General features: G+C 40.8%; 4 protein-coding genes across 15 annotated transcripts; all 4 read right to left on the bottom strand.

The window, feature by feature from the left end:
- Positions 1-11,911: 11,911 nt before the first annotated feature.
- On the bottom strand, positions 11,912-16,198 carry LOC105689354 (elongation of very long chain fatty acids protein 1-like). Its single transcript, XM_012406286.3, has 7 exons — positions 15,755-16,198; positions 14,080-14,136; positions 13,663-13,853; positions 13,061-13,141; positions 12,804-12,966; positions 12,578-12,717; positions 11,912-12,478 (listed from the first exon to the last, which is right to left on the bottom strand). Exons 2-7 carry the CDS (start codon positions 14,123-14,125, stop codon positions 12,317-12,319), a joined length of 783 nt encoding a protein of 260 aa, XP_012261709.1. The 5' UTR covers positions 14,126-14,136; positions 15,755-16,198; the 3' UTR covers positions 11,912-12,316.
- A 1,147-nt stretch (positions 16,199-17,345) lies between these two features.
- On the bottom strand, positions 17,346-20,657 carry LOC105689302 (cysteine sulfinic acid decarboxylase-like). Its single transcript, XM_012406219.2, has 6 exons — positions 20,286-20,657; positions 19,953-20,211; positions 19,664-19,880; positions 19,213-19,589; positions 18,082-18,273; positions 17,346-17,583 (listed from the first exon to the last, which is right to left on the bottom strand). The coding sequence occupies exons 1-6, from the start codon at positions 20,555-20,557 to the stop codon at positions 17,410-17,412; spliced, it is 1,491 nt and encodes a 496-aa protein (XP_012261642.2). The 5' UTR covers positions 20,558-20,657; the 3' UTR covers positions 17,346-17,409.
- A 258-nt stretch (positions 20,658-20,915) lies between these two features.
- On the bottom strand, positions 20,916-22,163 carry LOC105689385 (protein UXT homolog). Its single transcript, XM_012406362.4, has 2 exons — positions 21,643-22,163; positions 20,916-21,462 (listed from the first exon to the last, which is right to left on the bottom strand). Coding segments are annotated over exons 1-2 (462 nt in total). The 5' UTR covers positions 21,644-22,163; the 3' UTR covers positions 20,916-21,001.
- A 2,238-nt stretch (positions 22,164-24,401) lies between these two features.
- On the bottom strand, positions 24,402-66,360 carry LOC105689658 (protein doublesex). 12 transcript variants are annotated; one of them, XM_048653199.1, is made up of 6 exons: positions 54,488-56,144; positions 52,355-53,007; positions 51,779-52,025; positions 42,002-42,145; positions 34,966-35,221; positions 24,402-26,174 (listed from the first exon to the last, which is right to left on the bottom strand). In XM_048653199.1, exons 2-5 carry the CDS (start codon positions 52,628-52,630, stop codon positions 34,971-34,973), a joined length of 918 nt encoding a protein of 305 aa, XP_048509156.1. In that variant the 5' UTR covers positions 52,631-53,007; positions 54,488-56,144; the 3' UTR covers positions 24,402-26,174; positions 34,966-34,970. The 12 variants fall into 12 exon arrangements, 11 of the variants coding, with proteins under 11 accessions (XP_048509156.1, XP_048509157.1, XP_048509152.1 ...); XR_007277747.1 differs by lacking the exon at positions 24,402-26,174 and adding an exon at positions 39,638-41,882 and having other exon boundaries at positions 35,160-35,221; positions 51,779-52,022; positions 54,488-56,164; XM_048653195.1 differs by lacking the exons at positions 24,402-26,174; positions 34,966-35,221 and adding exons at positions 39,638-41,882; positions 56,185-56,385 and having other exon boundaries at positions 54,488-54,593.
- Positions 66,361-72,089: the final 5,729 nt, after the last annotated feature.

The raw sequence follows: 72,089 nt of genomic DNA, 5'->3' as shown, positions 1-72,089 counted from the left end.
CGGCGTATACCATAAGCAGAAATAGAAAATTGAAATTGCAGAGCTTGCAGGAAACTCGTGTCCGGCGCTTTATACACATATTTCCGTAGAGGTACGTACGTACAGCCCGGCTATGGTACAGCTGCTGGCGCTCCAGTTTTTCACTCTTCCACGCTTGTCCATTCATTTTATTGCTTTTCTTTTTTTTCTCCTCCTCTAGTCATCGCGTACGTACCGGAGTCGGACTATTTTTCGCTTTTCAATTTTATTTATTCTACGTGCCGTGTTTTCGCTTTTTTTTTTTTTTTTTTCTTTTCTGTTTATCCTTTTTGATTCGGTTTTTTTTTTGTTTTTTTGGAACAAACTCTCCGCGTGTCGCCCGGTACAACTGCGTCCTTCAATCTCCACCCCCGGAGGTTCAACTGGCTTCAAAGCCTCCGTTATACTATACCCAACACAAAGAAGGTGTCGGGGATGTAAAAGTTATATATAGATTGAATTACTGCTTTATAATTTTCCCTTTGTCAACCTCGACTCCGAGCTTTCCTCTCCTCGATCCTTTAACCCCCGTGACCCCCGGAGCACCAACCGGCAATGCGAACTGGCTCAAAGGTTTCCTCTTCTTTCTCTTTCTCCCTCTCTATTCCTCTGCCGACGTATTAAAGGGAAAACACTCGATTGCAACGAGCCGAAACAAATTTCAATGAACACTGCCCGGGCGACCGTAACGCGTGGATCCAACTCGAATTTAATCTCGGTCAAAAACCTAACCCTTCGACCGGGTAGGAGGTACACTACCTCCGTAAAACCCCGCTCAAAGTCACGAGTGTACAAGCGCGCAAACATTAAACAATGATCAATTTCAGTTTTCATTAATTAAACTATACCCTTCGCCGTTCGAAAGGTCGAACCGGTTCCACAAAGCTCTCCTGCCGAAAAACGGAGCTACGGGGTTTTTTTTTTTTTTTGTTTTTTTTTTGCCCGGCGTCGAATACCGGGACCGTTCAAGGTCTTCCGGTTAAAGGAAATTGGGAATAAAAGTCGATTTTACGATCGTCCTTGTCTGGGCGAAGCTATAACGCAGCGATTCCGACCAGCTGACGCTGAGAAGTAACCGTCGTCATTTTTATATCCTTATTTTTCACGACGTGATCGATCCTACGAACAATAGTCAATTTTTTTTCCCCCCCCCCCCCCTACTCTGCGCCGAGATGAAAAACCCCCTTTTTATGGACATTATACTTCATCACGAAATATACTTTTCCACGAGGAATTACCAAAGTCTAATCTAATCGCCGGGAAGCTTGATAAAGGCCAGTTAAGTTCTCGTCCATTCGGCATCGACGTGAATTATAACTTTGCTCGTCCGTCCGTAACTTCTGGGACGGCGGTGGTGTTTCGGACGAAAAGTTGCGACAAACAGAAACCAAAAAAACAAAAAAGCGGTAATGATAATGATGATGATGATGATGATAATAATAATAATGATAACGGAATAAAATAAAATAAACTTTTTTCAGCTTTGTTTCCTATACAAAGTCCCCCGAGGTATTCATACCGTGTACCCTTCATTCGATTCCCAGCTTCGCCTGTGTGGGATATTCGCGAAAGTATAAGAGGTAAAGTTCCGGTAGTCGTTTATAACCATCCTTTATAAGCCAAGCGAGAGATGGGGGGCAGCGTGGAGGGTGGGGGAGGGGGTTTTCGGGAGGTTATCTAAAATCTCGGAGTTTACGTTGTATTCTTTTCTATAAAAAGCTTCGTTTTGAATTTAGCAGTATGTATACATACCACATGGGAAGATATATGGCTTAGGTTCATGAATTCCTGATTATAGCCAAGGCCCCCCCGTATCACTTTCCGCTCTTTTGGCTTTGCCACGTTTTTTGTCTAACACACCGCCAGAGATTCTCTATCCGTCGGTTTACCGAAAATACGCACAAAAGGCAAAACAAAATTCTCAATGTTAGGAACGGGGGCGCGAACACCGCCGAGATGAGCACCGCTCAAGAGTAATCTCAACTCTATTGCCGTTATCGGCAGTCGCGATCAACCGTTGCTTGTTTTCTTTGAGGATGCACTACCAACCGGGTCGCTCCGCAAACCAACCCTCTGAAGAGTGTCAACATAATGCTCGCTTTAGATTATAAAAGGAAATTTTTTTACCGCGCCACCCGCCCGAAACGAAAAATCAAAAATACAAAAAAAAAAAAACATTGAAAAAAACCTCCCCAAAGAGCAAAAGTCAGTCGAACTTTTCTCTTCTCTTCTCTTCTCTTCTTCTTTTCGAAACCCTATTCTGCCATGTTCTCGAAGAGATTTATCAGCGTCAACCGTTGAATGGATTAAAATATACACAAAAGTTGTGTATTTCGCTGGAGATTTAGGAGTGGTTATAGAATCGGCAAATAAACTTGGAAAGGGGGGGTGGTGTAGAGAGGGAGGAAAATTTACGTATGAAAAATAAAAAGTTGACGCGGTGGTGGGATAAAAAAGAGAAAGGACGGAGGGAGGAACGAAAGGGGGGAGGGGAGGGGGGAGAGGGATCTAGATGAATTATAAGTTTGTCGTTTTGAACTTTACTTTACTTTTTATATATACAAAGAGTAGGATGTAATTACAGAAAGTGTGTTCACTGTACATGGAAATTACATAAAAGCAGTAGCTCTCAAGTTGGCCAACTATAACCAAGGAGTTATACTCGAACTTGATTAACTTTCTTATATATAAAGTACCTTCCTTTTTGAGGGGAAGATATTTATTAATTAACTTTACGAAACTTCACTTGTAAGCTTCGGGCTGAATGTATAACGGTAAATAATTGGGCGACGGTGACTTTTCTCTTTTTATTCCTTACCCCTATCCTCCGATGGATGCGATTCCGAATAGTTCCCATCCGAAATCGATGTGGAAAATAATTTTTGGCCACCCAAAGGAAGAAAAAACACATCCAAACGAAATTCTCGTTTACGCTGACGATTTGAAAAAAAATACACGTCAATTCGGATTTCAAAGGTTCCAAAAGCCATGAGATGAGACGACAAAAAAAAAAGAAAAAAAAGAAAAAATGCCGCGACACGGTTAGGGAAACAGATGACGAAAGGGGAAGGGAAACGGTGGGACGTGGAAAGGAGAAAAAGGTAGAATTAAAAAAATTAAGTACTTTCGTGTAATTTCACAGGGTGGATACGTAAGCAACGTTAATTCGTCATTGAAAATCCTCCCTCTCCCGGGTCCCCGAGAGTCAGAGACAGAGATACTCCTAAGACTGAAGTAGGGCTTATCGTATTTGCCATCTCGTTGGGCATCGTTTAAAATGTTCTCAGTGAGACGAACGAAATGGTCCCCCAGCAGACTCCGCTCGGCATCTCTCTTTCCACGGCTGTGTGTAGACGCTGCCACTGTTACAGCCCTGCAGCGAGCAGCCCCTTCTCGATTCAAAGATGCTGAAATAGCTAAGCGTTTTCAATTTCAAAAGACCGTCCCGAGATGGAGGGAAAAAGGATAAATATAAGATCCGAATCGCCTTCTCCACAAATATTTGCAATTAACTAACTGGAAGGGAACGGCTTTCCCGCGGGTACCGTGAGATGTGATAATCAACTTTTACATTTCATTTGAATTCATTCATTTATTTATTTATTCATACGTCCATTAGAGACGGTATAATGTATCTTTCGTTTTTAATTGGCTTCGTTACGAGGTGTTTCCATTTTATTTTATTTCTTGTCGTATGCGATTTTTTTTTCACTTCCAGCGCTCAGCTCAATCTGTACGAATAAACTTTTCCGTAACTCCTCGCGTCACTATTTTATTTATGGAAATTACTTGACGCGGAGAAATTCGAACCGTGCTAATAAAAATGAAAAATAAACTTTGTCCTCGTAAGATCGGCAAAGTTCGATATCACTCGTTACATTTGACCGAGCGTTTGGCGTTTCGACTTAAAAAAAAATTTTCATGGCGAACGAATAAAAACGCGAGAAAGATATAATAAAATAAATAAATGTAAACTTCGCCAACTTTTTTTTTACGATTACTCCAAGTTTTCGGTTGTAAAAATAAGTGCTGCTGCACTTTGCAAAAATATATTTATTATTTTTCCATTTACCTAATTTTTTCATCTCTCCGAATTTATTTTCCTTCGTCAGTTGTAACCGAAAGAAACTCGTCGATCGTTCGAACGATTTGCATGATTTTTTCAATCGCGCGGCTCACGCTGTTCCGAACGGACATTGAGAAACTGTGATGCCTCTTGGAAATGAAAAAAACAATCGGAAGAAGAATTGAAAATGTCGCGACGCGTGACTCGAAAGAGGGAGTAAAATGAAGATCGGTTTATTTAGAATTTCAGTGGCGTTGCAACCGATGCTACAGGTGGAGATTGACAAACGACCGCGTCGTTGTTCGCTAATCCTGCCCAAGCTTTGCGCCGTCTTTGCAACAACCGCTTTCTCCCACCCCTACTTCCCTTTCTTCGCGAGTCCACCCTGAAATAGTAAGGGATCTTCGTGGGACGTCGACAACTTGATTTCCACCGCGTTAAGCCGCAGGACAAGACGGTCGGGCGATCGAACCGTACGCTGATTAAAAATACGGAGAACGGGAAATCGGGGTGGGCTTTGGGAACTCGAAGTTTTCCAAAGTGATACTACAATGAGAAAATTCGTTCCATCGCGCGGAGAATCGTGAGCCCGGATGGTTAGATGATATTATCTTTGCAAGAAAAAACTCCTAATAATAAGGTAATCTCAGAATCTAATATCACGCTATAGCCGAATGATAATACGAGTAAAAACTGAGTTTTACGATAAAAATGATCCCCCCCCCCCCCCCCTACTACGTACGTACATATCGTAGATATTGTGCATCGTGTGGCGATATTGCGCTGTTATAAATCCTAAATAATTGAAAAACAGCAAACAACCTCGTCATAATATCACGCGGAAAAATATAATGGGTATTCAGGTTAAACATACTCGAGAGGAGAAAACGAAGAAAAAACGTAAAAAATTGAAGAAAAAGACCGTGTAACAAGGGCGGTAATTTTTCTTCCATTCGCTGTTTCTTTTTTTCCCCTCCCCCCCTCTCTTCACTTTTCGCTCCCCGACACAGTACAGCTGCATTTGGAGTCTCCGTGCCGTACCTGGGTTGTAATTTTTTTCTCTCCCCCTCCCTCCCCGCCGCCGTTTCGTACGTATAATACGAAATATAAGAAGCTATTTGTCAGTCTCATATCTCTACTTGTACACCGCGCTCGATGTATAGCGCACAGGTAGCTACACCCTCGTATTTATTGCTGCACCGCTGTCGGAGCAGCAGATTTCTAAACATTTTCCATCGCGAGCCCTAAGACAAGGGGCCCACTTAACCACGAGCCTCCATTGTTAACCGCGAGTCCGAAACGGCGTAATGCACCCTCTGTATACACACACACACACGGTGTACGTACTTTACTCTCTCGTTTCAGCGTACACGTGAAATACCGAGCTTATAATACCCGACCATATTTCTTTCATTGTCTCGTGTTTTTTGGGACAGAATCTTGAGGCTTTTGATATTACGGCCCTCGAAATGCATCGGTATATCCCTCGCAACCTCTCCCGGTCCTTGTGTAAACACACGTCATTCATCTCGCCGTAATATTCGCCGCTATATGTATGTATATATGTAAAACACGATCGTATACTTTACAGGGCATTCCACTCCAACTTATCCGCGGCGTTACCCCGCACTCCGATCGTCCGACTCAACTCTCCGCACTTTTTTTCGTCCTCTCCAATTCGAGGATCCATATTGACGATGTGGAAAAATTTTGCAAAAAACTCGAGGGGATGAAGTTCGTCGGAGGGGGTTGGTTGATTTCTCACGGAACGCCCGTTAGACGTACGTATACTTCCAGACCGTCTGTACACTATTTCATCTGTATTTTACGTACGGTGACGTATGTATAACGGAGTAAGGGTTGATCCGGGTATTGTGTGCGTCAGGAACGATATTTCTCTATCTTCTCGTGTATCTCATTTTCCTATCCTCCTCTCGTACTCGCGGCTCACGAGGTCTACGCGTATATATCACGTCGCGTATATACGTATATTACACTTAGCCGTGGAGAAACTGTCGACGAAATGGAGATCACCGCGGAGGTTGTTATACATAAACTGCAGGACGCGTAAGCGTCTCGACGACACCTTGTCTCTCCGCGCGGCCCCCGCGCCCTTCGGTTCTAAAAATTTAAGTGAAACCCCAGCCCTCGGTGAGTAACGACCGATCCCTGGAAACCCTGGAACCTTAACCCCTCCTACCCTCTGCGGGTACTTCGTCCTTTTCGAAAACTTCAACCGCAGAGTCGACGAACCAACGTGAGAACACCGAGACGTATAGTTGCGTTCCACGTTAAGAAGTTGATGACGAGAGCGAGTCGACGTCGACGTCTCGACGCCCTTCTTTCTTTTTTCTTATTTTTCTTCAGCTTTTTCTTCTTCTTCTTCTTACTCTTATTCTCCCGTAAACCCCCGGTATACCGTACGCGATACGTCACTTGCATATTCAGCAGATGCCTGTGTGTCATCGAAAACGAACTACGACGAGTTTGTGTTATCGTCACTCCGCTTTTCGCGTGTATAAGGGGCATTCCGCGACAATCCGCACGCCTCCGACCCTGACCATTTTTGTTTCTATTTATCCTTTTTTTTTTCGACATCGGCCCCGTCCGTAGGGGGTGAAGAAAAAAATTTCCACATTTTTTCAAACGTCCGGCTTCTTTCGATGATTTTTCGAACGCTACTTCAACCCTACTTGGCGCGGAATGCCCCATATACTAAGAGTGTAGTGTTCGTTTACGTCTCTGTACCATGTTTCCCCCGGTTCTTCCGTTGAAACTGGAAAGAAAGAAAAAAAGAAAGAGAGAAAAAATGAAAGAAATAAATAAATAAATGAAGAATAAACCGTACGGAGAAAAACCGAAAGAAGAAACAGAACAAAAAAAAAAAACTGTTTTAAAAAAAAGTAGAAAAAGGGAGGAGACGTCGTAGACAAGCCAAACAATTGCAAAGCTTTTATCTCTAAGCATGTTCAACGTGGCGATAGAAACTTGTAGCTTACACCAACCTAAGTTTCTTTCTGAAAGGGAAGCAATCGATTTCAGACATAAATATGCGGTACGTTGTTGTCTCGCTGTGTTGAAATTTTCTATAGAGGATGTTTGAAAAAAAAAAAAAAAAAAATTGTTTAAAATTGAAAATGAAAAAACAAATACTTGTTGAATACATTTTCGAGGCAACCTTCCACGCCAATTAACTACGTTTACGTTCATGAATGTCGTGTAATCGAAACAAAACGGGGATATTGGTCGATTTCAAAAAGAGATAGTTCTCTACCCTACGTTCCCCATAAATAGCTCTATCCGCGTTTGATGGATGAAATAAAAAGTAGAGTAGAAAATTTCATAAAATTTTACACAGTACACTAAAATTGGGAATCTTCCGATAATTATGTAATAAAAATAGTTTTAACATCCAATGGAAGAAGAAGAAACAATTACGTTCAAGGGAACGCCAGTCTGATTGAATTTTGAGATCGTAAATCTTCGGCCAATTAGATCGGATGTCGGTATAAACGGCAGTGAATATGGTGTGACTTTGCGAACGAACGTATATATAGAGGTAGCCGGTATACCCGACGTGCAAAAGTTGCGGGATATAGCGATAGTTTTCGGGGGTGGTAATATAGGGAGGTGGTAATATATATATATACATATATAAGTGAACGTGTGCGCGAGTGTGTGCACAGTATGTATAATGTAAAGTCGAAGGAAGACAGGAAGAAGGGGAGGAAATATTCTGATGGGGTGAATTGGAAGGAGCCGCGCGTTGGACGGAGGTATTTCGAGCGAGCGAAATCCGCGTTTGCCGCAAGCGTATAAATTCGCAAGTTTCTGCGGCTGTCTCCTGTCCCCCGTTCGTACTATACGTTATCCTTCCGTTTCCTTCCTTCCTTCCGTTTCGGTATACGTACGCATACACGGGAATTGGGTGTATATGTGTACACAGCGTTATTACTTTACTTCCATCCTTCCATATATGAAGAACGCGGATTGAAAACCGCCTGCCGGAAACGCCGCGATGTACCCTCGGCTTGAGGTTTTCCCGCCCGGAAGTAGAACGGGGTATTGAACGGAATGAGAAAGGGAATGAAAGATGAACGATTTGCCAACGGAAGAGGATACCTCCTACCGCATATTTACCATACACTAGATCACCATCGCGCGCACTTCTCCTCCACGCCTAGTTTTTTTTTTTATCGCACCTCCTCGCGCCGATGCGGCGGACAAGGTGGAAGGAGATATTTATTTTTGTTTTCTCGTCGCACGTACATCGTCGCTGAAATTCGAGGATCATCGCCGATTTGAGAGGATCGAAATTCTCCTGAAACTAGCATATTGATTAATTTCTCGTGTCGACGAAGTCGAGGCACTCTAAAGAAACCGCGGAGGCTAGAGATGATTTTCTGGTATTACATACGTACCTGATATTCGCGGATCTTGGTTTATCCGGGGGACAAGGGATACGGTATTGTACAGGTCCTACGTAGACATACACATGTACACATCTCGAAGGATATGGCTTAGAGTCGATTTCCCTGGTGCATTCCTTTATAGCTTCGGGTTAAGCGGCGGTGCCAAATGTTGCGTTGGAAAGTTATACAGATAGCTACTGACTCGCAAACCGTCGCGAACCGTATACATAAGTATCTAAAATACATATCCACCCCACACCCCGTACACATCGGAAAGTGCGGTACCTCGTCGATAAGAAATAAGGAAATTTCCTTTTCCTTCATTTTCTATTCTCACGGTTTCTTATATATTCTGTTTCATGCATTTCCCCCAAATCAAAATCTACGAACGATAATTTATCTCATGTTAAAAATTTCGATCGAAATCAATTTGAAATGAAAACCACCCTCTGGGGGTGGTTAATGTTATTTCGATGAAGAGACAAAAGATGGCAGCACCTCTTGACGTTCGATCACCCCCGTGTGAAGAACTGACGTTCACTCGACTCGCGACGCGAGGTAAGGGTCGCAAAATGTGAAATATGAATTTGAAAATTCACTCTGATTTCTAGCTGCTTGGAATTCTTCGGAAAAATGCATCGCAGGATTACCTATAGTTGCGCAACGAAATCTTCGATTGGAAATGCAAAACAATCGCGAGAAATAGTTGACTCATCTATTTGCAGCTTTCTCTCAACTCGCGGATAATTTTTTTGTTTCGTACAGAGCCAATTTATGACGAGTTACGTTTTTTGCAGTTTTAGTATGTTATTTAGTAAAACGAGGTAATCATTATAATTTTTTTTTTACCATACATCATACCACTTCGAACGTGGGATTATTCGGCGGGATTACAAATCTGCAGAATTCGTAGATAGGTATACGTGAAACGAACTCGAGATATAATCCATTAAAGGCTCATTAACGAACTAGGTTATTAAGTATTCATTTCCTAGGGGATAAAATGAGGAGGGGGAGGACATAACGACTACGACGGTGATGTAGTAAAGGGATAAGAATAGTGCAATGGTAGGCAGAATTGAAAAACATCTCCTTACTTTTTACCTTTTTCATTTTACGTCTCTTCTTTTTTCATTTTTTTCTTCGCTCAATTTTTCTTTTTCATTCTTTGATCAAAAGTGCCAACTCTAGCAACGTCAGTCAAAAGTATAAAAAAGGTTTTTAGGATGCTGCTTCCGCTGCAATAGGGTGGTAATCGGATAGTAGAAGAGGAAAAAAGAGAGAGAAAGATGCGCTCCACGGTATATTAGGTAACACGATAATGATGAGACGTATTATGAAGTCCTCGTTATTACGATTATTATTATACGTGTTTTTTTTTCCTCATTTCAGATCAGGTACCCAAGTAAAACGCATTAGATACGACTTATCATTAGGTAGGCATTATACAATATATACGTTGATTTTTTTATCGTGCTTTAACGACGACGAATACCGCGTAATGTGGGCGAATATTAGAATTTTAGTTGGGGTTTTTTTTCCCATTTTTCTTTCCTCGGGAGACGAAGGAATTGAACAATAATTGCAAAATTTCGTGGTGAACGATTTTTCTTATTTTTTCCATTATTTTTTATTTTTCAACCATCCGGACCAATATTTGCCCGATGTCGAGAATTGATACAGAGAACCTTGAATCATAGCTTGAATCATTGTTCAATGAATTATATGTATATATATGTAGCGAAGAAGGAGAAGGAGACGAAAAAATGAAACGTTGTAATACGAGGAACATTTGAGTTATTCGGAGCGGAAACGAGATACCGTTTTATTACCGAATCGCTGAAGCAGTTTCAAAAGTATAAGTATATGTGGGTGAGTACATAATAGCAAGGGTGTGGTAACGAATGCCCTTAATATTTTTTTTTTTTCACATACCAGGTGTGATATCGTTTTATTATTGTTCGGGAGATGAAGCAAATTGCTTGTATAGATTATTGAGTTAATAATATTTACTTCACTCATCTGTATCTTTTTTTTTTCTTTTTCTCTCTCGCCTTCGAGTTTCTGTGAAGTGACGGATCTTCTACGTGAATATGATATCAAAATGCACAGGCAAACAATTTCGCTACGAATGAGATCATGGTGGAATTTTTGTTTTTCTCGTTTCTAGTAGTGCTCGGGTGGGTGTATAATATTGTACTATAATTTAAGAGGGTGCGTATAAATCGCGAAACAAATGAACGCTCCAATTAACAAACCATAAAGTCTTGCAATTAGTCTGGGCAAATATTTGCCCTACTTCAAACCAAGCATAACGTCAAAGTCGTGAATTTCAAACACATCTCTCTCTCTCTCTTTTTCTCACTCTGTTTCTTTCTCTTTTTAAAAACTTTCGACCTCTCTCTCTCTCTCCCTCTCTCTCTCTCTCTCTCTCTACTCAGCCTCTCTCACTTTCCGTCGACTTTACTTTACTTCATTTTACTTTACTTTAGCGTTTATATCTACTTGACTTTACTTTCTCTACGCTACAACCCCTTTCTTCATTAAAGTATGAAATATATACAAAGATTATATATATATCATATATCGTATGTACCTAGTTGTTCACATATTTATAGTGGAAAAGAGAGTTCGCTCATATATTTATATTTCAGATTAACTAACATTGATTAATCTATGTACCCTGATATTTACATCGATGAAAATTGGATTCAAAACTCTGAAAGTGCACAATATTAATATTTCCATACGTCTTAGATTTCCTCGGATATTTTTCCTATCTCTCTTTTCACCGATATATCTTCACTCCATGCATTTCCCATACATATATATTACATACGGCCCCGGACTCGGGGATATATAAAGACTCTCACCCTTCAACCACGGAGCTGGTGAAATGAAATTAAAATTAAATTAAGTTCAATTAATTAAGCTCCTTTACTCGTGGGAACTTCGCCTCCGATCCCCTCGATCCCCGTGCGGCTCTTCACCCTACGCTCCCCACAGGTATATATAAAACCATTCATATATCTGCACAGCACACGTATATACTTATGTACTGCACACGTGCACGTACGTACATAAGTATGTACAACCCAGACTCACCTGATTCAGCGAACATCGCGTCCGATGGGGCGAAACTTTTACATCGTTAAGTACAAACTATAATCTTTTCTAAATTGATGGCTCATGTGTCTAGCCACCGATACCAATTAGAGATCATTTTATTTTCTATCGGAGTATAAGCGAGAAAAATAAATATCTCCTCGATTATGTCTGGATATCGAAGCATTGTACGTAATAGTATTTCAATTTATTCGTACCAACGTGAGTTGTTATAATATATATTTATTCGTTTATATAAATATATGAATCATTTATTAAATCATAATTAATATTAGATAATGAAAATTAATTTATACGTTCACTTATCTTTATTCAATTTCGTTTCCTATTATTCGTTCGTTACTATAATAGTATGATAATAATAATAGCGGTAATGATATTAATAATTTAGGAAGTGGTCTTCACCCTACAATATAGATTTTATACTTCATTAATGAATTACAAGTAGTGTTGATCGATTCCTCTTAGTTCTTTCGTAGATGCACTACGCTCGCGAATTTCATCGACGTAATCTCTACCGATTCTATTGATTTCTCTGTCTATGTTTTTTCGTTCTCTTTCACTAGTTCGTCCGCGAGATGATCGTTACGAGACAAGATAGTCGCAACCGACATTTCGAGCCGCATAACGAATGCACCTTAATTAAAAATTTTCGTTGCGATGTACTATACTGATATACTATATTGTTCATTTTTCACTGGCTTTTCTTGCAGTATGATTTTTTATAAAAGTCCCAAAACATGTAGAAAATAACTACGACGTTGAACATCCATATAAATGCTAGCGGTTTGCGATTCGGCTCGCAGGATGGCATCAATGTTTGAGCTGTGTGAACCACCATGATCACGAATTGGATCTGTGTGAATAATTTTGAAAATTATTATCAAGATCATTTTCATCTTCGTGCGGATGGTGATTTATTTTTATCTCCTTTGAATTCGCATATTTTACTCACCAATTGAAGCAACGTTAGGTACGATTTGTAGGGTGCTACTAGTTTTTGAGTTGTGGGACCCATACACGCTAATAAATAATAAGTGTACATTATAACGTGTACAAGACAGTTGGGCAACATTACAAACGTCCACATACCACCTGCGGATAAAAGAGAAATGTGAATTTTTCTTCATTCGAATTACTTTCGTCTACGGAACCGAGTATTTTTTTTTTCATTTCTTTACCTGGGACGTATTTGCAAGCGATCCATGATAATGCTACCGTTGCGACGTGGTGATAAACGTGTAGAAACGACGCCTGACTATACTTTTTCCGCAATACGAATACTACCGTGTCACCCAATTCAACTATTTTTAAGAGAAGCAGCCACCAAACCCATCTCGCCATCTGAATACGGGGGAAAAAAATTTGCGCCATCAAATATTTTATAGTATTCGAAAAATTCGAATTTAGATTTTTCTTTCATTCTGGAGTTACTTACGTTCAGGGGTTCGGGACTGTAGGAAAAATCGACAGGTTCGCAGCCGAGTGAAATGTTGGTGGTGAATCCGGACGTGAGAATCTGAAAACCACATATATCATTTTGATTTGTTTTATCTGTGCAACCTGTGCGATTTTTTCTTCTTTTTATTCTTTTTTATGTTTGCTTTTCTTTTTATTTATTTTTTTTTTGTTTTCAAGTACTCGATCTGTTGGTATATTGTTATCTCTTGTAATTTATTCGTTTCCACGTTGTCTATGAGAAAGAGGAAAAAAAAAAAACTACTTAATTAATTTACATCGACAAAACACGAACCGTTGCGACAACTCGTCCGATAAGATGAGATGACATGGCGACGACATAAAAGGAGAAAAAAAAAAACCCGAGCGAGTCGGAGAGCCAGATATTATGGGGTTTCACCTAAACATTATTATGCAAAGCTCTCTTGAGACAATGAAATTAGGGTACATGTAACACGTGTACGAAGCATTTAATTATGATTCTGCACTTAGCTCGCAACAAAAGAGTAGGTTCTACTTGAATTTAATACAATGCGACGATGAATTTTGTTACAATTATAAAAATGATTATTGTATACTTACACCGTAAAATATAATTCCACTCGATATCGCCACGAATATGTTGTAGCATATCATAAAACTGTGAAGTGAATAAGGCTTACGACGTTCCATTAAACGTGGACCAAAATTTAATACGAATCCTAAATATGCCGCCACTATTGTAATTATCGGAAGAGGACTGCCCATTAAAAACCAATTCCTCACCCTCGGATCTGGAATTAATACGATAAATTAGTCAATTGTTTAATTGACGCGACGTTTTATTTCCACGAGATTATCTCAAATGGGAAAAAGTTACGTTGGCTGCGAGGAGAGACGTTAAAAAAAATTGGCTACTCAATAATTCGTGCGTTATTTCTCAGATAAAGTGAGGGAGAAAAAAAAAAAAAAAAAAAACATGCAAAATTTGGGAAATTAATTTGAAAACTTTTAACTTACCGGATATCTCATCCATGAGGAAACGGTAAGTCTCTACAGGTCCCATTTCCAGTTGAACTGTAGAGACAGACGAAAGATGAATGAAAGTGAAAAATTTCACTCGTTATCAGGAAGAAGAGATCAACAAAATAAAAAAATCAAATTCAATCAAGTCAATAATAATTTAACGGGTCAGTTGTACTTGGAACAGATGCGATCAGATCGAATTCCGAAACTAGAATGTGCTGCTGCGGAACTAATACTAGAGGGAATAGAAGATAAAGAAAAATAAAAATCGAACAAGAAACGAAAAAGGAGAGAAACGAAAATAACAAAAAAAGAAGAAGGAGAATAGGGATATTGGAAGGAGAAGAAGAAGTAATAAGTGTGCATGATGCCGGCTTTTCCAAATACCACGCGTTCGTGATTGCGTGGATGCGCAGAAATTACGTGATCGCGCGCAGAAATTATTTGTACAAGTTTCTCTAATTTTATTAGTATTACGTATGAATTTTTTTTTTTTTCTCTTTCAATTTGTCTCTCAAAGGGCGCTCCAAGTTCTTATTCTGTATCGTACAAAAGGTCATGTTTGATAACGTAAGTGTATCACTTCGAAGACCTATAATTCACTCGTGATGCGATTTCACCGATTGTCAGTCGGTAAAATAATTTTTGGCAATTTTATTAAACTTGTGTGCATATGTATACGTGGCCATATTACATATGTATATTTAACGGAGACTCGTGTGTGAATGTACGTGTGTAGAGAATATATTAAGGCGATTAGGGTCGAAAATGTGAAACGTCATTTCACTTCCATACATCATAGAAGTAACGGTCCCGCACCAGTCGCTTCTATTGCAAATGCACAATAGAATATCGCAGATGCAACATCTGCACGCTGTAATCACCACGACAATGTTAAGTCGAAGGTAATCGACGAATCGCATTTGCAGATATGCTTATTTATTCAGTTATTTTACTTCTCTGCCAGAGACGTTCTTTTATAAATCGTTGTGTAACATCTTCCGGGCAATTTGGGAAATGCAGGAGTAACGATAGTTATTAAAATTATTTGAGGAATTGAGCGGACCCGAGTGCGTGCAACTCTATCGCATGTACAATACACCTAATGTACTGTAGAGCGAAGGTTATTCGATAATGCTAATAAGATGTTGCGCAAGTTATCGAAATGTGCGTTAAATTCGTTGGGTGCACGATATATGTACCCCCCAATTTTGTAATTTGGATCTAACGACGTGAAATCATGTATGATTCTTCTCTTTGCTTTGATAGTCAGACGTGACGAGTGTATACTGCTTGATTAACGACGATGATTTCACATCGACTTTTTTTTGTTCTGTATTATCATGATGGAAAAATGATCTATTCGAGTATATATTTCGGCTAGAAAAGCTTCGTTACACACAAACCAGATAATAGATGATGCGTTCTAGATGGCGGCACTAGAAATAGATATCGCACGTGCTTGTGTGTAAAAAGATGTTAAGGAAATTACACCGGTGGATGAAAAATGAGCCAAAAAAAAAGATTTTTCATAGAATAACTTTTTAAAAGGACACTAGGGATCATATGGATAGGGTGTTTATTTTTTTTTTTCACAACTTTCGTATCTATTATCGGTAAGATAATAGTCAAGAATATGAAATTCAAATAGATTATATAATACACGTACCTTAATATCAGTATTAACATTTAAATCCAAAATCCAAACTCCCTTCGCACGCGGCAGGGTGATTTTACTTCATACGAAGGTCACGAAATTGTACATCACACTAGGATAAAATGATGTGTAAAAAATGAAAGTGTCCGGGGGTGAGAAAAAAGTGGAAAAAACAAAGAGAGAGAAAAACAAAAAGGAAAGAAAAACTGGCAGCAGGTGGGTGATTTTTTTTTAATTTAAAACCGCGAATGTACTGCAATGCGGTCAACTCCGCGATGCTTGTAGGGGGATCAACTATTAACTGGCGCGAAACGCCGACGTTCCTCTTTGGCTGGTAGCATTCACCAGGTTCACCGGCGTACAAGTTATAAACTCCTCCTGGCCCTCCTGGCTTCCCTGGTTACTCGATGGTTCGTTGGCTAGCTGGCTGGCTGGCTAGCTAGTCACCCTTTCGTTTATAACCCGAGAGCTCTTCGATCTGCTGCGCGAGTCGAGCCGGACGAGTTCGAATATTATTATAGGATCACCTTTTGCACCCGCGACGTCGTCGCCACCGCGATATATATTTAACGGCAGAAGAGATCACCGAAATGAAGAGAATAAAAAAAAAAATGGAAAAAAATGGAAAAAAAGAAGTTAATAATCTAAAGACCTTTGATCGCGTGATTATCGAATTGAAATTGGAACATTTGATCCTCTTGACGATTCATAAAAAAATCATCCAATTACTTCGATGAAATCGATAAAGAATTATCCGTTAAAACAGAGCGAAACACACCCTAAACTGCACACTTTTCTTTTCGATGCCTTCTCGCGCGAGAATAATTGAAATAAAAAATGTTGAAAAATTTTCGCACATGATCCGAGGAAGTTTTATTGCTGCCGTTGCCTTTGAACTATCGTTTCTGTTCGTACCTACACCTCTGCAGAAACATTTTCTTCAGTTTCCTTTCCTTTCTTTTCTTTCTCTAGATATACCTCCGGGCGGACAACCACCCCGCGGAACAAGGCTTAACTGTAGGGACGGTGTTCGCGAGGGGCGAACAGCTCCGGGTCGCTCGGATGTAAGGCTTCCCCGTAGGCTGTCATTTGAATCAGGATTAGCTACGAGGACGGTTCCGATGTTCCGGATCCACCCACGTATGTTCAGCTATACTTTTTCTCTTTTTCGTACACCAGTCTCGGAACATGCCCGATCTACATACGAATATCTTATTATCATCTTGTTTCTTTGATTCGTCGAATTATCGGGAACAAAAAAAAATCCACGGAATCGATTATTTTGTAGGATTCCAACGATATGTACGGTATAATGAGAGTGATAAGAATCTGAGGTCTTTCATTTGCATAAGGTACATTATTATAGCGCGCTACATGATTATGTATTTATGCTTAAGGGGATCAAGGATTTTAGAGATCAGACATTCAGATTATACGTACACCTATAGTCGGCGTTATACTTCAGCCGCATGCTATGGATTCTATTTGTGGAAATTTGGTAACTGTGTTACAAGGAAGAGAAGCTTTCTTTATTCAATGTACGTTTGTATATATACACATTTTGTGGGTATATAATATCGACGTTATTCAACTATCGCGGATATCAATTTTATAAGGGATTTATTGATCTACATCTATATCTATACAATGTATGGATTTTTATTTTATCAGAGAGCTTGTCCCAAGCGTTCGAATTCTTCGAGAACGTAGTCAACGTCTGTTGTTAATAATCCAGAGTTTTGTACGACAAAGCGAAAGAAATTCGGTTTCTGACGAAGAGGTTGATATCCGATCATCAAACTACCGCGTCTCGTCATCATTTCCTTCAACTGTGGTGCGACCTTTTTAATAAAATAGTTACAATTATCAATTGTCTTCATATTACGTAACCGGAAATACGTAATTTATGCTCTTTGAATAGGGTTGCGACAACTTCCGGTATTATCTACGTAGGTTCAATTTACAAGAATTGGTACTGGCAACTTGTTGTTGGTTGGCAAGTTACCAGGATGTGGCAGTCGGTAGAATTATAGACCGAAGGTAATCGATAATTTACCGCTAAGCGGTCCAACAAAATTATTAATCACTCTATTAGTTTTATAGCTGGATTATTTCTCTACTGTAGATAGAATTGCTCAACAGATGGTGAATAACTTAAGATAATATGAAATTCTGTTGGTAACGGGTACTGAATTGATTGACAAATAATTAAATAATTTTGCAGCTCAATATTCTACATGGTGGAACGTTTTCTATTTGCCTTTGCTTTTTATTCTTTTTATTTCTTCATTTTTTCATCAATGGGATGGGTTGATTAATTAAATGACTCGATAATTTACCTTATGTAAGTTTTCGTTATAGTTGTACGAGGAATACTTGTTTTTAAGCGATGGTGGGATATACCAAAAGCATACATTTATAAACGACGGTTTGGCAACGAGTTTGAAATCGACGCGTCTTTCGATTTCACTTTTCAAAAAATCGGATAAGAACATTAGATGATTCACATGATTTTCGAATCCTGAGGTTCCCTGAAACGAATTTTTAGAAAAAGACGTCTTACTAGGATACTATATCGAGAATTATTGAATTTATTAGGATATTCAAATTAAAACTATATGAACCGTTAATGAATTAAAAAAAAACGAAAAATATGCAAGCGATCGAAATAGTAAATAGTAAACTTCCTCTTTCAAAAAATACAACTGAAATGATAAATTGAAATACAATCAAATATTATCCTTTCATAATTTTTTATCAAAAATTTAAAAAAATGTATGGACTCCGATTCGATAAAATGATATCTGGTATTTCTGATGGTAGCAATGGGAGTATTACATGAGAGCAAATATTAAAGATAATCACTAAAGATCAATGGCGTTAATTATGAATTATGTAAGATCTTTGAGGGTACTTATAATGCAAGTATCTTATATCTTGAGATTGGAGGAGCTGTAGGGAATGAAAGATAATTTTCTTATCAGGGAGCGTTGAGGAGTCGGAAGGCCTTGGCGTATGACAAAAGTAAAGAGGGATAGTAAGGTATAACACAGACAAATGGAGATGTGGGGGGACAATGTAATATATGCATAAGTATTACGGTAAACACACTCGAAACAAAGCATACAAGGAAGCTACAGGCCTTGTTTCAATACCCTTAGCTTCAGCGAGCGCCTCGACGTCAGCTTAAGTACTAAAACTAGAATGTGGAAAATTCAAGATGCAAAGTTAAGGGACCTCCTGCATTTAATGTACTAGGGGTAAAAACTGCATCGAAGGCTTGTTTACCACAAAACCAATCTGCATAAAGTCTGATGCAGGTCGTTGCATCGGTTAAAAGGAGACTAAGAGATTCGTACTCTTATAAATTTATACGACAACTCTCAATTCTCTTAGCTCATGCATTTTGATTTTTTTCGTCATCTTACCATTCAGTTCATCATGAAATTTATGACTATCGTCAATCTCACCTTAGCCTGCCACATTATCCAGAACTTTAATACATCTGCCCTTCGTCCGCACTGTATATATTTATCACCAACATCATAATCTTGAGGATAAAATTTATCCTTTTGGAATAAGTAGGAAGCTTTTTTAGAATGAGCAGATTTCAGAATTTCACAGTGCTTTGTCAGAAGCATGGAGCATTGCTGTGGTACTGCCAAAAGCTTATGCGGATTGAATGCTATTGAATCTGCTTTTTGTATTCCATCCAGTAAGGTGCGATACTTTCTACTCATTATTAGTCCGCCGGCCCAAGCTGCATCCACATGGAACCAAAGTTTGTATTTTAAACAGATTTCTGCTATCTCATTCAGTGGGTCAATCGCCCCTAGGACAGTAGTACCTGAAATTAACAAATTTGAATTTTTAAGAGTGAAGAACTATGCGGATAATTAAAGATTATGACCAATAGATCACCGGCGGTTGCTGATACCATGAAACAAGTATTCCCTTGCTGTTTTTGGGCCAGAATATTCACTTCCAAATTATGGGTATCCATTCGTCCCTGTTCATCTGTCTTTATTAAGATTACATTTTTCTCCCCAATCCCGCACATACTTGCCCATTTTTGAAGCGAATAGTGAGCATCTTCGGAAGCAAACATGACTAAGTTTAGAGCAGAGGATCCATAATCCTGATGAAGGAAATATTTTATTGGCCCTTGCGTTTCAGATTGAAATTATTGTAGCAGTTTTTGAGATAACACCTTTGATTCTGGTTTCAGCCAATATCGGGCCAAGTTTATGGCTGTTCCATTTGCAAAAGAACCACCTGGGCAGAACAACCCATCTCCAAAACTTTGAGGTACTGAAATATTATGGTAATCCGATTTGTAGAACATTTCGAGCATTTGTTTTATGAGAGTTTGTTCCATCAGAGTTAGAACTGGAGCTACTTCGTAAGTGTATATAGAAACGTTGAGAGAATCAGTTAGCCATTGACCCGCTAGTCCATAAGGATCCAATCTGAATCAGAGTGGAATTATAAATCAGTATCTAATTTGATAAATTAGTGAAAAGAAAAAAGGTTTCGAAATTACCCAGAGAATAACTGGTTCATAAAGTATGGATGACCAGTCTTCACACTGAAGTTATAAATGTCTTTTATTATTTTTAAAATGAGTCCCTGAGATTTCGGTTCATCAGTCAAATCAAAAGATATTAATTCAGACAGGTGGTCTGGATCTCGCCATTTGATGACTGGCTCATCCCGTTTTACACCATCGAAAATATTTTTTATTAAAATCGATGAAAGACTTTCGAGAAAACTTTTGTGCTTTTCTTCAACCGGTATACTTTGCCAATCAGACATGCTTATTTGTTTGATATTGCATTTATCGGTAGTTATGGTGTGCTTTTTATTATAATCGTATAGTAACACACATTGCACTTCACCTACTAACCCAATCAATAGAGTGAGTCAGGTTTATATAGCTCGTGAAAATTGTTGCCAACTATCCTTGGCAATATTCCCCCTTTTATTATTCTTAACGAGAACACAATGGTACCTCCATCAACAACATTGAAAAGCAGCGATGACAACTTAACACACGAGGAACTTGCAATTGATTGAACAAAGGTAATCAGGCATTATATAATTTAGCATACATTACATGGCAAAAATTCATTACATAGCTTGTACCTTGAATAAATTAAACAAAAGCCATAGGTATGAAGAAAATAGTTTTTATTTTTATATTTACATTGATTTTACAGTCGTGTTTTCTTTTCTCATCCAATGTATTTCGTATTTTTATTATTTTATGTTCTGGAGTTCCTTGATGCTGAATAATATAAGTTTAATATGTGCCTTAGTTTTAGCAGTTTCTTTTCTGATATTTTCTACTTGTCTTTCGAGTAGCTTAATCCTAACATTAATCACTAATACAGCCTCATCTAAAGTAAATTCAACAAAATGACCAAGTCCTACATCTAATAAGATAGTCGATGTATCCTCAACTTGAGCTTGGACATAGAAATTATTTCCAATGTCGAGTTTAGTCTTGAAACCTGAATTCTCAGAAGATTGGTTAGCTAGTTGTATTTTTGATATCATGGTTTTCAACTGAAGGAATTCAGCCATATCAGAATTTAACTGGCCTAGTTTCTCATCCAATTTTCGCAAATCTTCCTTCAGTACATCATTCACAAATGACTCGAATTGCAAGACCTTTTTTTGGATGTAAGGATTCATTATTGGAGTAAGACTGTATCCCACTGCAAGAAACATGTCATACCCATCATTTTCGATCAATCTTTCATACTGTTCTATAATACTGTTGAACAGATCAATTCGGAAATGCGAAGTATGATTGAAAGAATGTACAATGATGCTAGGTTAGTTGAGGTTAAAGCTCGATGATTCAAGTCCTAACAATGTTAAGAAACAATACTCACTTCAAAATAATTCAGGACCTACTACGAATGAGGCGTTTGATAAGTGGTTGATTATGATTGATTACACTGATGAACATTCCAGGATCTATTCAGGAATTATGAGATTGTTAATAACCTCCTGTTTGACAGTACTCATTCTACAATAAATAAATATACTGTGGCGTCGCCTGTAGCTCGCCGGTTTGAACCTCAACAAAATGGTCTTACAAGCTCTGCTGATTATGCAGACATTCTGCATACCTACCACCAGGGACGCATTGCAAGAAGACTACCCTTTGACACTACCCCTATTTAATTCGGTTTGTTCAGAAAGAAAACAAAATCCTGGACCAAAAAAAATTGACATGTCTGAAAGCAGAAGATTTAAGCTTCAATCCTGTTACAATTTGATTTATCAAAGTATATTTTTCAACAAGTTACGAGCATTTGTAAATCAACCACTTTCGCGCAGGAGTATCACAGGCTACCACAGACGCACACTATGAATGCATTTATGAATGAGTAGCAGCAGCCAATCAGCGTTTACTACGAATACTCCTACTACGCGTAGTACTACGAATACATAGTACGTAAGTCAGTCATGTTAGGGTAGATCAGTTAGCTTAGGAAGGTCAGTTATATGGTGCATTTTCGGCCAAAGCCACAAGTATTTAAAAATTGCGTAGGTATATCCATGGGCATATCTATGGTGAACGAACAGGTATATACCCAATGGGCATGAGTATACGAATGTTATGAGTACATACGTTTACTGATGATTTTATAAGGATGACACAATTATTCATACTGGCTGATTAATACATAACACACATTTGCGTTTCATAATTCGTGGATCATGGTATGTGCACACATGATCTGCACATGGATTTGAAAATACAGCTAAGAGTCTTAAAATGCCTGAGAATAATTTACTGTAACGGACTCACGATCAACATTCAGGGCATTCGAAAATATACCGAGAGCAGCACTTCTAAAAAGTAAAGGGCGAAGAATTGATGATACATCCGCAGCAAGTTATCGTATTGATGTTTCAGTAAATGAAACATTGAACACGTAATCGATTCTTATTTCACGTAGATAATTTATCAATGAAGAAAGAACACTTTTCTGACTAATTATTTGATAAGAATTAATTACACCCCTGTACGTATCGCTCATGGCCGTTCTTCATCGACAACAGATCATGACATCAAGCACTGATTCATCGCAACCGCTCCTCACCTTTCATGTTCTTCCGATACAGAAATTATTACATGATCTCTGAAATTGCCAAACCAGAAATCTGCCGATCAGTTTTCAGATCTCTAACAATAGGCATCATACATTGTGAGCAAAGAAACCATTTTACGAAAACTGGTCCAGCGCAGCTTTACATCTCCTCAGAATCCGTATAATATTGTAATATGGAAAACTGGAGCAATTGAAATATCAGTAGAATAGCCGGTGGAATTTTTGCGATCTCGACGTGAAAAATCAACTTTTTTGTGGGGTACTTTGGTGTATTTGAATGACGTCGAAATGAAAAAGGCATCCATGCGATATCATTTTGGATAAAATTAGGTGAAAAAAAAGAGATACCGTACCATCAGGTGAACAAGTCTGAATCGATCTAGATCAATTGAATTTTTTATCGTTATCTAGTGCTTGTAGTCGGATTATTGAGATCGCCTTTGTCTATGACTATAAAATAAAGTTATACAGTCATTCGGGATTAATATCTCTACCGTTCTAATACAACAATTAGCATGCATGATCTATAAGTCCTTTGTAATTATCATCACGTGTATTTTATGTGAGAAGTGTTTCAGAGAATCAAACACACTGTGGCAACAGTTTATCTCCTATCAGTTGCTCTAGTTATAAATATTTTTTTTATTACATTATAATTTTTACGTTCACATTTTTCCCCGACATTTTTACATGATATGTAATAATACCAAGTTACATTTATAGCACAGATACCGTTCATACCATGTCATGGAATCGCAAGTCCGTGTTATCCTATATGTATGCGCCATATATCATCGGAAACATTATACTGTATCAGAAAGCTCAAATCCAACTTACATATGATTATCATTATATTAGTACAACTATTACTACTACCACTAGTATACTTAAACGCGAAGCGAGCGATGATTATTATTACACGATGACGTGTGTACTTGTCTTCCAGACGACTGATCAAAAAGCAAAAAAAAAAAAAAAGAAAACGGAAAAAACGAAAATAATAATTCGAAATAATAAAATAAAATATAAAAACAATATCTAAGTGCATTTTGTCACGCTTTGATGTCGTGCAACTAGAGTAATACAGAATACATCACATACGATTATTAATACACATATGTTGCTACGAACAAACTATACACCATAATTTATACTATTGCGTTACACATATACATCATGCCACCGTATATGCAATTATTATCAGCGATAAGTGATAACTATGTAACAGTATAACACATTACTAACGGTGCTATGCACGTTTGACAGGGTATAGGGTGTATAATATGCATATAAAAAGAATTTTACGATCACTTGCATTTCATCGATACATCAGGGATTATTCCTGACTTACTTAAACAGAGTATCTATGAACATCCACAACATTTATTATGCGAGAATATAATCGTTGTGTCATACTTACCTACGCGTACATGAAAATTTATTCAATCCGATGCGCGTCTAGTGTACTCAACAAAAAAACAAAATATCTCAATCAAAGAACAAAGTTCTGCTGCGATAGCTCGTCAGCCTTAATCCCAGGATTAACATTTATTAACTATAGCAACTATAATGTTATATCTGTACGATGCAAAGATTATAGGAAACGTGTATCGATATTATGATTATTGCCATTCTATTTCCATTTTTTTTTCTCCTCTTTTTCTTCACCACATTTATTCTCACTACTGTGTCACTACTGTCTCTCGACAGACGGATCGATGCGATAAAATGGGAAAATCTGAACAATGAGATGCAATCAATTATTTCAACTGATCTTAACGTTTTTATCATTATTATTGTTGTCATTTTTTTCACATCTCATCATAACTATCGTAACCATTAACTGCTATCGTTACCAATCTAGTTATCATTATTTTTAAAAATTATGTATGGCGACAGATACATGGTAATAATAATGATAGTAATAATATTAATAATAATAATAATAATAATAATAACAATAATAATAACAACAATTATAATGATAAGGATAGTGATAATAATAATAATAATAATAATAATAACATACGATACGGGTATATGGTTATTAGACTTTAGAATTGTTAAAAAAATAGAAATAATTTATAACGAAAGCCTATACAACAGATATTTATATTTTCTTAGTATTATAGACGTTTATTTTTTAGGCAAAAAATTTTTTCATGAATATTAATTAGTAGTTTTTACTTTGTATTTTTCTTTCTTTTTATCCTTTCTCGTTTCAATCCTTCAACATACACATGCATACGTATTATATCTATATAGATCCATTCACGCGCGCACACACACGAGCGCATACAAATGTGAGTTTCGCTGTGCGTTTTTATTAATTTTTTTTTTTTTGTCGAATCAATCATTTCTTCATCTTATGTTTAAATTTCGTTTTCAATTCTCCTCCTTACTCCTCGCGTTATCATCTATTATCGATCATTGACTTTCAATTCTAATATCACATAAGAAAAATTAAAATTAACGTACATATATATTCGTATTATATAGATACAATGTGATCGTTTCACTCGTTTTGCGTGAGCGTAGAATAGCTTAGACTATGTAATATACTTATAAGTACGCGCTACCAAGTTGCACGGCCATTTTCTTGAAAATTTCTCACAACATATTCAGCTCCGTTACAATGCAATTACTATTATCGATGATAATGATGACGATGATAATAATAATAATAGTAACAATAATAATAACAACTTATCTATTCGTTAATCGAAGTATATTATTACATTATATGCTATAGATGACGATAATAATTAATACATAGCTGCTGTTACCGCCGGGATGCCAATTTGTCGTTTATTTTCTTTCTCGCGTTTTTTTTTCTTATTCGAATCATAACAATAGTCGCTTAATAATTAAATACACTTGATGAAAACTTACACAATATTTAATATATATGTATGTATATCTGTACTATACACATGTAATATATTTGTATATATTTATATGAGATCTTCTTATATAGGTAAGTGAATCAATCGTCACTTTTATTGTTGCTGCTGTCCTTTACTTTAATTATTATCATTGTTATCGTTATAATTATTTATAGTCGAATCGCAATCACTCGTGCAGTCAATGTATACGCCACTGATTTTATTGCAATATCCTTGATTGCTTCGGTTGTCGTTATACGTTTCGTTTCGCTTTTATTCACCTTCATTTTGTGTTACCCTTTTTTCTCATTAGCTTCGGAAATGACGAGCCAGTCTTTAGTATCCTCCCGAAATTTAAAGTATCGTATTCATAAGTGAGCAGCTATCGATTCCTGATGCGGTAAAACCAGCGGTGAGCTGAAACAAAATTAGTCGGACAAATGAAAAATTATCGTTCAATCCGAACACGGCAGGTGTTTCATGTATTTCCTTCCGTTTTGCGAGTTATACTCCAGTCGATCGATCATTCGAACAAATCACGTGTGTTATAGATATCACGTACAGAACGGTTGAGTTTTCTTTTCCTTTTTTTTTTTTTTTTTTGGTTCATTATTGAAAAAAATCTAACTACACTATACAGATCCAATCGTGTGCGAACGTATTACGATGTCTGGTGGAAAATCGTGACTTTTATCATTGCGCTCGGTGCACTAGATCATAGATATAATAATAGTCACGTGTCTTATTATGCCGATACGAAACACTACTGTACCGCCAGATGCGACGCGTTAATACCCTGCCTATATCTATTTTACGTTTCAACACGTACGTATATGTATGTATAACTGATATAAATGTAATGAATCGTCCGCACAAAACTCGTTAAGTAATTACCTGTAGATATAGTCGCGTCGTTGTCGTTCGCGTTCTCGCTGTTATAGATTATTGAGTATTCAGGTGGAGGTTGATAGGGTATGTGTGTGTAGATTGTAACGTGGCGATGATTAGATATATTGTAACAATTATATTGTCCCTTTTATCATTTTTCTCTCTCTCTCTCTCTCTCTCTCTCTCTCTCTCTCTCTCTCTCTCTCTCTCTCTCTCTCTCTCTCTCTCTCTCTCTCTCTCTCTCTCTCTCTCTCTCTCTCATTTGTGCGCCCGTTTTAAATTACAGCCTTAACTCGGGTCAACATTATTACAGGATAATGAGATTTGCATAGGCATATATATATATATATATATATGTCATAAATTATGTACATATAAAAAAATGTGGAATTAAAAATTGTGCACCTATTAATTTGAGGTGAGCATGTAATCCAGCGATTTCGCATATTGCGAATAAGTATTATAATATTCGTTATTCGCGCGGTTTGTTCTGGCTCGAAAGTTTAATCAAAGTGTAGGTGTAGGAGGAACCGAACAATGCAAATGACAGACCGCATGTAAAATCTTAATATTAAAATATATACGCTTGTGCATCAGGTACGTAATAGCGAATACCAACTTTAGCCAGTTAATAAAGCAGAAGCTTCGTAAGTAGTATCTATACCGAGTTATAACAAGCTAGCGAACAAACTGCGATGCTGTTACCTAAGAGATAAATGTGGAATCATAAACCCACCCGGGGTATATTTATAATATATCTATATCTATGTATACACGTAGACAAATATATATATACATATACATATATTTATAAATATATGTGAAATTTTTGATGTACAGAGGGAGACGGAGGAGGGAGGGAGGATCTTGCAGTTCAACTCTCGATCATCGGGAATTATGTACAATATAATCACTGATTGTGAGTAAATGCTATCAACTTCTTATTAACGGCGTCGCTGCGTAATTTAATTTTTAGAAATAATTATTTTTTATCATCCTTTCGTTTTTCTTCATCTTCATCTTCTTCTTCTTCTTCTTCTTCTTCTTTATTTTTGTTCTTCAACTCTTCCTTTTTTGCATATAAAAATCTGCACGCGCGCAACACTGTGCCTACACTCGTATGCGCGGGGACGACGATACGAGATAAAAATAATTATAATTATGTACGATAAGGAGTGTACATCGTATTATATTATATAGATGACGATGAGCGGGGGGCAACTCTATCGTTCATAAATGTTACATATAATGTAATTTTATCAATGCTCATTTAACTCCTCATAGATATAATTATGCACTGTGGACTCGAACTCAGGGACTTCGCGCGGATGATACATTTTACAACGTATGTATGTACGCGTACAAGATTTTCCCAAGATTTTTAAACCTGTCAAGGTACTTTGATATGTTCTGTTTTTTATTTTCAATCACGATCAACACGGGCTCTCTTATCGCAGATTTTTGTTCGTCGATTCGTTGATCTATCGATTTTTTCGTCTAGTTTTTTTACCTCGATTTTTTTCTAATTTTCGTCTTTGTTGTACGATTGAGCTACTTTGTTTGTTTTTTTTTTTTTTCACATACGTGCAGATCTTCGTCGCCGGTATATACGTGTTACGGGTTTGAGTTGATACCGGCGTCGCGACGCCCCGACACGTGATACGGGGTGGCGGTACGGTGTTGGTTTTTTTCTCGATTTGCTTCTTCTTTTTTTTTTTTTTTCATCAGAAATGTCTACCGCAACTGCATATCTGTAGGTTTTGCTTCTTCTGCTTCAACTGCAGCTTCTAGCGGTGCAGCACACGTATGAAAACTAAGTCCAGGGGTTTCATTTGACTGACTTTACGAGGTAGACATAAAATGGATTTTACTGTCGGCTAGTTCGCCAGTTCTCGAGTTGGTAACATTGCTTTAGCCAGCATAATATACGCTCTTCCTTCTTCTGCGCCAATCCCCAAACCCTTTTCTCTCCTTCGTAACCCCCGTTCACCCCTTCTAGCCCTTCCGTCATCTCGTTCTCTTTATTCTCCGCATTCGATTCTGTCATTTCGTTCCGATTCCTCCGCGACTCAGCTCTTTCTCTCCCTCTGTCTTTTTCTCTCTCTCTCGCCCTCCCTCCCTCTCCTTCTCTCATTTCGAACATACCGCAAAATATACATATACCTACTGCATAGGCGAATGAGAGTCTACGAGAAGTCGCGCTAAAGGCGGTTCGGTTAATGCTAAACTTTACCTATGAAAAATATCCATTTCCCTCGACATATATCAAAAGTTTAATATTTTTATTTATATATACATACATACATATATATACTATACTATGAGTTTTACGGTTGTACCGCGAAACCGCGCTCCGGCTGCATATCCGGGGATCAAGTTTTTCGACTCGAATAATGGTAACCATGGAAACAAAATTTAACGTTCATCCTGCACCGTTCATCCGCGGCAAGGGGGGTTGCGGAATAATCGCCACCGACGAAATAATTATCGAATCCGATCATGGTGCAGATCGGAACGAAGATAGCGTGGAATAATTCTGTGTGCCGTATCGACGATTAGAATTGAAACTTTTGTGGGAATGTAGGGATGGAGAAAAAAAAAACAAAAAAAACCTATATGTATATATACGGTCGGTCGGTTAGTTGTTCGTTTATAAGGGAGAACGCCGTAGCAAATTGTAGCTAGTTAACAAAAAGCATCGGGACCATTATACACTTCCTTTCCCTTCTTTTCTCTCCGCTCTTCCACTCTCATCGTCTCTCTCTCCCATACTGCATATATACTGTACACAACTATACTCTCTCGTAAACGAAGCGGAGACCGAGAGCGGTTGAAACCTCGTCAAAATAACCTCGTAAAAAGAGCCGGTCCTCGGCAACGCGATCCCTATATAACGGCAGCGGTATATACGCGAACTTATCCCGCACCTTGTTCTCTGTCTCCCTCGCCTTTTTTTTTTTTTTTTTTTCTCTTTTTCATTCTTTTATTTTCATAAAATTCGCATTCGCATTCCTTTTTACACTGTAGATAAGAAAAAAAAAAATAAAATAAATGAAACCATTCGAAACGAACAAAAACGGAAATATATATCGGGGATCGATTGAGAAATTGGAAAGGAAAAAAAAAAAAAAAAAAAAACAGAAACGTATTTTTCAAAAGCGACACATTTTCGTGTAATCCCTGAATGATTTTTGCTCGAGCCATTGTACGCACATATAGCGTTATTGTATGATTTTTACGATCGGTTTTCCTGCAACAGGATATGAGAAACGAATGCTCGAAAGTCTCTCGACTAAAGTTTAGACACGGTTAGCGAAGCTTTTGCCGTTTAGGACGCGTCCGACGCATAAATTGAGGATCTTTTGAATAACGGAAGAAGTTTATACGTCGGTTATAATGCGACACATACCCCCCCGTACGTGTTGCAGAAAGTCATTGTACATCGAATATCGTCGTCAGAAGCGACATAATTTCTGGAATAGATATCGCGGTGGCGGGAGGCGTTGCGGCCCTCCTCTGTTTTCTCCGCAGGTTTCTTTGAACGATAAACGATATAATAATGCGTTAGATTATAATTCACGTGTTATTTATGTACGTTACACGTATATTGTGAATACATATTCCCCTATGGATGGTCCATAACATAATAGTGTAAGTGGTGGTATGTGTATACGCGGAAAACGGGCGCGTCGCGATTTCTGCTGCGGCGAGCAACGACGACGTGCCGCTGCCGCTGCCGCCGCCGCCGCTGCTGCACCCCCATTGAGATGAGGAACCTCGTAAACTGGTGATTTACAACCGGCTGCAGCCCGCTCGCTCTCCGGGCAATGCTGATTCCGATGCTGATGCTAAACCTCTTATACTTATGCTATCTCAACATAGGCATAAAATATATACGGACGTCATACATATATACATTTCATGTGTATGTACCTACGTACGTAACTACGTAGCGAAACGCGAATTCACCTTATGGAAAATCGCTGGTAAAATTTTCAAAAAACGCCTTTTCCTTTCAAATATTCATTCGGAAGAAAATCAACCCCTTTCACCGTCAATTTTCTCTATAGCAGTTAATCGAGAGCTGTCGACCGATTAAAATTGAGGGACGCGAAAAAGGCGGCGAGGGAGAATCGGGGAGGAAGAGGATCGAAGTTACGTGGAGAACGAGATTTGGTATGGGAGAGTGCGGCGATATCTTGAGGCGAGTTTCTATCGCATGCATGTACGTAGCCGCGGTATATTCGAGAGAGGGATGTAAAGAGGGGCAGGGAGGGGGGGGAGGGGGGGGGTAAAGTAAAGGGGAGAATACTTCGCGTTTTAGTACTTGGCCAATCGTAAAAAGTTATGCACCAGGCTAAAGCACACGGTGCGCTAGCGCAGCTTCGTCGTCGTCTGCAACACCATATAACCAACAAACGCGTGCAAAGGACATACACAGGTTACATCTGTGTATGTATACGTCGTATATACATATATGTATCGTATACATATATATGTATACTTATATGGATATCAGCCCGCGATTGCGGCAGATAGGTTTCCAGTTTATCTTATATACGGCGCCCGCACTCCACCGCCGCACCGCTCCCCGTACAGCCTTCATTTTTATCCAACTTATGTACTTTTAAAACTCCTTATATATATACCACATCTCTCCATTGCCATGCAATTTTCACGGTGTTCGTTTTTTCATCTCGTCTCTTCGCTTTTTCGTTTCGTTCTTTGATTAAGAGAGAGAGAGAGAGAGGGAGAAAGAGAGACGGAGAGGAGAAAAAAGATTTATCCTCCATCGCCAATTAATCGAGACTTTTAGCCTCCCGGTGCCCGCCGTATACAATAGCGTTATATATCTGTACGTATTTTGAAATCGTAAAACTGGAACCCCTTTACTTATTATGGACACAAGTTCGCGGTATATAGTGTGGTATCGTTAACCAGAATATGGCAAAAGACTGCTGGTGCAGCAGCTACTGTAACTGCTGCTGTTATGTACAGTCGCAAAAAGTAGAACACAAAGTGATCGCGCTGTACATATGTACACCGTACTTGTACGTGTACACCGTACGTGCATGTGTGTATATAAAGCACACGTAGCACACGCTGGATCCAGATCCGGATTACGTATATAGAAAGATGTGGTCCAAAATGGCGGAACGGACGGTTAAGAAGCGGACCAAGCGTTGCGACCCAACGTAATTCTATACAATTTCAAACTATACATGCACGCGTAACACCCGTGTCTATCAAAATTCGTTCGATATTCGATGAAAATCCGAATTATTACGAATTGTCTTTCGTAAATTTTTCAATTTTTTTTCCCGACGAGAAACCATGTTTGGGTGCGTTTTGAATGAGTATTGAGGAGCGCAGGTAAAGAGGATGGCGAGACGGAAAGAGGGTAGTTTACAGTCTGGCGGTAAATACTTGGCGCGTTTTCCGCGTGCGTTATACCGCGGAATTGCGTGGAGAAGAAGAAGGATAAGAAAGGGAAAGAACGAAGAAAAGCGCACCCCTGGATATACAAGCGAGGGGATTTTGAAGAGGTTTTCCGCAGACATGTGCGAGGGATGATCGGAAAAGTTGGCTTTTTCTCGGAGAGCATTACTATAATGAGAAAGTGTTTGAGGATCTCACGACGCTGACGACTGAGAAGACGACTAAGACGACGACGACGACGACGATGATGATCCGAAGCATGCGGTTAGTATTTCTTAGTTAGCCGGTTGAAGGTTTCTGGTATGATCGTTCGTTTCGTTTCGTTAAGTTTCGTTTCGTTCGCCTTCGCGAGTTTAGTACTTTCTAACTGCAGTCGCAGGCTACAATTAAACCCTCATAAAGTTAGTCGTAACTTTTTTAAAAGCGGCGTTCCGTTCCTCAACCGTCGTACCAAGATCGCTGCTATGCCATCATGCCATTCTATAGCTAATGCTGCGTGTAGCAAACGTCGAGTGCCGCGCCGGTTTTATGTCAAGACTCTTTTGCCCGCTGCATTATGTTGCCGTCACTGTTGCCGTTCCACGAGAATCCAAGGAAAATATAATAACTATCACTTCGTATACAAATTCGAACGTACAAGCGAGATATTACCACAAAACTGCGCTAAGTTTCGATCGACAATTTTTTCACAACGATCGTTTCCATTTCCGCTTCCCGAACCGGAGGGGGGGGGAACAAATGTAGAGAAGAAAAATGCAGGCGTAACCCAACGCTCCTCGTGTGATGTCACACGCGACGATACATAATATAACTATTAGTCACGTGATGATCGGATATTTTCACGCGTATGTACGTACGTACGTATGTTTGGTATATGATAAATACATACGTATATACGTACATAGAAATTATACATATAATCTTGAAACGCACAGTTATTATACTATACCTAGAACCGCTGTCACATAAACTTGGATACTTTAGTACCCCCACGTACGGTGGTATAATACACGTGTAGAATACAGAAAAAAAAAGTAAAAAAAAAAAAGTAAAAAGAAGAAAATATTGAGAAAAAGAAAAATTATTCCGTACGCCGAGGAACAAATAAAATAAAATAACCACGCACGCGGACTTCTCGCAAGTTTCTCTTGCCTGCAAGAGACGAATAAGAAGACACGGGTGGAAACCAAAATGATAAAAAGGGAACAAACGAAAAGGAGGTACAAAAATGGTTGGAAAAAAGTCGAATAAAATGGAGAAAAAAAACCGAAATGAAAAAGAAAAAGAAAATTGAACATAGCGCAACAAAGAAAAAAAAAAAAAAAAAAGAAAAAAAAAGGATACGATAACGGAAAAAAAAAATGGAGAAAAAAAAAAAGAATTTGCGAGCCGTAAAACCGAGCGCGTTTACGATCGTCGTTAAGTTCGCTGCAAGAGCGGCCTGTCTGATTACATTGATGCTGCTGCTGCTGCTGCTGCTGCTGCTGCTGATTCTACCGAGGAGATTTTCGAGAGATTTTTTGTTGCATAATCAACCGCGGGAGAGCGACCAACAAATCTATTGTACATTATGCAGGCTAATTTAAATACCCGAATTTTTGGCACTTTGGTTATTCTTTTTTCACGTTCGTTTGCTTCGTTAGTTGAAAATGAATAAAGTTGTATATTAAGTTAGTTTGATACGGTAGTAAAGGTGTAGCCGGTGATAATCCGGGAGTTTTGAAATTAGTTTAGAGGTTTTGAAGTCGGTTTTCCCGTTTCCAGTCTGATTTCATCACGTGAACTAATGCACTAAATGGACGCGCAGGTATACGGTATACGATGCGTTATATATATACATCGCAAAGAGTTTGCACTATACATATATATATATAAGATCGACTTTCGTAGTTAGAGTAGTGGAAAATCCGAACGAACGAACGAACGAACGAACGAACGGAGTTGAAGTCGTAATCGCGAATCCGGTGAACATAAAACTGATTCTCTATACTATAAAACGAACCACCCCGTTCCACCTTTTAATATATATATGTGGTATATTCCGCTCTCTTTCTCTAGCCTCTTTACCCTACACCCCTGTTCCCCTCGCCCCGCCGCCCCTTGACCTCCCTTTTCCTCGATTTTCCTTCATTCCCTCACAGCCAAGATCCGCGGCGAAGACCTGGGGACCTAGACCAGACTCGCGGATATAAAAGTGTATAGTGGTTGAGTTTTATTATACACCACGTGGTGAGAACTTTAAAATCTATTTCTATCTCTCTCGTTTATAAGGCGCCCCTCGAAACTCTATAGAGCCGCTATTAGCTGATCAACTAATTATCACACAATTATCATATATACGTGTCGTACATTATTCATTCGCACACATGCACCAGTATAATCTATACCTAATTAAACGATGAACACAGTTTTGTAGCAATCGCACGGGGGGGGGGGGAAACAATCTGTAGCCTTTTATTTACTTGTCATCCGAATGGGGCGGATGATCTAAAACGCACTTTTAATTCGAGTAAAAGATGCTCGTAGTACAACTAAAAGATCTCGCACGAAAGCTTAATGATGCGAGCAATAAAGTAGCAAATTTACGAGCGCTTTATATTCGCCATCAACTTTGCCGCGCCGTACCTTTTGTGATACGAGATATACCTCGGGGCGCGTGATATATCTCCTCGGTTTTTTTTTTGTTTGTTTGTTTTTTTTCTTTTTTCATTTACGCCTTACCCTCTGGGTATACGGAAGAGAAATGATAAAAGAAGAAGAAATTTACGCGACACCGGGTCGACGTGTAGCAAATTTTTTCGAATAAAATAAACAATCGGTTAGTGAAATTGATCGATCGAGAGGAAGCGTGAATACATATGAAAATAAAATAGAAGCTTACCGGGGTTACGTGGCGGGACGATCCGGTGGACTTTCGGGACTGGATGGAACTCTACTTGTAACGACATGCGTGTAGAGGGGATGATGAAGACCTAGATGAGCCGTTGGGGGTGGCGGTGCGATGTAAGGCGCCTGGGGTAGGTAGGTGGGAGCGCCTGCCGCTGCACCGTTCGGCGTACCGTAACAATTGTAGTAATGGCCGCCACGGATGAATCTCGTTGCCTCCCAGAACGCCAAGGTCCTTATCTCGTTGTTCGCTGAATCAAGGGATCAATGTATTTTTCGTATTTCTCTTTCAATCGGAGATTGGCGACTGAAATTTTCGGTTTTTTCTGTTTTTTTTTTTTTTCTTTGCCGCACATCGGGGAGAGTAATTGGTCCGGAGCAATTACGAAGGAATGTCAAAAACACCGGGGGGGAAAAAAAAATTTGTAAAAATGAAAAAATAAAATAAAAAAAAATAAGAGCGGGGATCGCAAATGGCGATTCCGAATAACACTTCGCTCTCGCTTCTCGGAAGAGAACTGTTTTTTTTTTTTTTTCATATCGTATATATACGTAACGTGGTGGAAAGATTTTGGGATAACCAATCAGAAACTGTCGTGAGTTAAGGGGTAAAAATGGCCGTTTAGTTTAGCTTAGTTTACGAGGCGTGGTTTTAAAAGGTCTAAACAACCGGCTACTGCAGAAGTTAAAGGTGGTGCAGCGCTATTATTATATATAAAGGCTGTTATTAGCCAAGGCAGGTAGGTATATATAAATGTAGCCATGTATAGCACGTGTATATGTACACACGACCGCGGACAGGTATATAAATCCAACATTTTTCCCTCCCTACGTTTCTGTCTCGTTCTTTTCATCTTCGTGAAATAAAGGGACCGATTTATATCACCTGCGCGGCTCTAATTGCCGGGCGTTCACGGTACAGATGATACACACGTTGCGAGATCAACGCGAAGAACGGGGAAGTCGTCGTCGAAGTCCGGTATACGTAGAAACGTCGATCGGAAACGGATTTTCTTTGAATCCGTTTTGAAAATGTGATATTCCATTTCGTCGTGATACAAATCGTCCTGCGATACATGTATACTATATTATGAATTCTGCTGCAGTTCGCCTCGGATTTTATAACCCTGTACATAACGTACGCGTGTACACCTTGTATACCTATACCTACGTACGTACGTACGTACATATACCTTGCACCTCACAGCTGTGATTTACTCGGAAGTCACGCGTGCCCCGGTAACAACTAATAATATGTTTTCCATCCACGCACGTCTCGAACGTTACCGTAAAGACGGTATACGGCAAACCTCCACCTCCACCACCACCACCACCGGCGTACTCCGACCCCTTATTGCAACGTTTCTCCACCGTATAACTCCGACCAATCACAACGTACTCGGAATACAATATTTCGCTCACAGTTTACATCTCGCGATGGTATGAAGAAGAAAAAAAAACAAAACAAAAAAATGGTATTTAAGAAAAGGGGTATGTTTGATTTTGGAGAACGTACGCGCGTTTGAAAAAAATCAAAGTGTCATTTCGGTCGGTGAGACGTCGCGTGTGTGTTACACGTACGTACATAGGTACATACACGTGTGCGCGGTGGGAAGTTTGAAAGGTGACTTGGCCTATAGTGTGCAGAATGTAAAAATATGGTATAAGCGGTTGATCATAAATTATATTTTAACGATCCCTCACGCTTTTATGTATTGTAAAAGTAACTCTGCGGCAGCGTTATATAGGAGCAACAGCAGCTGAGGATAGGAAGTAACCTGCACACGGACCAAGGTCTTCTGCCTCTTCCATGAAGACTCGAAAAAACTGAAATGTTATAATTTTTTTTTTTTACATTTCTCCTATTCCTTTTTTTCCGAAAACACTCACTCCGAGGGCCTCCTCGTACGTACATTCGAACGCGTATACATATGTATAATGGCGATGCACGAGTCGTATAACGAAACACACAGATCATCGAATAACTCCGCCCAACGAATATACATACGCATAAACATGCTTATGTATACGCGTGTATATACATACATACATACATATATACGTAGATAATATAGAACAAGCCTCGTGTGACCGCCACCGTGTCCTTAAGGTGTCATCGAATGGAGCCTTGGGCGACTTCCAAGGAAAAGAGATCGTAAAACCGATCCGCAGAAGAAGAACGAATATTCGAGTTTAGAGAAGGAGAAAAAAGCGCTCGAAAAAAAGAAACTATACGCGCCGCAGTCACAGGGGAGAACTATAAAATCAAAAATCCCCTTCTAACACGCCGTAATATTCGCGTGTGTCGTACCCGCATCGCGAATTTGTTCCTCATCGGTCCGCGTCGGGACAAAAGCAAAAAGAAAAAAAGAAAAAAACAAACAGAAAGAAAAAAAAAAGAAAAAGAAAACAAGGAAATAAGAAAAGTACAAACAAAATGGCAGTGCGTGAGTTTCGGCTAATGTCAGAAATAGTAACGTCTACGCGATGATCGTTGTTTCGCAGCTGCCGCGCTTGGTACACCGCGCGGGGTGTTTTAAGCACCGGCACTTCCGGTCCCCTTCGTACGCGGTGGATGTGCACGAATATATGGGTTATGGATTACGCACACCTATGCGCGCATACGTACCTGGATGTGTATACATTAACGATACATACGTACGCAGCCTCGAGAGGAGGAAAAAAAAAAAAAAAAAAAAATCACAGAATGCGGTGCACGTGTATGATATTTGAGTGACGTCATTTGAAACTTTTGCAAAATTTCTATATATATATGTATATACGTGGCGCGACGAAGAAGCAAAACAGCGATATTTTCCGCTTTGGCGTCTATAAATACGGAAAATCGATTGTATAGATTTATAAGTATTATACAATATATAGTGAGTCATGGAACCGGAAATACACTCTACGACCCGATGAGAAATCCAGAATACAGAATATCGCCAATCCTATACAGGTGTTAAATATTCCGTACATACTCCACGTAATCGTATCATTTCTGATTTTACGCTTCGAACGCGGGGGAAAAATGCCGATGAATATTCAGAGTGTGAGATACAGTGGAAGAATGGAGGGAAAAACAGGGGGAAAAAAGAAAAAAAAACGAAAAGAAAAAAAAAAAAAAAAAAAATCTTCCGATCGGAGAAAGAAAAAAAACTACGACGCGCGTTACACCTACTTATACCTAGGATGTACGCGTCTACTATATGTACAATATCTTGAACAACCCACCGGTTTCAACTGGTTAAAATAGATACGAAGCTGCATAGGATCGCGTCGGTGTCCCGACTGTATTATAAGCGCGCGGGCATATATCGTGGATTTTTGCCTACCTATACGAGCGAACGTGCCAAAGTGTGCGTTGTTCACGTGTCCGGTGGCAATAGCAAGTAAATATAGTGCAACAGTGCAATAGTGCGCTAGTATATTTATAATCGCACGTGGACGTTGCATAGAGATATATATACATACATACACACGTATGCACATACACAGACCACGGGTATGCTGCGGTACGTATACTCGCGCCGGTATATATGTAACGTCGATGACATTGTATGTAATAAATGTTGTCTAATAGACGCGCCGTGCAGAATATACATGCGACGTGTGAATAATATGTATAAATATATGCCGTACTACCCCGTCCATCCGCGAATACATAGGTACACGTGTACGTCTACATATTTATATATATACATAGATATATACACGTGTATAATACACCTATGTACGTACAAGTGAACCAGAAGCGGAATGTCGGCGTAGATATAATGTAAATTATTATAGATACACGCACACGTCGTACGTGTGATTGGAGATAATTATACCGTATATCCGACTATACTGTAGCAACTATACGGGTACTGGTTAGTTATATGCTTATATTTATGCAGTTAAGATATAAAAAATGCCACGCGCGCGTCGCGACGGTCAGAGCCACCTCTAATGTCAAGGAAATCTGAGCGACGCCGCGTGTGTGCCGCGGAATATACATATACGCGTACGCGTCTTCTCACACGTGTCTGAAACGCGTCGTTAGTTTTCCACAAAAGCTATTCTATTCTACTTATTTTTTTTTTTTTTTTTTTATTAATTTTTTTTCTTTCTTTTTTTTTGCTACTTTTCCGCGTCTCGCCTCTCGCGTTCGCTGTTTGTCAATTTATAAATGCATTTTCATATGTGAGCGCGCGCGCGCGCCCGCTGGCTCATGACTCGACGCTTACTGCAGCTACGACGATATGTGCATACATTTGCCCGACTGACACGCAACAGGAGAAATTATTTATGTATATGTGAGACACATTATGTACATAAAATTGATGAAACGCACGCAAAATGTATTACGCAACGCGACTATGTATTATCACCTTATATACGCGGATACGTGTAGCCGCGTCCTATAACGCGAACATCATCTGATAGCGCGCGGCTCGCTAATTTTTCCAACCAGCTATACGGCGATTCAATCGCTCCGCGCGTATAACGACATAATTTATAATCTACGCTCCGTATACGCGACCGATCGGCTGCACAACTACCGCCGAGTTGATCGATAATTAATAAATTCACACCTCGTCGTGTGTATAAGACCCCCCCCCCCCCCCCCCCCTGATATTGTGGCGCGGGGTTGAATTTTATTCGTTACGTATATAATATTATACCTCGGTATGACGACGACGACACCGACGAAGAAACACGTGTTTCTCGTTCTGCAAAGTTGTTGCATTTTTTAACAACGCTCATTCTGCAGAGTGCCAACTATTCGCGAATATATTTCACACGCGCTATACATAGACGTAGTATGTGCACATACGTGACACGGCGTAAGGTGATGGACGGAACTATTATGATACGAACGGACATTTTCCGCGGACTTTTCGCACTACTTTTTATAATTTTTTACTCAATGGACGCTGGATGCGAAATTTCTATCTCTATTTTCAGATCGATAAAACTTTTCCCGAATCAGTCGACTCTGGTGATTAACGTGGAATCGTTTCTCGTCAAACTACCCCTAGTATATCTTCGCGACGTCAGAAATTTTCGACGAAGACGTTGTCCGCGGATGAAATTTCCTCCTCCTCGAAAGTTGACAAAAGTTAATCGTAAGTTGCCGGCAGCTTTGGCCGGGTGCGTGAGGTTGTCGAGCGTTCGATAAAGATTTACGAGCGCGTAGCTCTGATCGATGGGCTCCACAGCGAAGCGTATATTTGATATTATAACGACACGCGTGAAAATGTTAACGTCTGATACGTTGAATAATAGCTATAAGATGTTTACTGTTTCTCACCGCGAACATTTATAGCGAGAGAATTATATATATATTGCATATCGGATGCGAACGGTGCAGCGCGAAACGTGTGCGAAAGGGACGATTGAAAAATAAAAACGACAAAAAACTTCAAAAAACTCAAGAAAAGAAATGAGAACAATTTGTGCAATCTGGCAAAAGATCTGACATTTTTTGCGCCCTTACCCCCCTCACCCCTCACCGTATACGTGTACGTATTTTTTGTTTAGGTATAACTAGTCGCGTTGGTATTCATATGTTGCACGCAAACTAGTCGTAAAATGTTTACGATCCAATTTAGAATACTACCGAATTATATATCATATGTTGTTATACCTGTGCACCAAGCAATTTGCTGCATCTATAATAAGTCACGTACATTTTTTCGTTTCGTTTCTTTTTTTTTGTTCTTACAGATTTTTTTTTTTTTATTATTATTGCGTGTGTGTTGTACGTGTGGGTTTTTTCTTCAAATTTTCTTTTCGTCATTATTTTATAGGTTCGTGATCGCATCCGTTGCAAAAGAAATTTGCCAATGTAATAAATACATGTGTGAAGATTTTGAAAAATTTTATTCGTCGGAGATAAAAGAAAATCTTCAGATTCTTTCTTTCTTCTTTGATTTACAATTCTTCTTTCACAGAAATAAAAAATTGCATCCCTCGCTTTCGCGGTAATTGAAAATTTAATTTTTTTTATCTTATTTACACTATCGCGATTGACTAGAATCCGTGGGGATTTTTTTAGCCATGTACTTGCATTATGTGTTTAGGAACTTTTAACCGGCTATGTATTTTAATCCACAATCAAGTATATGGAGATTATTTAATACTGTCGAAATACGAAATATGAAATCTTATGATGATGAAAAAATGGAGATTTTAATCCAATAAATTATCGTCATATATCGTTGTCAGTCCAAAATGCATTTTGCTCCAGAATTTTATTTATTTTTTTTATTTCCGTGCAGTTTCGAAATTGATCTTGCTGCCTTGGAATAAGTAAGGATGCTTCGGAGCGAAATCAGGATCATATCTTCAGTGTTGCTCTGCACGCGAATAAATCGCGTCATTTAATCGTAATGCAATTTTTAAAAAAATTGCGGATCATCAAAATTGAGAATTCAGAGACGAAGGAAAGCAACGGATTACACGTCGATCGTATCTGAAAATAAGTGGAACAACGGAGCTAATCTCTGAACCGTTCCTCTCCGTTTCCTCCTTCATTTTCAATTTTGGTGGTCAAATCTTCAGTGATGCGTTGACGTGATTATCCCGACAAATCGTATAAATCTTCATTGATGAATTTGTAATCTTCCAGACGATGTTTGATTCGATATTGAACGTTACTCCGACTCATACGGTAACGGCGGATTGAGAAAAAGTGAAATTTTATCGATTCTGCTGCACATATCGCTGCGATACGGCGAATAGCAGTTGCATTGTACAGAAAATACAAGAAGATCATGCAAAAAATTTTACATTCATCGCGCGAGAAATGCAGCAATCTGCAAATTGCTGATGAACAAAGCTCATCATTTTTTTCGGTATTATCGGCGGGCCAAAATGGCGCGATAAAATAAATAATTTCAGACCGCGCTGCAGCAGTGAAGTCAGCTGAAATTCATACAGGATCTATAGAATTTCGTATTTCAATTATCTGAGGAAGGTATACCTGACTCTCGGTCATATAGAGTCTCGTTAATTAATGAAAATAATCAATCCACCGAGCTTACCTTCCGCAATTCGTCGGGACGCTTCTTCCAAATCGGCTTGTGCATCTTTCAGGATAACGAGCATCAGAGGTAACATTTCCCAAGGGTATCGAAATCTCTGCAACAGTGTTGTACTGTACTCGAGTAATACTTCGATATTTTCACCTGTAACAGAATTGCGAAGGAAAAAATTATCAATACACCTCGTTACACTTGTACCGACCGAATGATCGTGTGACCTGTACGGATTTTTCGCTCGAATTCCTTTTTTCGAGGGACGGACCGGCCCTCCGAATCGATACGCGTGCATACAACGTAATACAGGGTAAGTGGCATGTTGGTACAAATTGATGTTTAATTTTTCTTCATTTTTTCCCCTTTGCAAATTCACCGAAAAATTATCCGCGGATGATTGCATCGCGGCCGCCTATATTTCAGGAGTCATACGTAACGTAGGTTATCATCGGAGGGGAGCGAAGACCGCGGCGTAAAAAAAAAGTATAAGAAAGAAAGAAGTTGAAATTATACAAGTGCGGAATTTATATGAAGAACGCGAAATTGTTTTTCCAGGAATAAAGAACAGAACTCTGGAGTACTGCAAAGCAGATGTAAGAAGACGAAGAAGAGAAAAAAAAAACGACGAAGAATTATACCGGAGAACGTGATTATCCGCTGTTCCTTCGTTGCAATTCCATTCGTTCGCGTTATGCCTCAAAAATTTTGTGTGCACATTACAATATATCTGGTGCACTTTTAGCGATGTGTTTATAAATCGTTGAAAGAAAATTATTCGTTCATTATAGGTCGGACCAAGACGCAGCATCGTCGGGTGAAATATGCAGCTATATACCCGTACGCGATAGCTATGAAGGCGCGCTGCAGTCGCAATACACATGCATTTCTATATACGGACAAAATCTTTACAGCGTTCCCTCCACCGCTGTCCGATGCCGCTGAAAGTGGTGGCGGTGCATCGTCGTGACATGATATATTAGACATTAAATAAGCCAATAGCAAGACTCCGACCAACGGCGCAGCTCCGCCCACAACATCCGGAATTTATTTTTAAAACGGAAATGGCTTCTACCCGCTTCTCTTTACGACATTATACACGTGCATATATCTGCTCTAAAATAGGCGCATGCCGCATGTGCGTATATATAAAACGTCATACTTCGATGTGCATTAATCAAAATTATACACCCCGCGGCGCATGAATTCGAATCGCCGATTTATCGTAGTCAAAGAATCGTTTGCAGTGAATTGAAAACTCCGCAACCCGCAGTTGCGTTTACTTCGCGCTCCCCGCGCTGCAGGATCTATTTTTTTAATTATCGGCTTTGCTCAGAGAGAATCGAAGAACCGGGATAGAACAATAACGGAATATGATACGAACAATTTTTTACGATAAGAATAACATCGCAGCGGTGGAGATCGGACGCGCGCGCGGTGCACTAAATTTTGCCGCGACGCGTCTTACCCAGGCGTTCGGGTCTCTCGCTCGAGGCGCCCGCGTTCGCCATTTTGTACGGGGACGTGATCACTCGCACAAGCAAGCGCGCACCGCGATCGCATGAGAAATTCAACGCTCACCGCCGCCCGTTCCGACTTCGCAGAGACGTTCTCAAAACACACGCTCACCACCACAAATTACGTCCCTCTTTACGTCCGCGCAGCGAGGGTGGAGGACTCGAACGTCGTTAAATATATATACATATAACGTGCTGATTATTCGGAGAATCTGACGACGTAAATTATGATTTAGGCTTCTCGATCGGTTTGTTTAAAATTCGAAGATTATTTGTGTATAGATCTAAACGGAGCGTCGTCGGATCGTCGAACGTTCGATGATTGGTATATAAGGTATAATATAAATGCGACGATTTGTGTCGATCAATTCGTAAGTTTTTCTCATTTGAAATTCTTCGCGAATACATCGCGCATCATACCGCGAAACCCGCGACACGAGGTTATTTATTCGTTCGTCCGAGTTAGCTCCGCTGTGTAAAAAAAAAAAAAAAAAAAAGAGTTAGAGCTTATCAGTCGTGTTTCGGTTATTGGAGACTGACGCACATCGTGCGGTCTCCATAGCTCGCATACCGTATAATATATATATATATAATATACACTGTACCGAGGGCCAACGAGGGGGTATCAAATGCTACGTACTATACATACGTACACCATACGCAGAGCTAAAAGAGAAGCAAGCGCATTACGATTATAATATTTACCGTACAACGTTGGTACAACAAATGCAACATAATCTACTTCCGTTGCCGTTTCACTATGTTTACATATCACATATATATTATACGTGGTACGTACACAACGCGACTCCATTAGCTCAAGAATGAAGCTTATATTATATGGTGCAGTGCGTTATACACGTTGTATAAACCAGCGGGTATAAAGACTTCTTGGAAAATTTCACGTCAAAAATATGCACGTACGTACGTGCACACAACATATCGCGCAGCCATTGTAGCCACAATATTATGCCGTAAAATATACACTCTCTTTGTTGAATCGTTTAACCCATACAACTCTCTGCGACAAAATTAACGCGAGCGTACGTATATAGCTGTGGGGAAAAAATGGGAAGAAATTAAATCCAGGAATATTTCAAACGCAAAATTTAACTCACCCCCGCAAGATACGCGTTCCTATGTTCGGTTGTACGTGTAATATATTCGATGAAAAATCGGATATTCGTCGCGTGTACGTATTGCTATATAAAATTTTCCTCCCGTATATATATACAAATAGGAATCCCGTTACAGAGAGTGATATATATATATACATAGGTATAGCGTGTATATCTACACGTGAAAATTCACTTCTCGTTGCAGCGTAGCTGCTAGAATTCCATAATAGTAGAAGCTATGTGCGAAGCCCAGGATTTATTACGGGGGTGGCCAAAACCCGTCATAGGTATATATATAATACGCACGAATACCTGCGGTGCGGAGCTATAAGAGCTCTTTGTAAAAACGATACCATTGACAGAGAATAGAACTGTGTAACCGACTCTACTCGATTCCAAAACACCGTAAATATATATACCCGTGTACGCACGTACACGGTTGCGTATCTGTATATACGTATGTATACATGATGTGCGCTATACGCGTGGCGATTCAATTATTTAGTAAACTATATACGAAACGACGTTGAAAATTAATTTGTCCACTGCGATCGAATGAATAAATAAAAAGAGATAACGACGACGAGGAGGAGAAGAAAGCGTTCCTTTGTTAGTCTCGGAGTTAATTTTTTCACTTTTTCAATTGATTGATTCGATTTATCGCGTAATACATTCACGCGAGGAGGGGGGTGGGGGGGTGGGAGTACAGTCGATATAAATCGTAAAAGAGTTTTGTAGAAGATGATCCCGCTATAGACAAAGAGACGCGGGATGGATATCTGGATCGGGGCGAAAGAAAAGTAAAGGACAAAAGTATGGGAGGACTGCAGTGTACGTTACCGGAGCTAAGAATTTTTACGACTTTGGCATTTCGGAAGTTGTAAAATTCCGTTCCGTCTACGTCTGGATCGCAAGAGACGGTATACCCCCGGCCGACGAGTCGTCGACGTTTGTGTGTCCGCCGTAGATTTCATGTACGAAGTTTCTCTACTCGTACGCTTGTATATATTTCATCGATTGAATCGAACACACTTACCTATACCTGGTATTGCGTATACGCGATAAAAAAAATAAATAAACAAATAAATAAAAAATCAGCGAATAATCAAGAGCTTTCGAGTTAAATAGTTCCGCGAAACTGACTCTAATCTTCGTACTCGCCGCATGTGGATTATGGGGTGTCACTTACACGTACACACTTGTACCCATACACACGTCTATAAAAGACGATAAATAATCCAATGGTACACGAGGGTTTCTCGAGTCGAGTTTCTGGTTACACAGTTGGACGGTTGTTGAAACGAAGATCGTTTGTTCGGGAAGGTTTCCCTTCGCACGTCGTTAATTCGATTCACTCTGAAATGCCACGAGGAGGAGGATGATCATCGCGCACGAATATGAATCGTAATAATCTCAACAATTTTGGAGCACCTCGCTTACAGACGCGCTCAACAATTTGAATTATTTGTACCCCGCGAAAGACACGGGAAAATATAGAGCGAAGCGAAATTACGTAAGAAAGAAAGAGAGAATTAGAGAGAAAAAATTTCCCCTATTTATACCACTCGTGGCTCGCTTGTATACACACACACACGGACCACTCGAAATCGGAGCTCTCGCGTTGAGGTAATAAAAATAAATCGCTCATTCACGTGATAATTTCAGAAACTAATGCTCGCGCGGTGGGATGCGAGTGTAGAGCGAATAACCAGTTCTTTGTGAAGAAAAATTGATACTCGGAAATCGAATAATTTCCATTTGATAATCAAACGACACAAGATTCGCTTCATCCTCCTCGTTATATGTATAATCACGGATACGTAAAATTATAACCGTCTCCAGTGAGATACGCCTTTCTGTAATCCGTGACATTCGCCGCGGATGTTTAAGTCAAATTTTCAAATATTATAAATTTCATACGAAAACGTTAAAGGAATGTATTTATACACGACGATGCTTCGTTGTGTATCGCGTAACACACCAGAGAGAACGTTGCAGCGGAGAGCTCTTGCTCGTAATATTTTTACGATGTTTTTGTAATGCGTATAAAGAAAAAGGGGATAGCGGCGGCGGGGGGAGGGGGAGAAAAATTGTAAAAGAAAGTGACAGATCATTTAACCCTAGTAGCGGCAGTATAGTGCGTTTTGCAAGGATCGTAAAGTTTCGCGCTTACGTTATATATATATATACACAACGTGTACGTTGAGTTAACTTGGGTGTACGAGGTTGGCTAGCGGGGTGCGGACGAAGAGGTGGTGTTTTATTCGTGTACATCTATATATTCTCTACGCGAAGGACAACGAGATGGGTGCGAAATCGCGGTTCGCTAGACTGTGACCGAACGATTTTACTACCCTTGGCTTTTCTTCCGTACGTACCTCTACCCTCCAGAGGAATATATACCGTTCCTACTATTATCGGTATGCCTCTAGATCACAAGGGAGGGGAGAAGACGGCCATTACGACATCGCTAAAGAGCCGCTAAATAGGAGGAAAAATAAACAAGTGGGAGAGGGGGCGAGGGGGCGAGAAACGGTTGAAGAAAAATTCGATTCGAATCGCCCGAGTAATTAGGAAAATACAATTTTCAACATTAAAAATGAGAAAAGAAAAATGATTCTTCGCCTTCGAGCAGCGAATTTCGTCGACGATTATTTCAGGACGAGTCTCAGTGAGTCACTTCATGCATATAATCCATCCGCCCTGCGTAAGGGAGAACGAGGGAGGGAGGTTTGAATTTTCCCAGTGAACCGGATTCGCGCGTGTCGTGGGCGCTTGTGATTTGAACGACGGTGTTGACTGGTGCGAAAATTACTGCCGTCAACCGGAATTCTCGACTGATTATTACCCGATGATTGTGTCCGCCGCAGTTTCGAAAACCCCCGTGAATCACCGTGAGTACGTCAAAACCCGAACGCTGACTTGAGAACTGGGAAGAACACCGGACGGCAGGAAATCCGCAGAATCTCCCATGAAGTTCGGATCGATTTTTCCGATTTCCGATTTCCAATAGGAAGTTTACGCTGTTTAAAAGACACCCCTTCGAACACTTCGTATATGTACGTCGCTGTGACGAATGCCTTCGCGTCGATTGTGCGGGGTGAGAAACAAAGGTGAAGAAACGAAAGGAAAAAAAAAAAAAGTCGTATAATAAGAGCCGGTTCTATAAACTGTACGGATGTTCTCTGATCGCGACGTTACATTACAAATACGACTATGCGCGTCGCGTCTTATCGAGAGTGTGTCGCTGAAAGTTATGGTTGTATAGTCGTAAATTCCGTCTCGAGTGCTGCTCGACTGTGAACCGGTGGTGCGGCAATACCCTCCCTAGTTCCTAGAGTTGCTGCTGCCGCTGAGTATTTTCCGCCATATTCCGTATTATACCTCGACGTTTGCCGCATGCTTTCGCGGCGACCACTGGCATGAGCATAAAATGAAATCTGTTTAAACGGTAAATCGGTTTCACACACGTATTACTCACCTATACGCGTAGGTGCGCGCGGGGACCCGTATATACCACCGGAAAGCTTCGTTCCCCCTGCGGAAAACGGACTCCGAACGAATGTAACACAAACTTCGGGAAAGGTGAAATCAAAAATGTAGCGCGCTTTTATTCTTCGTTAATTTTTTACCGATGAAGATTATAGCCGGTACAGCCAATACCCCGTCGATGCGATATATGTGTAGGGAGAACGTGACCGCGGTTAAGTCCCTCGGGATTTAAAATTTTTCTCACCCACGTAGGTGGAGCGAACGAAAAATTAAGTCGATCGAGGCAATCGATCTCCTCGTAGTAAAAATCATTTTACAACAAACGCGTAAAACTTGATTATCCGGACAACTTTTCCGGCGACTCTTCTCGAACTTCCCTCTCGAAATATTTAGTTTCAATATACATTCTTTACGGAGTTGCGTGCACGCTGTTACGTATTCCGAGGTGGAATATGTGTATTCTCTTTCACGGTGGCAGTCGCCCATTATCCACGCAGAACTAATCGGAAACTTATTGCCTGTTAATGGTGTGTGTGTTTGCGTGTGCGCGATAAAGCCGTAAACTAGCCCTCTCCCCTCCACTTTATCCTCCCGTCGACGTTAAAAATTTAAGCTAAAACTCTCGGCGGTACTTCACTTCACCTACTCAGCCGCAGTTTCTCGGCGTTTCCACAACAGCGTACCTATACGTCGGGCGCATTTTCCACCCTTTTACTACCACGGCGAACCACCCTCGCAATTTTCGTACATGCTTTTTCCCCACCCTCCGTTAGTTTCTCCCGAGAACTACCTCCTCGGCTCTCCTTACCTCCTCGCACACATTTTTTCTTCCGTGTACGAAAACTCGACACACACCACACCACACCGCACCCCTCACACGTCGAACAAAGAATTATTCCAAGCGCGGGATAAAGAAGAAGTCGAAAAATCGTCATCTTTTTCTCTATTTAGATACGTCTACATTATATACGCACACTCGAGACGTCCACGTGTCCTAACGATTCAAGGGTGTTGAATACGTAGTAAAATGGAACGTCACACCGGCGGCTGCTGGGGCATCAGGAGAACAGCAGTTAGCTCCAACCCTCCCCATTGTACGGGGTGGTTGTATACTTAAGGGTGTATACGGGTCGTAAAAAAAAAAAGAAAAGAAAAAAATAAGCTTCACAAGTGGTGCCGACCACATTTAAAAAGAAGTCTTAGAAAAAAGAAAAGAAAAAAAAAAAAGAAAAGAGGGAGAAAATACTCGCGTTGAAAGTAAGAAATTTAATGACCTTGTTGTAAGATTTTTGACACATGTACACATTATATTGTATCGCCGTCCGTTTGATTTATCTGATCATTTTTTTTTTTTTTTCTTTCCAACTCTATACCCAGCGGTGAATGGAAAAGGGATAGAAATTTTCGGAAGGCGACTATATCCGTGATACGGAGTGCTGCGGGACGGTAGGCCGTACCGCTGAGGCTAATGTGATTTCTCGGAGAGAATTTTTACCATTATTATAATTGTTATTACCAGAAATAGGTTGGTTGAATAACTATTAAAGCGCAATATACAAACGGACTGTTAAATAACACCGTGAATATCGTACGTATCCAAAGGAAAGCCGCGAACGGCGACCTCGAAAAATCAAATTTACGAGCCGTTGCGCTCGTACGGAGACGAAGGAAATTTTGGAAGAAAAGAGAGGTGAAAAAAAAAAAAGAGTGAAATAATTCCCGAGAAATAGTCCGAAACTCGTAAACGCAAAAGATCCGTGTGTGTGTGTGCGTGTAAACGTTATTGTACGTATACGATGTGAAAGAGAAGCCTCTAAAAATTGGAAACTATAAAAAATAATTTAACATGGGAACGCGCGGCGAGCCATGCGATCGGGGCATAATACCGCGATACACGTGTACATGCGATAAACTATCCCGTACGCGTCGTCGAACGAGTAAAAAAATGAAAGAAAGAAAAAAGGAACGAACAGAGAACAGAGCGCAGAAAACCGCTAGAATATTAATATTTTACGATCGAACAACTAAGTATGTATTATAGTTTCTAATCTTAATTCGGAATGAGATTTGCTTAGCGACGGCCGATCGCTGCGATGTATATGGGCAAGGTATATAGCCTCCGAAGCAATTAATCTTCGATATATAATGGGTACATAGTTAGCCGTGTATGTGGATAACCGGCGCGCGTATCTAAATTAGTATTATAGCACAACGAATTGCAGGTATTAATTATTATGTTCTATATATTACCGTGATTCTTGCATCGAGCGGCCTTAGGGACATTGTACGCTGTCTAAATGTGACTAGAGGTGATTAATATTTCAGCCCAAATATCCGTCTTTTACTTATTTATTTAAAGATTTTTTATTTTTTATTTTTTTTTGTATTGCGATTTATTCCGTATCATATTATACATATATAAATTTTTTTTGTTTAAATCTTCGCTAATGTTCGAATTTTTCTCGGTGCATAGCTACCTACGACTGTATAGCCGGTTATTAAATAGAGTCGAAGTCAATGGCGCGCAATGAAAACTCGTAAAACCCGGAAACTTTAGAGCCCCGGTATAACCGCCATCATAATCACCCTTGGCTAGCTTCGTTTCTGGATACCCATGGGGATTTCTTCGCATAACTGTGAGTTTTTATTAACAATGATATTCGAAGAACGACAAAGAGATTAAAATACGATAAAGATCGCTCCCTTGATTAGGTATTGCAGTTTATCATTATCACATCCTCAGAAATACGAGGAATGTGATTTCGGAAAAATGAGATTGAGAAAAAAAGCATTCTTTCAACGGACTGTGCGTAGATCAGTTTCATTCGTAACTCCGAACGTATCTCGTGTGTATATATGCACATATAGATTCTTTTTTCAATTTCTGTACACATAAATAACGTATCGTTCATTGGATTTAAGCGCACCGCAGACTTTCAGAGAAACATCATCGCATGTGTGTACGTAATTGCTGAACTGGATATGTACGTACACGGCGTGGGGATGTACGGTTCGTTCCAGTGAATATTACCTATATGTAAATATATACAATATTTAACGTACATATACACGCGAGCGATAGCGATTAACGGCTATTAATTACAATAGCAATAACGAAGAGATGATATATCAATTCTCAGTCGCGAACAATGAAACTTATTCAAACGGTTTATTATGAACGCGAGAAAACATTATTGCAATTCGTCAGTACCACCCAGATCGATGCGGATGCGTGTACAGATTCGGCATCAAACGCTTCTATTGTACGTGACCTTTTTTTTTTTTCTCTCTCCATCGTTAACAACCGTCGCCGTTCTCCTTATTTGCTTTATTCCGAGTGACGGGGTCGAATCGGAGTCAAGAGGTGAGGTCGGGGGTCGGGGTTGGGGTTACTTTGCCGCCGCTTCGTTCCATGAATGGGATCCGCACGGTTTCGTTACCGCCGCCGCCGCGAGCAACAGGTAGTTATTAGGTGTAGGCCAAATTCTCCGTTGGCGACGATACGGACGTTCGAACAAAAGATTCGATGAACTTCGGACCGAGTATTTTGGATTTTTCATTCGGACTCCGAACCGAATAATGGCGGAAAATAAGATTCCGCATATAGCGAGGGTGAGGAAAACCGAACGATTCTGATGATTCTGCTTTTGTTCACTCACCGTTTCGTCGTTGGGGTAGGTAAGCCGCTGCAGCCGCGTGGGGGTAGATAGGCGGCAATTTCTGGGACGTTGGTATCGTAACGATCGGTCCACCGATCCCGCTGTGTCCGCCGTTACTGTCGTGATTACTCGCTGGCGAACCTCCGCTGCTACTGTCACAACTACCTTCTAAACTAATTCTTTCAGCAGGTTGAGGAACTGATATCAAACGATCACCTTCAACTACCACCGAACGTGGGTCCACCTGCTAGGAATAGATGCGTTAAGATCACCGTGTCGTTTTTTTTTAAACGGTGGAGAAAAGACGCTCATTGTCCGGAGAAAAACACCGCGAGGAAGTAGAAAAAGGCCAACGCTAATAATCGTGTGAGGGTAGATACCGATCAAGGTGAGATCCGGTTTTTTTTGGATAAGAATATATATTTCCCTCCCCCCCCCTGAAGTTAATTTCGACGGAGGAACCGATCGGCTCGTTCAATCGGGACAAAATGTATCAGCGGCTTTTCTCCGGCCGTTCATTTTTTTTTTTTTTGATTTTCGATTTCGTTTCTCCCTAAGGAACAAGGAAAAACTAACTTCTTCCGGGCCCCGAACCCTGGCTTCGTCCTGGGCCTGCGCCCTTCTGAGTGCAGTTTGCAGCGCCATAACTCTTTGCCGTTCCGCGGTCAACCTACACTTCTCGCAATTACAGCTACGGTATTTGCAGTATCTCTTGTGTCCCTTGAGTGCTATTTTTAGTCTATGATTTCTACAACGCGCACAATTCGGTGGTGTACGTGGACTCAGCGCTGCGTTCGACGACGAAGCGTTGGAATCCATTTGACCCGCTAAAATGTTGTCGTTTTGATCCATTATGATTTTGATTTTTACTTCTTTTTTTAAGTTTTTTTTTTATTTTTATTTTTAATTTCTTTTATCGACAGTCTATTCGATCTTCTTTCAGTCAATTGCCACCAATTGCGTTAACACAGATTTGTTTTTTGCTCTTTTGATTCTTTAGTTTTAACTTTTTTCGTTTACTCGGTATTATTGTAATTTTTTTTATTTTCAATTTTATAATTCTTTCGTACAAACCACTTTTTTTCACTTGTACAGAGTATATCGATTTTAGATGAAAAAAATTTTAGATCATCGATGGCGTCCTATCGCTGTCGCTACTTTTGCTGCCGTTGCTGCCCGAGCCGTTCGATCGTTCCGAGGCAGCTGGATCTTCATCCTGATGTAGTGATCTGAAAAGGAGAGGATCGACTCTGTTAACAACATTTTTTTTTTTTCATCAGGTTTTACGAGGCAAATAACGTTCTGGAATCCTCGCGTTATACGTTTAGGGGTAAAGATGTTGCAGATACGTTAAATCCTGATATTAATCGTTCGACGAGGTATGTATAACGTTCACTTATGCATAGTATCCATCTCTACATATTAGACGTATACGTGCACGACACACATACATGTATTTGCAAATATAACTCGCAGCCTTGAGAGAGCGTCGGCGAATTTAAAAGCGCAGTCAACGGGCGATAAACTTATCGCGCGCTTGAGACGTCATTGCATTTTTTTCAGTTTCTCATCTTATTTTTTTTTTCAATTTTATTTACGCTTTTTTCTTAATATTTTGATTCGTTGTGATTTTGATTTTTTTCGTCACCCCTCCCTCCCTCGCCCCCCCCGCCCCCCGTCTTACACGGCGAGAGGGAACGAGAACGAAAAAATCGGACGATTTTACACTCCGTCAGAACCGACGAAAATTTGCCGATTTTATTATTTTGTCCCTATAAATACCACGTGGTAAAAATTGCGGACCATCGAGAGAAATGAGGGAAGTAAGAGGGAGCGAGAGGTGGAAAAAAAATTGAGAGAGATTCGAGAAAAGGAATAGCACGCGCTTTGATGACTCCGGGTATAAAAGTGCAATAGCTGTGCGAATAATGCAAATAATTTTATAGCTTTCATGCAAATACCGGAGAACCTCGACCCGCGGGTGGACGCGATTTCCAACACACATTTCCTACGCTGTACGGCACACCGCGACGTGTGCGCTCCGATGTTAGAAGTTCCGCGTCGAGTAAAGAAGCACCAAAACGTTACACTGCACGGCGTGTACATACGAGGTATGCCGAATCGCGTCAAACGATCCGGAGTAAAATTTCAACCGAGGAAATTTCGTTGGTAAAAACAGTCGTCGCGAAATCAAGCGATTCGATCGATTCGTCCACATCGCAGACGACGAGTGAACATCGAAGACGTAATTTTTTTCCATGTAATTAAATGAGAACAAAATTATTTGTTCGAGAACGATGAAAAGAGGCATAGGCAGCGTCGGGCAACGGCAGCAGCGTCGGCTTTCCTTTCAATTCGCGGTTATGAACCTGATCCTGGCGCATCCTCCGATCCCCAAATTACTTCCGGATGAATTACTCGACATAAAAGGGGGGCGGTTTTTTTTTTTGTTCTTTTTAGTCGCTGTGTTTTATTTCTCTCTCTCTCTTTCTCTCTCGGTACTGGATCTCCGCAGTTGACTCGAACCGACAACGAGCGGATTTTAGTTTCTCTTCGAAAACTCGCGCGCCTCGCGGTGCGTCTCGGCGGGCTTTTACCGGCGCATGCGTATCTCGAAGGTATTTTAAAAATTAAAGAGCGGAGAACAGGTACAAAAGTGGTTCGAAAAACCAAGAACCCTCGTTTTCCGACCTAAAGTATATTCCTTACTTTGAAACGGTCGTATTCGTCACCAAAAGTATCACATTCTTCCTCTTTCTTCATTTCTTTATTCTTCACACGAGCTCTCGATCCTTCTCCGTGTCTATCCAACCATCTGATGTCCGAGGATGAAAACAGAAGTGAAAAAAAAAAAGAAACTTTTATCAAAATCGAACTGGAGTTGTAGAAAAAACCAAATATCCAAACGCGACATCCGATCACTCGATTATCCAATTCCCATTGCTTCCAGCTGCTGCTGCTGCTGCTTCTGTTGCTGCTACAGTTGATTTTGTAATTTCATCACAAAACGACGAGAAAATTTCGAAGGAATGACAAATTTTCAAATCGCAAACGGCACCGCAATCGGTGTCGAGTTCAAATTCAAAAATTACGCAGTACGAACGCACGTATATTTTTCAGATTTAAACACACCACTATTTTCTGGTTTACAAAATTTTGTCGAATTCGAAATCTCATTCGTAATCACGTGCTCCTTATCACATGATTTTTATTAATCCGAGTACGGAATAATCTCCGAATTATTTGGTTACGTAGATTGCGTGTTTTAAAATCGTGTTACGCGTTTATAATTAGCCCGCAACAATGTTGCCGCGTGTGCACTTAGTACAATGTGTTACACGGGACGGAAGAAGTGCAGCCGCAACTGCAGCGGCGGGTATCACGATGTCTCAATTTTTTTCCGATGCCCGATAAAACAATTCGCACGTTCGACGACGAAACGCGGATGCGATTCCAACGGTGATACCGATCTCGCCCTTCGGAACGAACGCGAAAAAAATTCGAAAAAAAACGAAGGACGATATTACGAGAACAAAATGTTTTCCGCACAAGGATCGTCGGTGACGGTGAAAAATCGTTGGAAAAAAAAAAAAAACAATGATGTTTCTTCGTGCGAAAATTGATGGAAAAAAATCGCGGGCGTGGGTGCGAATCGGTGCGAGGAGAAACGGTAGCCGTATCAAACTGCAGTGTCTTAAGCAGCGGCAGCAGCAGCGGCAGCAACAGAGGCAGCATGGGTTTCGCGATCGAGGCGTGAGTTGCGAACCTCCGATGCGCGCTTCCATGCAGTCGGTAACTCACTACCGTAGCCGTGAGGTTCGTACTTCGTACTTCGTACTATTCGGTTTTCAGAGGCTGTTCGGGACTCGGGTGACTCGGGTGGAGGTTTGAGTCGCGCGCGGTATCACACAGACGCTACGAGACGGACTTACGGACGAATCAGGCGTATAAAGAAAGAACGAGACAGACCGCACACCGAACTCGTACGAGGCACGCCGCAGCGAAATGCATGCGGCAGAGTGTGGACGGCGAACGCTCGGACGTTGTAGAAGAGGAAGAGGAAGGGAGAGGGCTACAGGATCAGCGCCGGACTTGAACGACGACCGACCACACAGCCGCGGACCGCACCAACACACCCCCGAGCCTCGCAGTCGCGTCTGGTGCGCCTCGGGTACCCAGAGGCAGCGGTTTTACGATTGAAACCAACCGACCGACCGACCAACCGACCAACCGACCGACCGACCGACCGACTCTCTCACCAACACCTCCGACTAACACAGAAAACCGCGTTCGCCGATATCGCGATGCTGCCGTTCAACACTCGCGTACATATCTATCTCTCCGTGCGCCCCGCGCGCACACACCGATTCCCCACGTCACTCCCGTTCCCTCATTCTTCTACTTACAGTATGCACTTCGGTGCAGCGAAGCAGTCGCTACCGACCCCGACGATTCGCTCGTCCGCGCGCCACTCTACCACCGCTCCTCCTCTCTATCCGTCCGAACGCAAACGTCGTATACGTACTTCATTATTTCCCACGTATCCACATAACTCCCTATCTTTTCCGTAAGCGCGGTGTCTTCGCGTCTTTTGAAAACGCGCGACGTGTTTGCCGACGATTTTATTTCGCGAGCGATCCGCATCTCCGGCCCCACCCCACCCCACCCCAAAACCCCCTCCCCTCATCCCTCATCCCTCTGCCCTCGCCCGTCCGTCTCTCTTTTTAGACGCGTAAGCTCCGGTGCATCGCGGTACACGTGTGTGTGCGCGTGTGCGTACGCACGTACGCGCGGTGTGCACCGGCTGACTGGTATCAACTTTGAAAGAGTGAAAAGTGGGGATATTATATCCTCCCTTCCTCTCCGACTCGTCACCGATGCACACACGTATTCACCGTCCGCGTCCTCCCTCCCTCCCCCCCTCCCCCCCTCTCTCTTTATGCACTTTAGTTAGGCACGCAGCGCGACTCGATACCGTGTAAAACATATTCCGTGTACATGCACGTGTCGCTCGCATACGCTTGTAAAACCTCTAAGGTAATTCCGATATTGATCTATTTATACGTATGTCCGTCCGCACGAACCACCCGCACCCCCGCTATTATACGTATCGCATCTAATCGCGCGCACGGCCGGTAAGGAAAAGTTGCAAATTTTCTGTTGCAAACGGAGGTTGGAAGGCTCCGTAATCTCCCTGGTAGAGGCATTAGTTGCGGACAGATTAGAACCTGGGGTTTCGAGGCGATATCGGAAATCGGAAAATAATCAATCGCTCGATTTTTCATCCGTTTTATCTAATTTCTCGACGGAGACTCGATCCGCCGGGATGGGCTGGTACGACCCCAAAGAGACGTTGCGTCACGTCCTAACGGGGGGGGGGGGGGGGGGGGGGGGGGAGGATAAAAGGAGAACTTATTGCACAAAAGAAGAAATAAGAGGCCAACATTACACGCATAATACCGTGCACTTGATCGTACCGCGTCGGTCCTTATAAAATATGTATAAAAGGAAACAGCTGCTCCTTTCCCCACCTTCTTTCCATCATGTGCAACGTAGGATTGCAACTATATATATATAAGCGGCGCGTGCGGTGAGAAGGGAAATTGGCCGATTATGGTGTCCCTCTCCGTAAAGTGCAACGGTGCGGCCCGCCGCGACCCGTGACGTGGAATGGTGATAATAATTGCGAGATTTTCGCGTGCCAGGAGGCGACGCGAGAGACGAGGTTTTGCAAACGAGTTAATTTTTGATGATTTTCGCAAGGAACTCCCAGCGTTTTTTTTTTTTTTTTTTTTTTTTTTTTTCGCAGCTTCGAGGATCTATGAAAAATGGGGAAGGAGGTGGGAGAAGGTGAAAAAGGGTAGTTTTTTTGGAATTCGGAAATCGCGCAATCGCGCGGTTATAAGGCTGTACCAATTCGATGAGGACCTTGCGCGATGGCTCCGCAAACTAACAACGAACCTCCGTCACTTCAACCTCGTCTCCGTTACCAAAGATCGATTTCCAATTTCGTTAATTTCACCGTCACCGCGTTAGCGAGGCGAATACGGCGACTGCAGGGTTAAACATCGGAAGGAAAATGGAGAAGGAGAAGACGAAGAAAATGCAGGAGCTATAAACGAGAGGAGATATATAGGTAGCGCGTTTAAAAGCGGATCGCAATGTCTACATACTTGTACAACACGCCGCGAGAATAATGTGGATATATTCGCATATGCAAATAATCGGTCGAGGGGTTCACGACCTTCCAGCGGCCTTGGAGAGCCTCGAGATCTTCGCTTCTTATTCTTATTCTTCTCCTTCTTCTTCTTCTTCTTCTTCTTCTTCTTCTTCTTGTTCTTCGTCTTCTTCTCTGCGGTATTATTCTCGCTCGGAAGTTCAAGAAGAACTGACGTTCGCGGGGACAACGACGATTCGGAGAAAATGTGAAATGCTCAAAGTCGAAGATGAGCAAATCGAACGAAACGATCCTCACGGTTATTCCTGATTAAATTTGGGCACACCCGCGAAAGTATATATTTGCCAACGAAATATACACGCGTTAGACGTGTATAAAGCAAACGGATGCATTCGATGATCGATCGAACGACCGGCTACCCGCAGCCGTGAAGTGGACCAACTTTCTTCGCACACATGTGTTAGCAACTGCTGGATGCATTCGACGTTCGCCGATGTTTAAACGGCTAGGGGGATTCCAGCCCGGGCTACGTTAAACTCGATGCTTCATTCATTTTCTTCGCCGATTCATTCCCTTCATTCATTTCTAATTCGTTGGTAGAAATTTTTTCTCTCTCTTTCTTTTCGGTTTACTCAGGACTTATCTGTAGGTAGGAGGGTGATTGGAAGAGAGAACGACCGATTCGCAGATATACGTACTCCGAGAGGAATTGGAATCCGTTTTATCGCACATTGGTCAATGCCCGATAAGGAGAAAGAGAGAGAGAGAGAGAGAGAGAAAGAGAGAGAAGAAGAAGAAAAAAAGTGAAAAAACCCTCTTCAAATTCGATCAGCATTCGTAACGGATTGACGTAATTACACGGATTGAATAAACTTTGGCAAATTTTAGCGAACAGACGGGCGGTTATCAGCGTTATATATGTATACACACATATATCCGTCCGTCGAATCGCAAAAAGTGGATGAAGTTGTTCGCGAGTGAAAAAAAAAAAATAAAAAAAAAAAAAAATATAACTCGCGAGAGAACAAATACCTACAACAGAGTTTTTATTGGCGAGGCTCGATTTTTTTAACCTTGATCTTTACGGTCGTCGCGGTTATCCAGCGAATCGTCGAGACTCGTGACGTTTCAACTGGAGTTTAATAATCCGTAGCATGTATATACTATGTATACAATGTGTGGAAAGTGATGTTCGAAGCGCGGTCCTTTTTTTCTCAAATCGCCGTTTCGATTAACCAACATCGGAAGCACGCCAATAGAATTATACCTGTCTCTCAGCCGTTGCTAATTTTTTGCTCTTCCAGTTTCTTATCGGCGACGAGGTGTTCGTATAAAGCAAAATAAATTGCCGCCGTACACACCACACCTCGTAATCGTATTTGCAACGCAACGTTGTTGGAAGTTACACTTACATCAGACGACGACGACGACGAGTTTTGCAGCTGGTTGGTAATCGTCAAGGAAATCGCTGGAGGTCGCCGTAATGTAACATGGCATTACACACGTGTGCCCGTTGCTGCTACTGCGGTAGTAGCTGCGTAACGTAATATATATATATATACCTATATATTCAAACATGGAAACGGTCGGTGTATCGGTCACCGCAGTATCTGCGTGGAAAAAAAAAAAAAAGGAATGAGAATTTTCGCGTATTCAGGCTCTCCGCTTTCTTCGAAAATGGCATTTCGGAATAGGATATCGGGGCGGTTCTCTAGGCTCTCCGCGTCCTCGGGGAGCCTCGGGCGCGCGAAAAACGGAGCGACAGGAGTCGGGGGGGGGGGTTCGGGGATGAACGGCTCTTTTTTCATTCGACGATTCAAAGGGAAGTTAAAAAGGGAATTATGACGTGTGAAAGAAAATGGTGAAATGCCCGTTATGTGTATGCCTTATGCCGCCACTACCCGTTGTAAATGTCGAACGTCACGCGAGGATGTTTCTTTTAAGGAAGAAGCAATGGTGTATACGGATACAAAGCTAATTTTCGCCGATATCGTGTAATGACACCTCATTGTACCCCCCGATACTTTCACGAACGTTTGAAGTAGCGCCGCTGCCGTTGCCGCCGCCGTGCGTCGTCGTCTTACTCGTTTTATTATTTAATTTGTATGTATTTCGACGTTCCGCTACCGCTACTTTATCTCCGTTGAAAATATGCATTCCGAACTGGCGGAAAGCGAATTATGTGCCCCTATTGCAGCGACCGGTCTCGTTCGCCGACAATTTTCCGAATAATCGGAGTCCGTCGTAAAATTTATCTATTTTAATTTGTTGCGCGAGCGATGCGGCGATACGATACGAGATAAAAGGGGGGTGTATCGAGGCAACATTGTACGGTTTGTTTGATCGGTACAAATGCAGAGTTATACAGTGAGTCCCGCGACGTGCAAATGCCTTCACGAGCTCTCTTGGCTGCCAGCCTTTTCCCGGTCTCTTCTCATTCTCATTCTTCTTCTTCTTATTATCATTCTTATTATTCGCTTCGCTATACGAATCACGCACACTCGCGTGTCTGTGTGCGCGTGCGTGTGCGCGTGTGCGAGTGTATCACCGTAGCGGAGTAAGAGTTGCAATCTCAAGCAACCCATACGGCAAAAGATAGATTGCCGAGACACACGTATATACGTCCGTTTTGCTATACAATGTCTGCTCAGTGGTGCACGTCTGCTTACTTCTTCTTGGCTGGGAGCGGCGCGTTGCAGGTTATTTGCGACCACGATATCTACCGGGAGTGAGCGCTTAGCACCGCGTCGAGCCGCGGCTATTAAGATACACATGTGTGTTGCTATCTGCGTGATTTCCCCCCTCAATTTTCCCCCCCTCCCCCCCAATCCCCACTGTTCTCCTCCTCCTCCTCCTCCTCCTCCTCCTCACCCAACATTATAAACTCCTACTCCGCCCCCTACTCCTCTTTCCTCTTCGACCTCGCGTGGCCGTGACAAGTGCCAACTCGAGCACACATGACATTCGCAAAATATCCACGTGTGTACGTCTATTTTATTTTTTTATTTTGTTTTTTGCTACCCGCATCTCACGTTCCATGGGGAGGCGACGCTGCCTCCGACTTCCCCTGGGAGGAAGAGAAAAAAAAAAATAATCATCCGGAAGGCTCCTCCGTTTCGCCGCTACCGGGACCGTCGCGGTAAAAGCACGTTTTCCAACGAGTACGGAAAACATCCGATGCGTTACCGGGGGAAAAATTGATGTAAAAATATTCTTCGGGGTGCGAAGAGCGTCGCTCAATCGTATCGCGTACGGATTTTCTGGTGCACAGAAGGAGTCGGCGCCGAAGATTCCGCGGTAGCCGTGGCCAATTCACGTCACAAACAAGTCACGCCGGTATCGAGTGCCGTTAATTATACACGCACTCGTATATATTTTTCACCTATACGAAGCCGGACGATCGTCACGTTGGTGTGCGGCATAATATTTTGTGCACATTGTAAAGCGTTCGAGTGGACGAGTGCCCTATCGCGTCGTCGATCGATCTCGATTTCGATCTCGATCTCGATCGACGACGCGTTCGCTAATTTTCCTTGAGAATTTTTTTTTTTTTTTTCGCCGTGAGAAGATCACGCCTAGCCTATCAAGGCGAGATCCGAAGGATAAGAGCGATCTTTAATCGCCGATAAATTCTGCACTCGGGCTTATCGATAAAAAAAAAAAAAATAAAAAAAAAAGACGATTAAATCTGACATTGTATATCCGACGACATTGGATACGAAAACCCGGTGTGCTCTACTCGCTCGTTTTATCTGCCGATCGACGTTTCTTCGGACCCTAGACTCCGATCGTTCGGATTTTCGAAGACCTCGCGGCCACCGCGAGGTTTAGGACGTCCTGCGGATCGTTTCGATCGCCAGGTACATCGGCCACGTCAGAAAACCCTGAATCTTGATTCCGTTGCCGTTGCCGTTGGTACGATGCTCGGCACCCGTAGCAAAACGCGATGCTTCGAACCAAGGCTTAACAACAACTGCGGCACGTTGAGCTTTAATTGGATCCGCTGTACGACTCCGAGCGTCTAATATGTGGTATGAATAAATGTATGTACGTAAGCCGATCGCGATACACGAGCCTTAAAATAAATGCGAGAGGGGAAGGAAAAAAAAGAAAAAAAAAAATGAAAATGAAAATGAAAATGAAAATGAAAATGTCGTTACACCGGGATCTCCGGTGTCACGGCGAATATGTTTCGGGGCACGCGTTACACGCGCACGACGTACACGTCGGATAATCGCGTCTGCATGGCCAACGTCCGAGAGAACGAACTGGACATTGTATAGTATCGATATCAGTTGGCGTTTATTTTGCGCCAAGTGTTGACCAGACGATATCCGAACGCGCGCAACGCAACGCAGTCTGTATCAATGTGTTACATTTTTGCGGTCAATATTTTATTTAACGTCGGACACGGCGACGAGTTTATCGGGAGATACGATGCTCTTTGACACAAAGGACAAGCCAACACGTATACATATATATATATATTATATGTATACGCAGAAAATCGGTGTACCGAAAAACCAACAGCCGACCGTTCGTCGCGCAATCGTAAAACGCGATTCCCTCACCACCGACGATACACCTCGGCTGTGTTGTTAGTCGCCTCTTCTTTCTTCCAGTTATTTTTCATCTCTTATTCTCTGGTTTTTTTTATTTATTTTTTATTTTTTTTTCTCATTTTTCTTACACGATCCTCGCACTTGTACCGTTCGTCACGTATGGTAGTTCGATTTACATGTGTACGTGGCCGCATACCTATGTACGTACGTACGTACTCACGTACCTAAGGATCGCGTGGCAAATACCTGTACGTATGTAACGTCGGCGGGCAACAGCACCCGGCAGCAACGTAGTCAGCGACAACGCTGCTGTCTCTTCTGACTTCTTAAACCGGTCAGTGACTAACTATCCGCGATTAATTCGCGCCGATTATATCCAATACGCCATCATGCGAAATCAATCGACGAGAGAAACAAAAAAAAAACGAAAAAACAAACAAAAAAATAATAAATAAATGATTCCTTTTACCCTCTGGATGCAAAACCGATCCACCCGTCCGCGTTTACAACGGAAGCTCGATACGCGGTAGCATACCTGCAGCGCCAGCAGTTGCAGGATGCACAATTTTTCACCGAACGATCTACGAAATATGGTACGCGTACTCGGCATACCTCGGCTACATCGGACTGTACAAATTGATTCGTGAATCCAATTTCCACGCTGGCAAGGATATTATCCACGCTGTATCACGGACATCATCATCGTGCAGCGTGGAAGGGAAAAAAAAAGAAGAGGGGAAGGAGATACCGAACCGCGACTTGTTTCGGATACGAAGGTGCAATGAGAGCCTCTGATGAGAACGTAACTTCTTCAGGCCTTACGTATATATATATCTATATTTGGATAGCGGCGAGGAGAATAAAAGTGAAAAAAAACAAAAAAAAAAAAAATTTATACGAGAAAATCGACCGAAAGACCGTCGGGAGTAGCAAAAAAAAAAAAAAAAAAAAATGGTCGGTGTAAGGCAGCTTTAAAAAATGAAACGTGTCGCGTTTACTTATGTCTGGTATTATACATACTTACATAGTATATAATGTGACAGCGATCTTTGTAGAGATGATTGGCATCGCACATAGGTGATACCCTCGCGTTCTTCGTCTCGTAGAGACCGAGAGATACGAGGAGACGGTCGTATGTGTGTGTGCGTGCGTGTGCGTGCGTGTGTTGGGTAAAATAATAAATGGGGGACGTGAAGAAGTGAAGGGGAATGAAGAAGAGGGGCGTTCTTTTTACATCGTCACAGTGTGCAAGTTGTAACGTACGTTAAACTACTGACTACATGCGAAAGTCGACGAGTGTTTGCGTAGATGTGGTTAGCGATGGTAGCAAGAGAAGTACTGTCATAGTGGGCACGACGAGCATCGGTAGCGGTGAAACACCACCGGCGGCGGGAACCAACAGAAGTCGGTTCGCTTCGAAAGCAGTGGAATCAGTGGCGAGGCGGAGGATGGATGAATCGCGAGCAATCGGCGAACCGATTCCCGACAATTCTCCGCGTATCGACGACGTTCGGGAAAATTTATATTTCGAACGATGGGGATGCGTGAGAAGCGACGGGGAACCGGAACATCGTACGGTATTCGCGATCGTGCGCCGGATGTACGAATGAATCTATCGATCGGCCGTGAATCGGTGTTTACGCGCGTGTGTCTTTATTTACGATGGGAGAAAAACGTGATCGCGAGAAACGCGAAAAGTTTACCATTAAACTGCGACTCTACTCGGTAGTACGACATTCGCGTATATACTGGTGGATTTCAGCGAACTTTTGAAACCTAATATCTTGGCAATGTTTCTTGCTTGGACGGTACACGTTTGTGCAACATTGTAACCACAATTTGCCCTCTTACGGTACACTCCGTTGACAAAGTATGTCTCGGTATGTATATACCGCCGGCGGTCGACGAGCGTCGAGAGGAAAGGGGAAAATAATGGCGATGTCGAAGAGAAGGAGAGACACGAACGACGTACAAGCGGACGAAGAGACCGAGGAGGGGGTGGAGAACCGACCGTCAAACCCGCGATAAACGACAGAATTTCATATCGCAACGCGGTCCCGCGATCGCAACCTCCGTATATTCCGTTTTCATCGCTTCGATTGCTGTCCGCGTTCGCACACGCACACGCAAACGTCGGCGTGTCGCGCATGTGTGTGTGTGTGCGTGAAAATTTTAACGGTCAATTTAGCGCACTTGCATAAGTATGACCGGTGTCCGAGAAGTTCTTTAGAGAGAAATCGGGGATCGGAAAAGCAAACGCGGTCCGTTATCACGAGCGCTAGAAATGCAATCGGTGACTTTCGCTGATCGATCGGCAATCAAAGTACGTTCGCCACGATGTTGACCGATTGATTCCGTCGTTTTTTTTTTTGTTGCTTTCCAAAGGCTGTGCCGACTGCACTTCAAACTCACATAGCAACTATTATACTCGATACTTCATATACATAATGAAGAGAGGAGTACTTCGGGGTCAAATGAATAATTTGCGTACTCATACATATGTGCTGCAGTATCCCCTATCTCCCTATCTAATACGCATGTAAATGTCATCGACATTGTGTATAAAGTCACGCACACTCTTACCTACGACGCGTCGTTGCAAACTCACACTTATTATTACGACGACGTATCTTACGCTGCTTTTGCCGTCGATCTGGCGTATGCAAAAAATACATGTCCATAGTATACGTATAAGGTTGTGATAAAAATGAAGTCATTATCCGTTTCAAAATACCGTTCATTCGTTAGATTCTTTTCCCCCCTTTCTAAATCAAAGACACTGTGCATATTCGTCGTACGAACTCTCGAACCCGATAGATACGAAAAACCACCCCCATTTTTCCCCCGAAAATGATCCATTTTTCAATAAACGTATCTGCGTCAAGAATTAACGAATTGCTATGAAAAACTGCTACCCCGTCTTTTTTGCACAACTTTTCTCTGGAGCGTTGGCCAAAGAATCGTACGATTTTTTGACGAGGCATCGCACCAAGATGGCGTTACGGGGGTCTTGGACCCAGAAACTTCCCCTTCCGACTTCTATCGCTCTCCTTTTTGCGATCTTGATCGTTTTTTGATCACCAAGTACATGGAGACGGCCTAAAAGGGTTGCAAAGTGCAGTCGACGATTCGAACACGGATAATTCGTCGAAAAACAACGGCACGTAAAGTGCAAAGAGGGGAGGTTTGAAGGGGAAGTTTCGAGCTTCGAAAGTAGATTTTTTCAATGGCGATCCGGTTATTCTTGACGGAGTAGCACTCGTTTGAAAATGAGTCTTTTTCGGGGTAAAAATTCAAGTGCAGATCTTTCAATCGTTTTGCGCAGTGTATTCTGATTTTATAAATACCAGAATATCAAGAATCTAAGGACTTACGTAAATTGAATCGGTCGCGATATAGTAACGTCTAGTATTCATTAATACGTGTTCACCGATCGAGTACAACAAGGTTTTCGAACGGTTGATCGTTGCCAAGTGACTTTGCTCCAAGTACGTACATATAACACATAATAAAACCGTCGTTTATATTGCGGATAACTATTTCTTCATCTTAATTTAAACAACTGAAACCCTCTTTCTCGGACTCTTCATCTTTTTTCATCCAATAAGCAACATCCAACCCAAAAATCTTCGGTACTCACAATCTGAATTAAAAATCAATAAAATACAACGAGACGAAGGAAAAATCGATTCCATTTTTTCACCTTGAACTCCTCTCTTGTATTCAATCCTGTAATCGTCTTCGTGCATCATCAAAATCAAATTTGTTCCACTGGATCAAAAACAAAGAAAGTTTTCTTTTATCTCAAACACTCGACACGATAAACACCAGTCACTGTGACATTTCTGACGATGCTATTGAACGATTTGAATAGGAAACCGAGCGGTGCAGATCCCGGATATTTTTCAATTGCACTCCTTTCAAGTCCACAAAATTTTTAACAAACTATACCGGCGTCACTTTGTGTTTAAATGTTGTTTTTTTTTTTTTTTCAATCCAGTTCCGTCCTTTGTTGCACAGAGATTGTCACGGAGTATCGTATTCGCTATGGAATGCACCGATCCTGGCGACGATGGACCACTTTCGGCGGTTGGTTTTTTCTCTTTTAGCAATGAACAGGCGCAGAACCGAGGGAATCAAGAAGTAGAAAAATGGAAGATAAAAGAGCAACGAAGTGGCTGATCAATTTACTGGGTGGCTAGGCTACTCGCGCACTCGGCAACACAATATAACGACTGGGCTTAAAACTCGTTATCGCTTATCAGAAGTTTGTCTTTCACCGATGCAGCGGCAGTAGCAACAGCACATTAACAGCGGTAACGGCATAGAGAAACAGCTGCCGCTATTAGCTGAATCAATTTTTTTTTTTTTCTCTCTTTTTCTTTCCTCTCATTTTATTCATTCGCATTTTTCTAGAAACACATTGTACGCGAGGGGACAAATATCGCATCGGCACATTTTGAACCTGTACCAACATTTTTTCAAACGTCACCGACAATCGTTTCGATGTACACGTATAATATATCTGCATTGCACACGACCGATAACATTCACGTTAAGTAAACGAACGAAGTGGAACAAAAATAGAAAACCGAAAGAAAATTCCCCGTTTTTGTTTCACCTTTTTTTCGACAAAGTATAATCGCGCGTCGTCGCTGCACAGGCATTTATCGAGATGGAGATATTGGAGCGTTGTATAGATAAAATAAGAGAGAGAAGCAACGCTGGAGATATTAAATATGTACATTTATAATTCATATATCGGGTAGATACGGAGAAATAGATTTGCCAGAATAAAAAGTGAAAATTGAATCGCATGATTTGTAAATTCCGGTAGTGTAACATCGACACGCGATGAAACGAGGCGCGGAACGGGTGTCTGTGCGGTTTGTGCGGTTTCATATTGGAAATTGGCCGTCCGCGGGGAATGAATTTTATTATTGTGCGTACAAAATTACACGAGCACCCCGTACATGCCGGTGCGAACACGTACGGTAACTATACGTGTCGGTACGTCGGGTAAACCGCGAATCTGATCGCGAACGCGGTATTTCTAACAGTTGGATAATTTGTATCAAACGTTAGCGTGATGAAAAATTCAACGAAGATTTTCGTGAATTTTCTACGGTCAAGAGAGTCATTTATATGTATATATATATAGCTTTTCAAAATCAACCGATCGATGCAGTTCGACGTGGTATAGGTGTACGCGGTCGCGGCTGATTTACCGATCGATGGAATCGTGAAAGTGAATAGATATCGGGCGGCCAGAACTTATCTAGTTTCTATTCATTATATTCAAAATCGTTGTCTTCGTTGACTGTTCCATAAAGGATTTAAATCGCGATCGTTCGATTTCGATAACTAGTTCCAACTTCTCTAGACACGTATAGATATCTCATATCATCCTACGATATATTACAATACCGATATAGTCATACCGAAATTCAACATACGATTCCGAAACTGTTACGAGATCGCCTCGCAATCGATTCATAAGAACGAGAGAGAGAGAGAGAAAAAAATAAAATAAAAAAAATACACCAGAAACCGAAATAGAAACATTCCGGAAATGATCTTTACGCCGGCGGTCTACGAGACCGAAATCTGATAACGCCGAGCCCCCCCTCGATTTTTTTTTTTTTCTTTTTTTTTTTCCCACCACTTCTCGATCGGGGAATGCATTCCGAGGAGATCTTCCTCCTCCCCCGGTGCACCACTTGAAATTTTTTCTTCGCTTCAAATATCGACGAGAGCGAGTAAAGCAACAGGCGGTTCCCACGGGTCGCGACGTACTTTATATCAACGTATGATAGTTCCAGTAGGAAGTCAAAAATGAGAGGAAAAAAGAAGAGATGAAACGAGCGAATCAAGTTCGCGGGATGTTATCGGAGATAATGTGATCGCGGTCAATTAGAGGGTTCCTAATGGCCTATGGTATATAATGTGGACAGAATGTGTTACTTTGTTAGCAAGAATCTCGTATGTTGGCCGGTTCGAGTTGCAGATATAAAATAGCAGCGAACGGAGCTCGATCGTATCGATCTCCCAACAGCTGTTGGTTGGGTTTCGTTCGCGCGAGATTTATGCTGCATAATAAGCAAGTAAGTATAACTTAGTAGATGTTGGGAGTGAAATAATGCAAGTAAAGTTTACGGTCTTGACAAGTGAACGGCAAAATCCAGCAGAAGAAGGTTGTCTCCTCTAATGCAGCAGCCCAGCGGTCCAGGTTGCAGGTTGCAGGTTGTTGCAGCAGGTAGGCAAGTCTGTTCCACTGATCCATTGGCCCACTGCAACTATTGGAGATTGTGTTGGTACATATATCTGCGGGAGTACGACGACCGGTTCGATACGTGCGTAATTTATATGCCATTTACAGAGTTTGCTGAATTCAATGGACACCCGTATTATCGGGCGGCCATATCGTAGCTTCGACGGTTTTCAATGACCGATTCGAACAATTTTCACTCGGCGTAGCGATCGTTTGAGTGTGTTCCTTCTCGGCCGCTGATGGAATAATTTTTGTCATTCATTTATTTGCTTATTTTATCTTTTTGTTTCCGGTATACGGCAACGACAGATACCATACACCGGTAAATTTCCATACGCTTTAGATATGTATCTCTCGGCTATATATATATAGAGTTTCGTTTTAGAAATTAGACGATCAAGAAACTGAAATGTTTCTTATCGCGAGCGGTCAGACATTGTATGTATTGTGTAAGAAATAAAAGCGTTGACCTCCGTAACGCTACGGGGTAAGAAAAAGAGAAGAGAGAAGAAAAAAAAAAAAAACAAAAAAAAACGAAAAAAGATATCGATCTGAATATACGTGCCTAGGATCAGGATATTCTTGGAGCAATCGATGAACTTTAGGAGACTCTTGAAAGGATCACCTTATACTTATAAGCCATCTGAGCGTGCCTGTTCTTTTTTTTAGAGAAGTTTATCGCGCCGCTGTAGCAACGAAACGAAATATGTTAAATACGAATTTTCAATTCAAATCCATTCCATTCTTCAATGGAATTATGTATTTTCTTTTTTCTCAATCAAGGGGTTCGGACCTGTGCCACAAAAAAAAAATGATCGAATAAAATGAGTGAAACTATTTCTTGGGTCGCCAACTCTGTTTCTCATCAGCCGGTGAAAAAATGGAAAAAAAAAAAATTGAAATTTGCACGCTATTGTGCATATATACATAGTTTCTGCAAAAGTTCATTCATTTTTTTATCCTTCATTCATTCATGCGTCGCTTTGGCTCCGTTGGTAACGTTCTACGTGCCATTCGAGTAAAGTTGCCAAAGGCTTCGGACAATAAACGTCGGAGGCACCACTAGACGCGGGGTCATTGAGGGGGCACCACTAGTCGGAGCATTTAAGGGATGAAATTTGAAATTTTAGCGGGCCGCAAAGAGCTCCGATTTCAGTTATCAGTCGTCGGTTTTATTTGATTCGTTTAGTTCCAACCCCCCGATATTCCTTGACGTATTCGTCGGAACTTTAAAGTATACATCCATATTCAATTAGCGGGCTAATGAAGCGTGGCGTTTAAGTCTAGTGCGATGAAATGCGAACATCGTTTGAGGGGAGAGATTTGTGTTCATCTCGACCACTAGACATAGTGCAAATTACCCTGGCACCCACTATCAAGTCGAGTAAGCGTAATTTTCCACCCCTATTTTCAACGATGAACCGTCGCGCGGATACCCCGAAAAAAAGTCACGCCGTTCGGAGGAAAGTCAAAGAGGGTTCTTTGCGAATCGAACTTTTTTTTTTTTCACTCTTACCACTTCCCCCAAATTTGAAAGAGCTCGGTTGTACATAAATTGGAACGAGGGTATTGGCCAAAAGTTAAGATTTTCAGAAAAATTAAATAAAAAATTGGTGATCACCAACCGCGTTCGCAGATTCGGAATAGATCTGCTGCAGAAAATGAATATATTCAAGTTTTTGTTCATATGGAATCGAAAGAGATCCAAAAATTTCAATTTTGGTCGAAGACGAGGAGTCGTGTGGGATTTCGACGATCAGGGATGTACGCAATGACACAGCGTGGAGTAAATTTTTTTTTTTTTCTTTTTTTTATTGGATTTTTTTTTATTAAGTTTATTTTATATATCGACAACAACACGTCATACATTAGAAAACAGAAGGTTCTTGAAGCAAACTTGAATGAAAAGTATCGTGGAACAATCCGAGAGACACTATGCGAGCGTGCCGCACCATCTATGGAGTCGTATATAGTTGTATATTTATTGCGTGTGCGCAATTATGTTTGTGTAATTATTTCATTTTTTCCTTTCTTTTTTTTTCAATTTCATTTATCCATCGTTATCATTGTTCTGATATTTTTCCTCTTTTTCCCTTCATTCTGTGTGTATAATAGCTGTATAATAAGTAGGGTGGTTTTCACCTGGTTATTACTTTAATAATGTCTGTCTACTTTTAATTGCTTTTTTTTTTTCTTTTTCCCTTCGTTTGATTATTTTCTAATTTTTCTTCCTCATTATTCGTGCGTTAATCGATCGATTAATCAATCAGTATCAATTAATCAATCAATATATATTGCGTTAGAAGAAAAAACACCAGAGAAAAACAAAAAAAAAAATTATTTTTTTTCATTATTGGTTTTTTTTTTTTTCTGAAACTGTATGTTATCCTGTATGTATGTATATAATAATAATTATATATGTACTGTTATTATTATTATTATAACGTATATCTGGTATAATTCTATTATGTGAATGATTTTTCCATTTTTTTCTTCTCCCTTTCTTTCTTTCCGTTCTCTTTCATTCGATTAATTAATATATAGGTACAATAACACATGACTATTACATTAGATGATACATATAAAATTAAACGTTGTTGTATTCAACTTCTGCAAAATCGCGCATTTACTTTTACACATTATGATTTCATTTGGTTGTTAGGAATATTTCATATTTGATGAAGATTGTATTTCTCAAATAGAAAGATAATAAAAATTTAGTTGAAACAAGTATTTCCCTTTGTTTTCGTTTTTGCAGAAGTTAATTTTTGGTTTTGATGTAATTACGGTTCTTTCAACGGATAGTATTTTACTGCAAACACGCAAATTGCATAAAACGTCACGTCGCCTGCAGGATTATAATCCTCGTTACAAATTAATTTTTGTGGATCGATTCTTTTCTCTTTTTGTTTTTTCCTTCTCTTAGCTGGCAACTTGACGCTTTACAGCACGAATGTATTTTCGCTGTTCTTCACCCTCATTTTTCGCTCGTGCGTAGGTTTGCATTCAAATACATTATATTAAATTGGTATAAAAAATGATTTCTTTTTTATTAATTTTTTTTTTTTGATGCATACGAAATTTTTTTTTGTTCTCTCGTGTGTGTTAGTGTTTGTGTGCGTGTGTGTGTAATTTTGTAATTTTTATCGTTTACGATGTGGGCTTGTTGCGTTAAGGGGAGTCATTTCGGTGTGAAGAGGATAGGGGGATTTTTGCTCATTTTAGCAAAAGTACGCGAATTATTTACCCCGCAAAATATATAATTAATTTGTATTATAATTTTGCCCGTACAGTATACAC

Source organism: Athalia rosae, chromosome 3, assembly GCF_917208135.1.
Source record: "Athalia rosae chromosome 3, iyAthRosa1.1, whole genome shotgun sequence".
Lineage (NCBI taxonomy): Eukaryota > Metazoa > Arthropoda > Insecta > Hymenoptera > Athaliidae > Athalia > Athalia rosae.
The sequence above is the reverse complement of the archived record's forward strand: the minus strand, read 5'-3'. Positions and strand labels throughout refer to the sequence as shown.

Coding starts and splice junctions, on each gene's coding strand:
- LOC105689302 (XM_012406219.2), bottom strand. CDS start 20,557: ATGTCTGATTGGCAAAGTATACCGGTTGAAGAAAAGCACAAAAGTTTT. Junction 19,881..19,952: donor GGCTGAAACCAGAATCAAAG/GTGTTATCTCAA, acceptor TTCCTTCATCAG/GATTATGGATCCTCTGCTCT. Junction 17,584..18,081: donor ATAACGAAAACTTACATAAG/GTAAATTATCGA, acceptor TTTATTAAAAAG/GTCGCACCACAGTTGAAGGA.
- LOC105689354 (XM_012406286.3), bottom strand. CDS start 14,125: ATGGGACCTGTAGAGACTTACCGTTTCCTCATGGATGAGATATCCG. Junction 13,142..13,662: donor GTGGAATTATATTTTACGGT/GTAAGTATACAA, acceptor TGTGGTTTTCAG/ATTCTCACGTCCGGATTCAC. Junction 12,967..13,060: donor ACAGTCCCGAACCCCTGAAC/GTAAGTAACTCC, acceptor CCCCGTATTCAG/ATGGCGAGATGGGTTTGGTG.
- LOC105689658 (XM_048653198.1), bottom strand. CDS start 52,630: ATGGATCAAAACGACAACATTTTAGCGGGTCAAATGGATTCCAACGCT. Junction 42,146..51,778: donor CCTACCCCAACGACGAAACG/GTGAGTGAACAA, acceptor ATTCTGTTACAG/GTGAAAATATCGAAGTATTA. Junction 41,883..42,001: donor GTCCCGACGAATTGCGGAAG/GTAAGCTCGGTG, acceptor TATGAATTTCAG/CTGACTTCACTGCTGCAGCG.